This window comes from Sinohyriopsis cumingii, chromosome 9 (assembly GCF_028554795.1).
Source record: "Sinohyriopsis cumingii isolate HCF-2022 chromosome 9, ASM2855479v2, whole genome shotgun sequence".
NCBI lineage: Eukaryota > Metazoa > Mollusca > Bivalvia > Unionida > Unionidae > Sinohyriopsis > Sinohyriopsis cumingii.
Window position 1 is genome coordinate 2,954,931 of NC_142969.1, and position 72,089 is coordinate 3,027,019.

Genomic DNA, 72,089 nt, shown 5'->3' on the forward strand with positions numbered 1-72,089 from the left:
TTAAGGTAAATGATCTTTAGTTAGGTTATAAGGATGACTACACAAGCAAGTATGAATTTGTTTCTATTATAAACTCATCAAGTTTGTTGATACATATTTATATAATACAAATAATACTATCATACAGGTTAGAGAATTTTTAATTTGTACTCTAAGGAGATTTGAACCCAAGTCCACGGGTAAATGGCACCCATTGCCATGCCTGCACACTCCAGTCCATATTCCATCATGATTATAATTCTTTATAACTAATCCTGTATACCTTGATTTCTTTCATAGGAATCTGGAATGACTGTAGAAAGATTAGAATTAATTACTAGGTCGTCATAGGATTGTGTCTGCTACACACAAGTGCATATAACACTGGTTCATTTGTATCACTTTTTGGTGATGTGTGCTTAGTCATGATGGAATATGGACTGGTGTGTGCAGGCAAGGCAATGGGTGCCATTTACCTATGGACTTGGGTTTGAATCTCCATAGGGTACGAATTAAAAATTCTCTATATGAAAGTATTATTCGTATTAAAATATTAATTCTGCCTACTATTATCAAGCATTCTTCTATAGAATCCAGAGATAGCACTTTCTGTTCTGTCTGGTGTGTGTCTCTATATATATATATATATATATATATATATATATATATATATATATATATATATATATATATATATATATATACCTTAAATAAAACCACTTAAGTAACTTTTTATTTTTCAACAAGCAAAAAAAAATATTACTTTTAGATTTAACCAACATGCAATTTTCTCTTGTCATTGTTCAAGATGTGTTGTGTCAGTAATGCAAAAAAAGCTGGTTCAGTACCTCCCCTGGCTATTGATGATTGGCTGCCCTAATGTGCCCAGGCTATCACTGATTGGCTGCCTTAGTATGCCCAAGCCATCACTGATTGACTGCCTTAATTTGCCCAGGCTAACACTGAGTGGCTGCCTTAGTATACCCAGGCTATCATTGATTGACAGCTTTAATGTTCCCAGGCTAATACTGATTGGTTGCCTTAATGTGCCAGAGGGAAAGGCAATTAGCTCACACTTACCTCAGGATGGTATATGTGTTACAAGTGCCACTATAATCAACAGCAAAACAAATTACAAAGACCATGACAATATTTTTGTTCTGCATTTGCAATTATCGAATATATTAAGTTAAACATTAGAAAATAATTATCAATTAATTAATAATTATCAATATTTACCAAATTATGTAAGTTGTTTCTCCATGAGTATTGGTGATAGTTTTAAACATCACCAGTTAGAAAGAAGCAATGGTCTTGTCTTGGATTCTAGAAAATAGTTCTTTTTGGTCAGTAGTGCATCAGTCCCATCAAGTAATTCATTTAAATCTTTAAACAAGTCGCTAAATGAATGCCTGTTAATCTTTCAAACAAGTTGCTAAATGAATGCATGTTAATCTTTCAAGTCGCTAAATGAATGCCTGTTAATCTTTCAAACAACTCGCTAAATGAATGCATGTTAAAGTTGCAAAAATGTGTGTGTGCATCAATAGATACCTGTAGAGTATGTTGTAAATATTTACATTTACTGGTTTTATAAAATCTCTCTGATGGACTTTGTGGCATAGATGATGGACTTTTTGCTACAGTATAAATGGTGGACTTTGTGGTATAGATGGATGGACTTTGTGGTATAGATAATGGTCTTTGTGGTATAGATGATATACTTTGTTGTACAGTATAGATGGTGGACTTTGGCATATATTGTGGACTTTGTGGTATAGATGGTGGACTTTGTGGTATAGATGATGGAATTTTTGGTATAGAAGGTGGATTTAGTGGTATAGATTATGGACTTAGTGGTATAGATTATGGAATTAGTGGTATACATGATGGACAGAAGAAAAGTAAAGAGAATAGTAAATGAGAGACCTAGCATTAAGAATCAGTTTTCTGACCTTGAATATATTCTCAGAGCTTGCATTGTCACATGAAAGTCTGGTTGATTGAGACTGAATAGGCGCATAAACATCTTGAGGTCAAGATTTATATCATATTTGGTTCCAATTGAATGGGGATGTGTTGAAACAATGGTATACATAGAGACCATTTCTTTGTTTCTGCCAGTTGAGGAAAATAAAACACATTTATTTATTGCTATCTTTCACATTATTAAAGGAATAATTTTGTATTTGAAAGCAGTGTCTTGTTTTATGATACACTACTAAATGTAATGAAAGTAGTGTCTTGTTTTATGATACACTACTAATAGTAATGGAAGCAATATCATGTTACACGATACACTACTAACAGTAATGGAAGCAATATCATTTTTTATGATACACTACTAATGGTAATGGAAGCAATATCTTGTTACAGGATACAGTAATGATGGTAATGGAAGCAATATCATGTTACATGATACACTACTATTGGTAATGGAAGCAATATCATGTTACATGATACACTACTAATGATAATGGAAGCAATGTGTTGTTACAGTATACACTACTGATGGTAATGGAAGCAATATCTTGGTACAGTATACACTACTGATGGTAATGGAAGCAATATCTTGGTACAGGATAAACTACTGATGGCAATGGAAGCAATACCAGGTTACATGATACACTACTGATGGCAATGGAAGCAATATCTTGTTACATGATACACTACTAATGGTAATGGAAGCAATATCATGGACTGCTCCAGTGGCCTAGTGGTTAGAACATTTGCCTCAGATAAGGTAGGTCGTGGGTTCGATCCCCAGTCGAGTCATACCAAAGACATACAAAAATGGTACTAACAGCTGCCTCGCTTGGTGCTCAGCATTAAGAGGTTAGTGTTAGGACTGGTCGGCCTGGTGTCAGGATAATGTGACTGGGTGGAACATCATCGATACATGTCTGCAGCATGATGCCCCAGTGCTAGACATCACTATAAAGTGTCACACTGCAGACATTGTAGTGATATGACTGAAAAATTGTTAAAGCTATGTTACAAAAATCCAGATCACACACACACAGCAATATCATGTTACATGAGACACTGCTAATGGTAATGGAAGCAATGTCTTGTTAGAGGATACACTACTAATGGTAATGGAAGCAATGTCTTGTTACATGATACACTACTGATGGTAATGGAAGCAATACCATGTTACATGATACACTACTGATGGTAATGGAAGCAATACCAGGTTACATGATACACTGCTAATTGTAATAGAACAAAGTCAGTATGTTAGTCATTTTAATTCCAAACTCACAGTCATCAATCATACTGAACCAAATTAGTTTATTTCCTTGAACTGGAAACTGCCAGTAACTGGATACATTTTCCAAATTGATGTTTGGTTCCTTCACAGTGTATTAATGCATGATTACTATGTTGCTGTGTGGTAAAACCCGATAGCTGATTTGCATGTAAAGTTAAATATATCAAGCAGAAGTCCTTCATAATGGTTTAAAACACTTCATGGAAAGATACATGCATACTGTGGAAGTCCCTCATAATGGTTTAAAGCATATTTGGTATGTTATTATGTGGTAAAACCTGATTGCTGATTTTCATGGAAAGATAAATATTTACAACAGAAGTGAGAGAGAGTTTGTTTATAAATGAAGTTTCACAGTGTATTTGGAAACTCTTTAAGCCATGTGCACACATTACATAGAAATAAAGGAAAAATTACATGGACAAAATAATATCCCGGCAAGAGTTGCAAGTTAACTGTGACCTACAAAGTGAAGGAGGACTTGTATTATTGAGCAGAGAAGTAAGTCACATTCCTCCAGATGGACACACACACACACATACACACATGCATACATTCATACTCACTAGCCTCAAACTCTTAATGTGACGTGGACTCAACCTTGGAAGGAAATCACATACATACATACAGACAGACATACTTACAGACAGACAGACAGACAGACAGACATAAATGCATACATCCATACAGACAGAGAGACAGATGTACATACATACATACATACATACATACACATACATACATGAATCTGGATTTGTAGAAACAAACATACAGCTGACATGTCATATATACAAAAGCATATTTAAATAACGGCCTCAGGATCAGCAGACATACCACTGCCATAGTATCAAGACATTCATATGATTCAAAATAATATCAAACTAGTATTGCATCACATCAGTATTATGGTCTGTATTATTATGAGTTGCTAGTGTTATTTAGAACATATGATAATCATCTGGAGTAGTACTGTTCCATTGTATATAGTTGTGTGTCTTGCAGACAGTAGTAGTGATAAAATTTATAACTTACTAGAAAAATAAAATAAACATGCTCTTTGTCCTATGTACAAACATTTATAGCTATGCATTTATTGATTACTGAGGGTGAGTACCTGACCTAAAGGTAACTAATAATCATGATTTCCACATCCAGTAGATGGGTGGAAAGTTTTAAAACTGTTGTCATTACCATTTCCTTATTTTTTCCAAATAAATTTCAAATTTAAGCATTTTGGGATTGAGATTTAATTCTGATACTTTCTTTGAAATCAGTAATTTTATATTTTTGACAAAATGCCATATTTGATTTGTTCATAGGGTTTAAAGTGTGGGATATAGTTGCATACAATTTAGATGTTGAAGGTATTTGCTGATTTTCCTTATAGATAAATGTAAAGGTTATTGACTTGATACAAATATTTGAAGTCCAAAGGATTTTTGTACAGACCTATATGATGTAATTAAATTTTATTCTGGTTATGTAAACATATATCCTGTCCTCTTCCTGCTCACACATACATTCATTGAGGTTTTGGTGTAACTTGCCAATCTCTCCTCCTCACACTGGTAGAGGTTGGACCTGTAAGCCAACTGCAACCCTTGGTGTCCTTGGAAAATGCACTGAACCCTAGTTTCCTCTGCGTGATGAGGTAAATAAAAGTAGCGAAGGTGCCATTAAAATGCAACCAATGTTTCCTTGCTATGCACCTGATTCCAATAGTTTGCATCTGTTAATACTAGGTGTTAAATAAGAGGGACTAGGAAAAAGACTCGAATATATTTATTTGTTTCTACTATGAATTCAGATTTTGTGGTGCAGTTGTCCTTTAAAAACAGTAGACATTTTAAAATGGCCACACCTTGATCTAGCGACCTGTAAAAAGATTGAATAATACAGATTGTTTAGTAAATGAATGGTACTCTAATCTGTGACAAAATGTGTCTCTAATTAAAAACAGTAAGGGAAATTGTTTCTTTATGGGAGAAATTTAATAGAAAATAAATAGCACCTGTTCTTCCTCTTCTTTTGTATTAAAAATATTTCACAATGGTATAGACAAAAATTAAATCTTCATGATTAAATACAAGTACACATTTTCAATGAACAGACTTCAAACATTTTCAATTCCAATTATATTACACAACATGTTTTAAAAAGTTTTTGCTATCATTTGGGTCACCATACATATTAATGGAATTCATTAGTAAGGTAATTAATCACATTAATTAAGTGTTAGTTACAGAAACATTGTACATATGTTACACTGTATTTTAGTTATTATTTTTTACAGATTTTATTAAACCTATTCACTTTAAATTTTAAGATAATCAATTTCAACCTCTTTCTCCACTGATTGTAAATTATTATAAGTGCATATATAACAGTATAGTCAGTTTTATATGAACACTCTTACTTTGGCACATTATTGCATAATTATAATAAATTGCACAGTCCTTATATTGTTAACTAAATTCAAAGACATTGAATACAAAAGACAATTTTGAAAAAAAATCCAACTTATGGAGGGCCAGAAATGAAACGCAAAACTTAGTCTAAGCATGCACACAATGCAGTATGGTTAAATAAAGAACAAACTAATTGCCTGTTCCACACTTTCAGATAATGCTATTTAAAATTTGATAAATTTCTTTGAATGACTGAATGTTTTCTAGCTCTGTTTGAAAGGGATAGGCTTATAAAAAGCAACACCTGCACTTGAAGTAAAGGGACTCCTGTTGTAGCCCTATTTTCAAGTGAAGGGACTGCTGTTGTAGCCCTATTTTGAAGGGAGGGGCTCAAGGACATTGGTACTAGTTCCAGAAATATTTTATCATGTGGGTGAAATTATTCTGAACATATGGTTATGGTATTGCTGTACTTAATGCAATATGTATATTCTATTGTATTAAACTGATAGTGTTAAATGTAATGCTTTATGTTATGTCTTATTCGCGTTAAATGTAATGCTTTATGTTGTCTTATTCGCGTTAAATGTAATGCTTTATGTTATGTCTTATTAGCGTTAAATGTAATGCTTTATGTTATGTCTTATTCGCGTTAAATGTAATGCTTTATGTTATGTCTTATTAGCGTTAAATGTAATGCTTTATGTTATGTCATATTAGCGTTAAATGTAATGCTATATGTTATGTCTTATTAGCGTTTAATCTAATGCCATATGTTATGCCTTGTTAGCATTAACTGTAATGCCATATGTTATGTCTTATTAGCGTTAAATGTAATACCATATGTTATGTCTTATTAGCTTTAAATGTAATGCCATATGCTATGTCTTATTAGCGTTAAATGTAATGCCATATGTTATGTCTTATTAGCTTTAAATGTAATGCCACACATTGTGTCTTATTAGCGTTATATGTAATGCCATATGTTATGTCTTATTAGCGTTATATGTAATGCTATGAGTTATGTCTTAGCGTTAACCGTAATGCCATGTATTATGTCTTAGCATTAACTGTAATGCTATGTGTTATGTCTTATCGTTAACCGTAATGCTATGTGTTATGTCTTATCGTTAACCGTAATGCTATGTTATGTCTTATCGTTAACCGTAATGCTATGTGTTATGTCTTAGCGTTAACTGTAATGCTATGTGTTATGTCTTAACGTTAACCGTAATGCTATGTGTTACGTCTTATTAGCTACTCATCATATCTGTTTTGGTTACTTTTCTTTTTAATTTGACTGTTCTGAAACGTAACATTTAGTTTCTTTTCTTAATGTTACTTTTCTCACGTGGATACCATACAATTCAGAAAATAATAATAATAATAATAATAATAATAATAATAATAATAATAATAGTAATAATAATAATAATAATAGTAATAAAAATGTTATATGGACTGTTAAACAATTTAGAGTGCATTTCAATACAGTCAAATGCAGTAGATAGTTCTATTAGTACATGTACTCCAATGACATGATTTCACCTGTCCAAAGCCTTCTGCTTTTTAGCTCTGACAACATCATAAATTGCTTAGCAGTTGTAATCACTTCTAGAACAGCTATAACCACAGCTAATTGATACAAATATAAATTCCTTATCAGTTATAACCATTGCTAACTAATAGCAACATATATTCATTCGTATTGATAACCACTGCTAATTGAAAGGGACACAAATTCATTATTGATAACCACTACTGATAGCGTCATAACTACATTAGTATTGATAATCAATGGTAACTGATAGCAGCTTAAATACGTTAGCAGTTCTAACCACTTTGAAAAGCAGATAGGTAGGAAATAGATTTGCATGTTTGAATATAGCGCTTTGAAAAATTACAAAGAATACTGGATGATCACTACTGTTGTCTTTAAATCAATAGTACTGTCCATGAATCCAAAGAGAATATTTTCTAATACAGTAGTGTGACTCTAGTGATTTTATTTTCCAATTGATTATGTGCAGCATTTATTGTTGAACAAACAGTGGTAGTTTACGTGAATGTATATGTAATGATATATATATATATATATATATATATATATATATATATATATATATATAATCTTTCCAGTGCCCGTTGCCTTTTCAAATAATAATGAACTTGAATAACGATGCCATTTTGAGTAAAGGAACATTACTGCATGTGAACTTATCCACATTCACTGATTATAGTCCTTATCGTCTGACTTGGGTGAACAAAGGAATGAAGCATAACATATTTACACAGACGTATGTGTTCTCCAGTATTTTTGGTTCAGACTAAATTCTGTTATAAAAAAACTTTAAGTGCTTACTTTTTAAATTTATTTATGTTTTTATTAATTTATTTATTTATTTATTTATTTTATTTATTTATGTATTGTAGGTTTACACTAACATCGATTTCACCCTATAACATTTTTGGGGTGTTGCACGTAATTATTTATGGTGATACAAAATGACATGTATTAAACAAGCAAGATCACTGGTCCTTTTTGCAATGTTGTCAGCAATAGTAACACATATTTATAGCTAAATGATGTTTTTTTCATTCCGGTTCGTTACTATTTTAAAAAAATAATCTTTTTCTTAAAACCGTGCCGTGTAATGGGAGCACTACATAACAATATGAGCTGCCGCTGACGAAAATGTGGAAAATTTGTAGCCTTTGAGGTCAATTTAACGCCATTATTTGTATGTGTAAACAACTCAAAACGGCGTTCGAATGATTAGATCACCTGAACCATTATTCTAATAAGTTAATATACAAGTACTCAAGTTTCTTCTGGAAATTGTTTTGTAATTTTGTTATACCTATGACCTTAAAATAATTTTGCCTTTAATTGTTGTTTAGGTTTGTTGTGTTTTTGGTTGTGATTTAAATGTACAGAATACTTGACGGAATTCAGCTCAATCTGGCCAGCGATATAAGTCATACGTTATTTCTGGTCATACGAACGTGCCCCTGCCCCGACCAACCCATTCATCCTCCCCACCATGGGTGAAAGGTACTAATGTCTTACCAATTTCACAGCGAACTCCCTGGAAATTGCTGCTACATTCACAGACGTATGTGTTCTCCAATCCAAAACATGATCCGCCGTTTGCACAAGGGTTGCTGGCACACGGGTCTGTTAAGAGATGAACAATTAGAGTTGACACTCATTTCATCATGATAACCAATGTCATTCGAATAAAACCACTCCCATCCGATGCTAAAATATATCATTCGAATAAAACCACTCCCATCTGATGCTAAAGTACATCATTCGAATAAAACCACTAGCATCTGATGCTAAAGTATATCATTCGAATAAAACCACTCCCATCTGATGCTAAAGTATGTCATTCGAATAAAACCACTTCCATCTGATGCTAAAATATATCATTCGAATAAACCACTCCCATCTGGTGCTAAAGTATATCATTCGAATAAAACCACTCCCATCTGATGCTAAAATATATCATTCGAATAAAACCACTCCCATTTGATGCTAAATTATATCATTCGAATAAAACCACTCCCATTTTGATGCTAAAGTACACCATTCGAATAAAACCACTCCCATTTGATGCTAAAGTATATCATTCGAATAAAACTTCTAGCACAGTATCATCTAATGCTAATATATATGCGAATCGGGCTGATAAACTATTAGGTCAGCAAAGAAGGGAAATGTATAGCATTATTGTTAGGTTTTCATTGGTCCTGTCAATTGGTATTGTAAAAATAGATTTTAGTGGTCCGGGACTAAATCAACTTTTATAGTCAAAGACTTTGGCCCATAATTAGGATTTATTAATCCATTGTTGACTGATAGAAAGTTTCTTTGTCCCATAACCCATTAAAGGCAGTCTTCCAGAGCCACATCTTCGCTTAAGAAGCTGCACTATTTTTGTTTACCTCACCATCCACCTCACCACTATTATTTATGATAGCTTGCTTCTAACTCAGGGATTGAAGTAGTTTGTCACCATGAGTATAAATGAATGCCTTTATATGGATGATAAAATAATTGCAGGTGATATTTTTGATTTCTTCGGAAAGGTGTTTCATTACAATTCATTCTTAAAATTTCCTTTCCGTTATTTCTATATAAAGGTTTACATTTCGTATTTGTTAATACTAATTTTCCGAAATAAATTAGAGGAATGGGCTTTGTTTTTAATGTCTGCCTTCTAAGATCATTGTTTCGTCCTACTCCGAGGACAAAAATAATTTACATGTCACATCCAGCTGTCACCGTGCTTGAGCAGTAGACTAAGACGCAGCACACCAACATTGGATAGTACATGGTATATTTCACAGTACGTGATATAGTTCACAGTACATGGTATATTTCACAGTATGTGATATATTTCACAGTACATGGTATATTTCACAGTATGTGATATATTTTACAGCACGTGGTATAGTTCACAGTACGTGATATAGTTCACAGTACATGGTATAGTTCACAGTATGTGATATACTTCACAGTACATGGTATATTTCACAGTATGTGATATATTTCACAGTACATGGTATATTTCACAGTATGTGATATATTTTACAGCACGTGGTATAGTTCACAGTACGTGATATAGTTCACAGTACATGGTATAGTTCACAGTATGTGATATAGTTCACAGTACATGGTATAGTTCACAGTACGTGATGTAGTTCACAGTACATGGTATATTTCACAGTATGTGATATATTTTACAGCACGTGGTATAGTTCACAGTACGTGATATAGTTCACAGTACATGGTATATTTCACAGTATGTGATATATTTCACAGTACGTGGTATATTTCACAGCTTATATGCTGAATTTGTCATCGTCTCAGATAACATTGTGGTAGACGAGTGTCTGGAGCTTGTGTTGGGTCACTGAAGAGCAACTATGCTTTTACTCCTTTCTGAACACGATGCATTCAAATATATTGAAAGAAAGGTATACTAATTTGGCAATTCGATGGGTGCCATATTTTCAACTTTCAAAGATTCTCATGTCGCTACATTCTGATCTATAAAAATTCTGCTTGTTACTTGTTACGCATTTTAGTTATTTTTAGGTACACATTTGAACATGTTACCCATTGGGTTATTCCTAGGTATACATTTGAACATGCTGTTTCGCAATAGGTTATTCCTAGGCATACATTTGAACATGTTACTCACTGAGTTATTTCTAGATACCCATTTGAACATGTTACGCATTGAGTTACTCATAGGTACACATTTGAACATGTTACTGATTGAGTTATTCCTAGATACACATTTGAACATGTTACGCACTGAGTTATTCCTAAGTACATATTTGAACATGTTACTCACTTAGTTATTCCTAGATATACATTTGAACATGCTGTTACGCATTGGGTTATTCCTAGGTACACATTTGAACATGTTACTCACTGAGTTATTCCTAGATACACATTTGAACATGTTACGCATTGGGTTATTACTAGATACACATTTGAACATGTTACGCATTGGGTTATTACTAGGTACGCATTTGAACATGTTACTCATTGAGCTATTCCTAGATACACATTTGAACATGTTACGCATTGGGTTATTACTAGGTACGCATTTGAATATGTTACTCATTGAGCTATTCCTAGATACACATTTGAACATGTTACGCATTGGGTTATTACTAAGTACGCATTTGAACATGTTACTCACTGAGCTATTCCTAGATACACATTTGAACATGTTACTCATTGAGTTATTCCTAGATACACAATTGAACATGTTACTCATTGAGTTATTCCTAGATACACAATTGAACATGTTACTCATTGAGTTATTCCTAGATACACATTTGAACATGTTACTCATTGAGTTATTCCTAGATACACAATTGAACATGTTACTCATTGAGTTATTCCTAGATACACAATTGAACATGTTACGCATTGAACATGTTACTCATTGAGTTATTCCTAGATGCACATTTGAACATGTTACTCATTGAGTTATTCCTAGATACACATTTGAACATGTTACTCATTGAGTTATTCCTAGATACACAATTGAACATGTTACTCATTGAGTTATTCCTAGATACACAATTGAACATGTTACTCATTGAGTTATTCCTAGATACACAATTGAACATGTTACGCATTGAACATGTTACTCATTGAGCTATTCCTAGATACACATTTGAACATGTTACTCATTGAGTTATTCCTAGATACACATTTGAACATGTTACTCATTGAGTTATTCCTAGATACACAATTGAACATGTTACTCATTGAGTTATTCCTAGATACACATTTGAACATGTTACTCATTGAGTTATTCCTAGATACACAATTGAACATGTTACGCATTGAACATGTTACTCATTGAGCTATTCCTAGATACACATTTGAACATGTTACTCATTGAGTTATTCCTAGATACACAATTGAACATGTTACTCATTGAGTTATTCCTAGATACACAATTGAACATGTTACTCATTGAGTTATTCCTAGATACACAATTGAACATGTTACTCATTGAGTTATTCCTAGATACACAATTGAACATGTTACTCATTGAGTTATTCCTAGATACACATTTGAACATGTTAAGCATTGAACATGTTACTCATTGAGTTATTCCTAGATACACAATTGAACATGTTACTCATTGAGCTATTCCTAGATACACATTTGAACATGTTACTCATTGAGTTATTCCTAGATACACAATTGAACATGTTACTCATTGAGTTATTCCTAGATACACAATTGAACATGTTAAGCATTGAACATGTTACTCATTGAGCTATTCCTAGATACACAATTGAACATGTTACTCATTGAGCTATTCCTAGATACACATTTGAACATGTTACTCATTGAGTTATTCCTAGATACACAATTGAACATGTTACTCATTGAGTTATTCCTAGATACACAATTGAACATGTTACTCATTGAGTTATTCCTAGATACACAATTGAACATGTTACTCATTGAGTTATTCCTAGATACACAATTGAACATGTTACTCATTGAGTTATTCCTAGATACACAATTGAACATGTTACTCATTGAGTTATTCCTAGATACACATTTGAACATGTTAAGCATTGAACATGTTACTCATTGAGTTATTCCTAGATACACAATTGAACATGTTACTCATTGAGTTATTCCTAGATACACAATTGAACATGTTACTCATTGAGTTATTCCTAGATACACATTTGAACATGTTAAGCATTGAACATGTTACTCATTGAGTTATTCCTAGATACACATTTGAACATGTTACTCATTGAGTTATTCCTAGATACACAATTGAACATGTTACTCATTGAGTTATTCCTAGATACACATTTGAACATGTTAAGCATTGAACATGTTACTCATTGAGCTATTCCTAGATACACAATTGAACATGTTACTCATTGAGCTATTCCTAGATACACATTTGAACATGTTACTCATTGAGTTATTCCTAGATACACAATTGAACATGTTACTCATTGAGTTATTCCTAGATACACAATTGAACATGTTACTCATTGAGTTATTCCTAGATACACAATTGAACATGTTACTCATTGAGTTATTCCTAGATACACAATTGAACATGTTACTCATTGAGTTATTCCTAGATACACAATTGAACATGTTACTCATTGAGTTATTCCTAGATACACATTTGAACATGTTAAGCATTGAACATGTTACTCATTGAGTTATTCCTAGATACACAATTGAACATGTTACTCATTGAGCTATTCCTAGATACACATTTGAACATGTTACTCATTGAGTTATTCCTAGATACACAATTGAACATGTTACTCATTGAGTTATTCCTAGATACACATTTGAACATGTTAAGCATTGAACATGTTACTCATTGAGCTATTCCTAGATACACAATTGAACATGTTACTCATTGAGCTATTCCTAGATACACATTTGAACATGTTACTCATTGAGTTATTCCTAGATACACAATTGAACATGTTACTCATTGAGTTATTCCTAGATACACAATTGAACATGTTACTCATTGAGTTATTCCTAGATACACAATTGAACATGTTACTCATTGAGTTATTCCTAGATACACAATTGAACATGTTACGCATTGAACATGTTACTCATTGAGTTATTCCTAGATGCACATTTGAACATGTTACTCATTGAGTTATTCCTAGATACACATTTGAACATGTTACGCATTGAACATGTTACTCACTGAGTTATTCCTAGATACGCATTTGAATATGTTAAGCATCGAGTTATTACTAGGTATGCATTTGAACATGTTGTTACGCATTAGGTTATTCCTAGATATGCATTTGAACATGTTACGCATTGAGTTATTCCTAGATACACATTTGAACATGTTACTCATTGAGTTATTCCTAGATACACAATTGAACATGTTACTCATTGAGTTATTCCTAGATACACAATTGAACATGTTACTCATTGAGTTATTCCTAGATACACAATTGAACATGTTACGCATTGAACATGTTACTCATTGAGTTATTCCTAGATGCACATTTGAACATGTTACTCATTGAGTTATTCCTAGATACACATTTGAACATGTTACGCATTGAACATGTTACTCACTGAGTTATTCCTAGATACGCATTTGAATATGTTAAGCATCGAGTTATTACTAGGTATGCATTTGAACATGTTGTTACGCATTAGGTTATTCCTAGATATGCATTTGAACATGTTACGCATTGAGTTATTCCTAGATACACATTTGAACATGTTACTCATTGAGTTATTCATAGATACACATTTGAACATGTTAAGCATTGAGTTATTACTAGGTATACATTTGAACATGTTGTTACGCATTGAGTTATTCCTAGATACACATTTGAACATGTTACTCATTGAGTTATTCCTAGATACACAATTGAACATGTTACTCATTGAGTTATTCCTAGATACACAATTGAACATGTTACTCATTGAGTTATTCCTAGATACACAATTGAACATGTTACGCATTGAACATGTTACTCATTGAGTTATTCCTAGATGCACATTTGAACATGTTACTCATTGAGTTATTCCTAGATACACATTTGAACATGTTACGCATTGAACATGTTACTCACTGAGTTATTCCTAGATACGCATTTGAATATGTTAAGCATCGAGTTATTACTAGGTATGCATTTGAACATGTTGTTACGCATTAGGTTATTCCTAGATATGCATTTGAACATGTTACGCATTGAGTTATTCCTAGATACACATTTGAACATGTTACTCATTGAGTTATTCATAGATACACATTTGAACATGTTAAGCATTGAGTTATTACTAGGTATACATTTGAACATGTTGTTACGCATTAGGTTATTCCTTGGTACGCATTTGAACATGTTACTTCCTTAGTTATTCCAAGATACACATTTGAACATGTTACGGATTGAACATGTTACTCATTGAGTTATTCCTAGAAACGCATTTGAACACGTTACGCATTGAGTTATTCCTAGATACACAATTGAACATGTTACGCATTGAACATATTACTCATTGAGTTATTCTAGATACGAATTTGAACATGTTACGCACTGGGTTATTCCTAGTTACACATTTGAACACATATTAATGAGATTTATCTTTTCATATTGTTTCCATTCTCATCTTTATTTTACATCACTATTTCGGACAGGCAGAGTTAACTTTTTGCCAGTGACATCCATCATGTTTTTGTACGTGGAGATTGCTATAGAAGCCAAGCAGTTTTGTTTACAATATATGTTCCCTCATTCTTAAGAAAGATAAGCTTCATTTTAGCTATTATCTTGGTTGTGCATATTAGGTAGTTTTTTTAAGCATGGATACTCTTGAGGATTTGTTAGTTGTTTCGTAACGTCGGTGTTGCACTGTTTAATAAATAGGCTGAGAGATGGGAGAGGGGCTGACAAAGTATTTTTCAACTCATATCAGAAAATGCCGCAAATATCATGCATGTGCGACGTGATTCAATTATAATGTTAGGAATGAACTTTAAGTGCTATTGTCAGCTGATGAAATTGAAATGTCTTTCTGTGGTTGGGGGATTACAACGTTGATATAATCAGCTCTTGTATGAAACTTTTTTAACATTAAAAGCAGAGCATTTTAAGCTTGTTCGCAAAGTTGTAATCATACAAAATTCTTTTGTCAAGTGCTACATACAATACTGGTTTGAGGAGTGGAAATAACATGACACTGTAAAGCTTGATCTACATAAAACTGAATTATATATAAATTATTAGAAAATTCGAGTTACATCTATTGTCATCCAACGTCTAAAAACTTTTATTTGCAAGATGCAAACATTCACAATAGATTTAACTAGATCTTTAGTCCAGTTGTAACATGTGTATACATATTTAAGTTATACATTTGCATAGTGACATTTGTACTTGATTGTGGAGATATACCATTTTTTTAAAAATAAAATAATCTTTCTTAGAATAATCAGACTGTAAAATCAGAAATGACCTATATGTGGTTTATGCTGGATCATTATCCGACTAGTATTACAGTTTGAACCCAATACCATTCTAACCTAAATTTCCACAAACTGGAGGAAGTCCAGTGTACTGTCCAGTTTCAACACATCTACGCTCCAGATTTCCAGACAGGAGAGTCCCGGAATTGCACGTGTAACGGATGACGCTACCAAATGCGGTTCCACCCAGAGTCTGTGTGGTATTGGGAACGGGAGCCAGAGCCTTACATGTAACGTCTGTAAAGACGGAAGGAATGCAGGCACAAATAAAAATAATGACAAATTTATTTAAGACTATTCAATTTAAAAATCAACACCACTTTGGAAACCTCAGAGAAAAAGAATCCCCTAACCCCAAAGAAACACGTGTTTAGATCTGTATATTATCCTCTGCGATGAATAATTCAAGACACATGTTTTGTGCACACAGAAAATGCGCACACGTAGAGTAAAACACACAACTATACAAATTCTAATAATTTCCTCTTTCTTTTGAGAGTTTAGTCACTAAATGTTTATCAGACTCAGAGATTTATGCTCTGTTTGGATAAAGAACAATGGAAAGAGATACATAAGTAAAAATGGTGTCTATGGCAATTTAATAGTGCTCACGTCACAACACACAATATGAATTTAACCTTAGTGATTGGGTGAATATGGATTTGATGGGAATTTTACATTAGTGTTTGGTCCACTATGGGTCCCATTGTGTTGTGTGTGAAGTTAATATTAGCCTTTGGGTAAGTATGAAGTCTATGTGAAGTGAACATGTGAGTTTGTGCCACCACGAGGTCTATAGCAATTTAAAAGTAGCACTGGGAACACTACAGCGTATGGGAATTTATTTATTATGTCTGGGGAGTTTGAGAACTTAGTATTATGGTTAGGTCATTATAATGGTTATGGAAATTTAACATCGGCGATTGGGTCACTGAGGAGGATAGTCATTCAAATTGTGATGGTATGCTACCTTAAGGAATGTCTTCAATACATCTGTGATACACGTGTCCCATACGGAATATTTATGTGTGATTACGATGTGTGCAGTGTGGCAGTACATAGTGATGTCTAGCACTGGGGCACCATGCAACAGACATGTAGCATGATGTCTCTCCTAGTCACATTATCCTCACACAAGGCCGACCAGTCCTTACATAACATGTATCATTACCTTGGGTCACTAAGAAATCTATAGGAATTATATATGGGACTGGAACACTATGAAGAACTTACCAGCACACCTAATTGCAAACAACACCCACACACTCTGTAACAAGTCAATGTTGTGTGCTGCCTAACACTCATGCTAACAAACCAACACTCACATTACACACCAATGTGTAAAAGGTAAAGTTGGTATAATGACTAATAAGCACGTATAATTACAATCAGACCAACAGACGAGAGAGGGATATAGTATTGTACAGTTGTCTTCATTTACCCTTTGTGGCCCAAGCTGTATGTATGGACCACATGCAGTCTGTTAGTGCATCGAAAATGGGTTTCGATGCAGCCGTACTATAGTCCTTTTAGCGTCGAAATCCTAGCAGTGGAATGGGTTTGGTTGTTTAAAGGATGTTTCCATTTTTTCTGTTTTTTTCTTCGACAATGCAGCATGGACCATCTATGGATCACGTTTGGCCACAATTTAGTATCTTTGTGAGCATCCAGGATATGTCCTCTATCTCTCTTCTTTGTAATTGGGACTGTGCAAGTCTTTCTGACGTCTCATGTCACCACAGTTACAACGTTCTTGCATCTGCAATCTCCAACAACCGGTAGTTTCTGTCTTTTGTAGACCGCAAGAAAATACATCGATCGGTTGCAGTTTCCTCAAGAAGCCAGACTGCTTGTTCTAAATTAATATCAGGGCTCTTTGGAACACACGAAGTCCAATATACATATGTGGAATCTAGACGGAACATCGATGGGTTTGGAGAGTTGTGTATTTGTACTGGATCTTGTAAGCGGCCACTGTTTTCGCTTCCTGGTCTTTTGTGTAGCATCGCAGTGGTTCCAACTAAATAATATTTTCGTCCCCTGGAAGTATGTCTGCTCTGTAGATAAGACATCAACGACATTCAAATTCAGAAATTTCCCATACCACCACCCGTTCCCATTTTCTATCGTTTTCGACATTCGCTTTTGAAGGTCATATGCGTATTTCCGACACACAGTTGCTTTCTCTATGCACGTACCAGACTATGGAGATTGTGCCGCTGGGACGATCGGCTAGCTCCACGCAACAATACAACGTGTTGGCGGGATTTGTCCACTGTTGCGATGGAGGCTGTACAGCAGATAGTTTTTGTCCGTGAGGAGATACCAATTGCAATACTTCGCCGAAAATGATATCTGCAGTTTCAGAATCGAGCTCGATATCTTGTCGACATGCACACAGCGCTACTTATGTACGTGTGCATCCTTGTGCTTGTACATCCGGGTGCAAAACGTTTCTCGCAAGTGTACCTTTGGACAGTCGGTGTAGTCTGTTAGATGGCCACCGAACGATTAGCGAATATCCCTGACCTCGAAATTGGAAAAGATATTTTTGTACAGTTTGCATCGTAGTTTGTATCCTTCAGTGGCTTGCGATAGATTCGAAAAAGTGTGTTCTCCAACGCTGTTTGTATTGTCCAGAATTGTGCCTGCGGCATCGTATAAGAATTCTGCATTCAAAACCCTTGGCCGAATAGCATTGTATAAAACACGGTATGTCGAGAACCCTAGAAAAATCGCGTGTGTAATTGATGGAGTCGAGTCCATATCCATTGACGATTAGTCGTTCATCGAAGTCTATAAAATACACCTGCAACTATTCCATGGGGATCTCGGACACATTCACTTATACCACAAATACAATAACAACATGTGTATTCGAATCTGGATTGTTTTGCGACTCCCACAAATCGAGCTCGTTTATTTGTATCGGATTCTCTCTGCTCCATTGTTGATCATAGTATACCTCTGTAGCTACCAAGACCAGCTGTGTGCAAAATACAGACATTTTGGTCGACATTGCGGTTTGCCGCAAAGGTTTTCTGCAGCGCACCATGTATATCGGCAACAATTGCGCTGCATTTCGTTCATACAATATCGTTGTTGCAAAGGTATCCAACAATGTATCTGTGTCTGGTATCAGATTGCTTTCGTGTGCGTTTTCTTGGAGTATATGTAGTGCTACCGATGTTCGCACACGAAGGTCCCTACTTTAGAACATTGCATATATTGTTGGGACGTAAGCATCTATTGTGCTATTTTTAGTACATTTGTGGTTCTTATGCTTGCCTCACATTTTGGAACAACATTGTTTTCCATTTTCTTTATACAGGCTAACGTATTTATACCATATGGGGGTTTTCATTGTTTGCTTTTATGGTTTTAGGCTGTGTTTGCTTCATTGTCTTTGGACTTATTTTGGGTGTTTTTGTTTGTTTTGTGATTATTTTTGTGTGTTCGGGTTTGCTTTTTGCGTGTCTTTGCCTGCTGTTGCTAGTGTATTGTCTGGTGTCCTTGCCTGCCGTTGCTAGTGTATTGTCTGGTGTCCTTGTCTGCCTTTGCTAGTGTATTGTCTGGTGTCCTTGTCTGCCGTTGCTAGTGTATTGTCTGGTGTCCTTGTCTGCCGTTGCTAGTGTATTGTCTGGTGTCCTTGTCTGCCGTTGCTAGTGTGTTGTCTGGTGTCCTTGTCTGCCGTTGTTAGTGTGTTGTCTGGTGTCCTTGTCTGCCATTGCTAGTGTATTGTCTGGCGTCCTTGTCTGCGGTTGCTAGTGTATTGTCTGGTGTCCTTGTCTGCCGTTGCTAGTGTATTGTCTGGTGTCCTTGTCTGCCATTGTTATTGTATTGAATTGTCTTTGTCTGCCATTGTTATTGTACTGAATTGTCTTTGTCTGCCATTGTTGTTGTATTAAATTGTCTTTGTCTGACATTGCTAGTGTATTGAATTGTCTTTGTCTGACATTGCTAGTGTATTGCTTTATGTACTGCATTGGGTATTTGCCTGTCGTTGTTAATATCATGTTTTGTGGACATTGTGCTTGGTTTTGGGATTTTATATTTATTTATTTTTTATTTCTTTTCGCTGTTTGCTTGGTTTTTCGATTTTGATTTTTTTTTTAAATTTTGGATTTGGGGCTGTGTTTTGTTTTGGTTTCTGTGCTTGGGTTTGGGTTTTGTTTTCAGTATTTGTGAATTTGGTGTCTAGATTTGGTTTTTAGTGTTTGGATTTTGGATTTGGTTTGTGCACCCTTGCGGACAAAATTAAAAGTGATCAGCAGTTATGTATCGTGTGTGGATTTGTGTTCCTGGACCATTGTCAATCTGGACGCATTAAACAAAAAATGCACAACTTATACTTTCATACTACTCCAACGTACTGAGTTAAAGTTCCATATGTTACTATACCGCCCTAATTGCAAATAAATTTACTTCGGGTGCCATACAGTCCTTGATATGATGCTAAATTCTAGAAGAGAAAAAACATAGTTACCCAAACGTTGTTTTAAATTCCCATGGGCAATCATAGCGGTCATAATGCCAAAGACTTACAAAAATGGTACTAACAGCTGCCTCGCTTGGTGCTCAGCATTAAGAGGTTAGTGCTAGGACTGGTGGGCCTGGGGTCAGGATAATGTGACTGGATGGGACATCATGATACATGTCTGCGGCATGATGCCCCAGTGCTAGACATCACTATAAACTGTCACACTGCAGACATTGTAAAGATATGACTGAAAATTGTTAAAGCTACGTTAAAAACCCAAGCCACACACACACACACACACACATATACACACACACACACACACACACACACATAATGCGAATGTTCAGTTCTCATATACCTCAGGATGACCAAAACGATAATTTTACCTTCCCATAGACTGCATAGTGACTCGACGCTAGTATTAAAATCCCTTTGACTCCACCGTGACACAAACGCTAATGATAAATTCCACAGAGTCCATAGTTACCCAAGCGCAATGTTATATTTTCATAAGTGCCACGGCAGAGTTTCTAACTTTTATGGGACACAAACACTAGGAAAAAGGCACAGTAATGTAAAAAAGTGACAGCAAAGAGCAACACGATAAGAGAAAGAGAGAGAGGAATACAGAGAGACAGAGAGATTACCAAAACGCATTCCCAGAGCGGCTGCTCTAGTATTTACAAATTCTTCTGGAACACCGTACCCACCGCATCCTCCCATGTGCATTTCAAAGTACGAGTAGAAATACTCCGGGATGTTGTATGTCGCCGGCGTTGATGTATCTACGATCTGATGCATCAGTGGAGTATTACAACAGGTTTTGTGGTAATCGTTGTGTGGTCTGTTGTTCGGATTGAATACGAAAGCAAGGTAGCTGTTCGGCATTCCGTCACAATTAGAGAATGTGTAATCTACACCATTGGCCCTTTAATGAATCACAAAACTAAATAAATATACATCATATCCTCTATGTTTAGGCAAGATTTGAAATTTTATAGGTTTCTTTCTAATTCGTCTTGTAACGGTTTCAATGCCAAGTCACTAGTCTAAATACTTTTCAGACAGTATGGGCTAGAGCTTGTGATGCACTTATTGTTTCTTTTTCCGGCGTAGCACAGAGCAAGAATTAGATTTTACCCCATAACCTCCCCTACCTAGCAGGTTAGCAATGAGCTAAACAGGACCCTATTCTTGATTCACCGGTAAAGGCAATGATCAGGGTGAGGTCCTATTGCTAAAATTTGAGCAACACACCACCTCTTCAAATTAGTTCATTATACACATCCACCACCTGTTTACCTTTTTCTCCAGCTTTCTGACCACAACTTTTAAGACCCAGTCGCAACCGCAGGCTGAATTCGGCTTAAACTTTAATGTGTTGATGAACATGTTTTGTTTGACCTCTTTGCTTAATCACACATTGAAATAGTAATTAAAGGTACCTCTATCTTTCTTGAACATGCTTGATAGTCTCTTTATAGTATGTCTAATATACTACATGACGTATTGACATGAATAACAACACTATCCAAGTGGCATACATTAAGTACCTGAAGCGTTTCCATAGTCCGTCATTATTACTTTGAGAAAATAAATTCACACAAATTATGACATTCTTTTTTTTTTTTTTTGTATGCTGTTAGTGAAGAGATTATTACAGTCAAGCGAATTAGGCTTGATACACGCCTCTGCAGCATACGTGTATAGTCTTCAAATGTACCCCTTCGCAGTTTTCATGGAATTGGAATTTGAACTAATCTAAATAAATGGCGTTCTGGTATATTCCTTCCGTGCACCGAATGATCCGAAATTAGAGCAGTAAACCAGGCTTAAATTTAAATGATCTTGTTCATCCTAAATTTCTAAAGACTTTACTTTCATGAAGAAATTCTAACACGATTTCGTACATTTTCTATCAACTGAAGAATACGGGAGATTCACATTACCAGTATTAGTAAGAGCTAAGTAAAATGAAGGCAAACGTGTCACTGCGTCTTCAATCAGACCATGAATGAACTATGTTAAGAAATTTAATGATACCTGTAGCCTTGAGTTCCACCTGTGTGTAATGCTTCTGACGTCGGAAGAAATCCAAGGTACAGATACGGTCCGAGGTTTGCATTTAATGGTGTGGCATACCCATCATTTTTGGAGTACTGAAGTGATAGTTGGTATCGACTCTTGAATGCAGAGATTTGTTCTACTTTCGTCTGAGTTTGAGCGTGGTTGTTACGGAGAAATCGCACCAACACGTGGTCAGAACTAGTGTGGAGGTCATCCATATTGACCGGTACAGATGTGTTGGCCGCAACAAAGGTATAACCATATGCTTTGTGGAATTCACAGTAAACCTGGTAAGGTTGGTTAATACGGTTGTAGATTGTGTACACTCCATTTTGGCTCTGTATGTTATTTTTGTAGATGTCCTCGCATGAGTCTGAAGAGAAGAGATTAATCAGTTCGTACGTTAGGAAAGTGAAACATGCAACATAAAAGACACTTCCAGCTGTACATATTTAGGTATAGATATTGCATTCGAATTCGCAATATGTCCTCGTGTTATGGCACGTTTTCCAGAAGGCTTGGTCTTTTCCGAGGCTTTTCAAGTGTGCCAAGTAAAAGATTGCACACCGTAAAACGTGGATGAGCAGTAATATCATGCATTACAAGTGATCAAGACCACAGTTCAAAAGAATATAAACAGACATAATTGTTTTGCTTTATTTCTTTCATTCTACTACAACGATAATGTTTTTTTTTATCAATCTGGATTTATTTCCTAAATGAACAAAAAGACAAATACCTAAATTTTATACATACTTGAAAACGTGGCAAATTTGGAATCGTATGTTTTCCAATTATTGTAAAACGTTTATACACTTAATATACTGCCAATTCCTATTGCCTGATAGACTTAGATGGAAGATGTTTGTTTGCACGAAATCATAAAGGTCATTTACTTAGCTTTTGACAGTAAACAATGTATGTCACGCCTAAAAGATGTCAAATCATGATTCCGATTGCCACACAGTTTTTATATTGCTTGTAACATTATTGGTATGGCAACACATACATTTTCAACAAAGCCGATTGTAATTGTTATTTGCTATTGTTTCCACTGCACGAGATTTATAGGAAAGTTGGCGCAGTTATAAGTAAATTACTGTTTTGCATTGCTTACGTTGGATATGTTGTCCATGGTTCACAGGGAAAACTGCAAGCACCCATACAAATAGTACAATTCTAATAGCGGCCATCTGAAATTAGTCCACTTTTAGTTTGATCCACATGTATGAATTGTTACTTCTAGTTATTGAAAAACGGCGATTAGTTCCTGAGCCACACATTAAGACACACACACACACACATACACACACACACACACACACACACACACACACACATATATATCGTTTTGAGAGGAAAAAAGATCAGACATTAATAACGTATATCTACCGTCAAGAAAAGTAATGGTTGTACACACAATACATTTTCAGACTAGTTGTGCAAACGATTTTCAGCCATTGTGATAAGAATTTAGAAGAATTGACATATTTCTTAGTATGGAACTGGAGCCTTGGAAACCCACACAATAGAGACCTTGACCATACACCGTTGATACATCTATTATTTACATGACTCTTGAAGACTCCATCGTAATTGTCAATGCCATTTTACTACTACTACTACTACTACTACTACTACTACTACTTTAGTTTTCACATCAACGATCAAGCTTCCACTAGGGCCTTCATGATAGCGTGATAAATAATAATCATAATAATAATGAGGACTTTGTATAGCGCCTATTCTTTAGAAGCTCTAATCGCTTTACAACATAAGACAATATTTATCAGATAAAAAACATATAATAATATTATTACATAAAACAAACACCATGAAATTAGAAAAACATTAAAAAATAAAAAACATGCTGAAAATATTTCAGGTAGGAAACATTATTAGGTCTTTAAGTTTGTTCTTGCAGTCGAAATAAGTGAGTTTTAAGAGCCCTCTTGAATGTGATCACTGTATCTTTGTGTTCAGTGGGCAGTTTATTCCACGTTGCTGGGCCCTGGTATGCAAAATAACGTTGTCCATGTGACTTTTTTCATAGTGGGAATAATGAGTATACGATTGTTAGAAGAGGAGCGTAAGTATCTTGCTTGTGTGTACACATGGGTAAGGTCGGATAGGTATGTTGGACTAGAGTCCGACAGTGAAACGTAGCAAAGAGAACAAATTTTGTGTTTGATTCTGGATTGAATGGATAGCCAGCGTAGGGTACAGAGCAGCGTGGAGGTGTGCTCTGATCGTGGTATTCTAAGTATGATCTGAGCAGCTGTTTTTTGAACTTTTTGAAGTTTCTGGAGTAGATATTGAGATGAACCAGACAGAATTGAGTTACAATAGTCCAGTCTTGAAAGTACTAATGCACACACAAGTGTTTTAGTGGCGTCAACTGAAAGATATTTGCGAATTGATCTGATGCGTCTCAGCTCAAGATATGCAGCCTTGCATATGTTCATGACATGTTGGTGCAATGTGAGAGTACTGTCCAGAGTAACACCTAGGTTTCGTACTGATTGTATGAATTTAATGTTGGCGTTGCTGATATTTATTGTTTGAGGTAAAGGATGTGAATGAGAAAGTCTTTGTGTTGTGATCAGAATGACTTCAGTTTTATCATCATTCCTCTGCAGCTTGTTACATGTCATCCATGATTTCACACCATAAATGCAGCTCTCTACACCTTGAATGGTAGCATCAACTTCAGTTGGGTGGCTAGATTTGTACATGTGGGTGTCATCAGCGTCCAATTCGTGAGACACTGGATGATATATGACTCTTGAGAGCGACTGAGTGTACAGAATAAAGAGAACAGGTCCAAGAACAGACCTCTGTAGAACACCACAACAAAGATCAACTGGGCTGGAGTGTAATTCCATTTGCAGATACAATTTGTGTCCTGTTGACCAGGTAGGACTTGAACCACAGTAAGGCTGTATCATCAATGCCAAAATACATGCTGGAGACGGTGAAGTAATATATCATGGTATATTGTGTCAAATGCTGTAGACAAATCCAGGAGGGTGAGGACTGTAATCTTTCCGCTATCCAACGCAGAGAGAATGTCATTAACTACTTTTAGAACAGTAGTTTCGGTACTGTGGCAAGGGCGATATGCAGATTGTACATTGCTAAAAAGACTGTTTGAATTTAGATGAGATACAAGCTATGATAGAACAAACTTTTCTAAGATTTTTTATATGAATGGGAGATTAGAAACTGGGCGGTGGTTCTTTAAATCGTTATGGTCTAGTGTTGGTTTCTTCAGCAGAGGCTTTACAATGGCAGTTTTGAAAAATGATGGGAATTCCACGGATGAGAGAGAGGTATTAATAACATCAGTTAGTGAAGGCAATACTGGATCTAAGCACTCAAGCAGCAGTGATGTTGGAATTGGATCAAGTTCACGTGACTTTGGTGCACTCTTCATCACGATTGTACGTACGAAATCCATAGAGACAGGTTCAAATGCTGCTAATGGTTGCCACTCAAATTCTGTATCCCAACTGTATGGTGACGACGAGTCAATTGAAATTGTGGTGTCAAGCTTATCTCTAATGGTTTGTATTTTGTCAGGGAAGAAATTTGCAAACATGTCCGGAAGGTCGACTGGAATGAAAGTAGTTGGAAGTGGTGTTGCAAAATATTCAAGAGTTGTAATGGAAATCTAAAGTTACATGTGTGTATGGTCCCATTCGAAGAGCGGAGATGGAATTTAAATATTTCAGTTGTAAAGAAAAACCTTAAATTGACATAAAAGTGTACTTGTAAGCATTGGATGGGTTGTGCTTTAATATTCATACATGATTTGTAAGTGAAATCCAAACATGTTATAAAGATCTATATAGTCCCATTGGAAGGGTTTTACTTTAACATTCATGCATGATTTGTAAATGAAAACCAAACATGTTTTAAAGGACTATAGGGTCCCATCATAAGAGCTGAACTGCAGCTTACATCCATATGTCAAGTAATTATTGTCACTGAAAGAAGAATTATTTCCATCCACTAGTTTATTATCAAAGTGTATTTGTTTTGAAGAAGTCAAATACATATCTGCTGCCTTTAAATATTATGAGTTCTCGTGCCATTGAGCTATATAGTCTATGTCTTTTGAAATACCTATGTTAGGTAACTATATAATCCATGTATTTTTAAGATTCCATGTTAGGTAACTATATATTCCATGTCTTTTCAAGTATCCATGTTATCTAACTATATGGTCCATGTCTTTTTAAGTATCCGTGTTAGGTAACTATATGGTCCATGTCTTTTTAAGTATCCATGTTAGGTAACTATATATTCCATGTCTTTTTAAGTATCCATGTTATCTAACTATATGGTCCATGTCTTTTTAAGTATCCGTGTTAGGTAACTATATGGTCCATGTCTTTTTAAGAATCCGTGTTATCTAACTATATTGTCCATGTCTTTTAAGTATCCATGTTAAGTAACTATATAGTCCATGTCTTTTTAAGTATCCAGGTTAGGTAATTATGTTGTCCATGTCTTTTTAAGTATCCATGTTAGGTAACTATATAGTCCATGTCTTTTTAAGTATCCAGGTTAGGTAATTATATTGTCCATGTCTTTTCAAGTATCCATGTTAGGTAACTATATAGTCCATGTCTTTTTAAGAATCCATGTTAGGTAACTATATAGCCCATGTCTTTTTAAGTATCCATGTTAGGTGACTATATAATCCATGTCTTTTTTCAGTATCCGTGTTAGGTAACTACATTGTCCATGTCTTTTTAAGTATCTATGTCAGGTAACTATATAGTCCATGTCTTTTTAAGTATCCATGTTACCAAACTATATTGTCCATGTCTTTTTAAGCACCCATGTTAGGTAACTATATAGTCCATGTCTTTTTAAGTATCCAGGTTAGGTAACTATATTGTCCATGTCTTTTAAAGTATCCATGTTAGGTAACTATATAGTCCATGTCTTTTTAAGTATCCATGTTATCTAACTATATGGTCCATGTCTTTTTAAGTATCCATGTTAGGTAACTATATAGCCCATGTCTTTTTAAGTATCTATGTTAGGTAACTATATAGTCCATATATTTTTAAGAATCCATGTTACCTAACTATATTGTTCATGTCTTTCTAAGTATCCATGTTAGGTAACTATATAGTCCATGTCTTTTTAAGTATCCAGGTTAAGTAACTATATTGTCGATGTCTTTTTAAGTATCCATGTTAGGTAACTATATAGTCCATGTCTTTTTAAGTATCCAGGTTAGGTAACTATATTGTCCATATCTTATTATGTATCCGTGTTAGGTAGCTAAATAGTCCATGTCTTTTTAAGTCTCCATGTTAGGTAATTATATAGTCCATGTCTTTTTAAGTCTCCATGTTAGGTAACTATATAGTCCATGTCTTTTTAAGTATCCAGGTTAGGTAACTATTTAGTCCATGTCTTTTAAGTATTGTTGTTAGGTAACTATATAGTCCCTGTGTTTTTTTCAGTATCAATGTTAGGTAACTATATAGTTCATGTCTTTTTTCAGTATCCGTGTTAGGTAACATTATACTCCCTGTCTTGTTAGTTATCCCTGTTAGGTAGCATTATATTCCATGTCCTTTTAAGTATCCGTATTAGGTTGTTGTTGTTGTTCTAGGGTTTAACGCCATTTTTCAGCACAAGATAGGCTATACATGGCGGCCAGTATAACTGGTGAGTAGTAAATGGGGATACCCTAGCGACAATGGGAATTAGCATTACAAACACCCCTGGGACAATCTGGCGACAAGGGAAAATTAACATGGAGAAAAATCGTGGGACAATCTGGCGACAAGGGAAATTAACTTGGGAATAAATCGTGGGTCACTCTAGCGACAAGGGGAATTTAACATGGAACTATAGTGTGGGTCTGTCTAGCGACAAAGGGAAATTAACATAGGAATAGAGTTTGGGTTTGTCTAGGGACAAGGGGAATTGAATATGGGATTTTTTTTTAAAATTTAAATTTAAATTTAAATTTAAAAAAGGGTAGGCAATGGAAAGGCTATCTCTTTTCGAGAAATATGGCTGGCCCTGAAAAGGGCCTTTGGGTTTTCTTCTTCTTCTGCTTCTAATTTCTTCTTTTTCTCCACCAACTTCTTATTTTATCTCCAACACTCTTTCTCTTCTTCTCTTTCTTTTTCTCCTGCTCTTCTTTCTTCTTCTTCTCTTCCTCCTCTTCTTTCTTCCTCTTCTTATTTTCTTCTTCTTTTTCAATCTTTTCGTTCCATTTGCTTATTCTTATTCTTTCCTCTTCATCCTCCTTCTCCTCCTTTATCTCTTTCATGACACCACTAATCTTGTCCTTTACCTTTTTTAAGTTATTAATTTCCATCTTTACACGATGGGGACTATAGGAATAATGGTCTTCAACCAGTCTTATTAACATCTGCTCCATCATTCCTAAGTTGTCTAAAACGTCTTGTAATGTTTGTATTTTGTCCATTTGGTTAGAAGCCATCTTCTTTTTTTATTCTTTGCAGAATGGTTTGAACGACGAATACTGTGGGTTCTTATACCTAAAGCGCGTACGTGAAGGAAAACATCCCCCTAAAACGTAAAATTGATCTTACCTAGATCATGACCAAACAACGCCCGAACGTGAAGGAAAACATCCCCCTACTTTTTCATTTCATATAATAAAACCCAAACTATACTTTCTCATTTCATATAATAAAAACCCAAAGTATACTCTCCACATACGCTAAGAAACAACAAACAAATCCATAATCTACTATCCTCACAATCGTACGTGAGCGCTTACAAAACCCAAACTATACTCTTCACATACGCTAAGAACAATAAACAAATCCATAATCTACTATTCACACAATCGTACGTGAGCGGGTACAAACACAAACACAAACACACAAACACAAACACACAAACACATACGCTAAGAAACAACAAACAAATCCATAATCTACTATCCTCACAATCGTACGTGAGCGGTTACAAAACCCAAACTATACTCTCCACATAAGCTAAGAACAATAAACTAATCCATAATCTACTATCCACACAATCGTACGTGAGCGCTTACAGAACCCTAACTATACTCTTCACCTACGCTAAGAAACAATAAAGAAACCCATAATCTACTATTCCCACAAACATACCTTAGCTCTTACAAGCACCAACACACAAACACATACCCTCACACTATCTTAAAAAAGAGTTAGTGTTTATAATCACACTACTCTACCTACACACATTGGCAAATCGATAGTTATTTCTTTTCTAGAGTATTGGGTAGCCCTGAAAAGGGCTGTTTTTTTTGGAACTTCATGGACACCTGGTTAATGGTGGCACCTTCCAGGCCTGGCGCCACATACACATCTTGTCCCCCAGTTACTTTTTACCTTTTTGGGGGAGAGAGCAGAGGCAGGATATGTCGCTTCAGAATCCCAATTTTCGCTCTCTGGGATTCTGAAATTTCTTCTTCTTCTCTCCTTTTCCTCCTCCTCCTCTTCTTTGTATCTTCTCTCCTCTTTGTATCTTCTTTCCTCTTCTTCTTTATATCTTCTCTCCTCCTCTTCTTTGATTCTTCTTTCCTCCTCCTCTCTTATCCTTCCCTCCTCCACAATGGCTTCCGCGGCCAGTTCATTTAATATGCGCCTGGCGTATTCCAGATGCACATGAAGTTCCAACAGTTTCTCCAGTCTCGTGTTCATTTTTGGTGTTGATCAATCAACAAGGGTAGCTGGACTGCCGAACGAGTTTCAATTTATAGTGAAAGCGCGGACGTGAAGGAAAACATCCCCTAAAAACATAAAATTGATCTTACCTACATCATGACCAAAAAACAACAACGCGCGGACCTAAAAGAAACACTCACTCACTTTTATGCTACCCATCACTATTTTAAAATTTTTTATAAATCACTTCAATAGACTATCCACATACGCAAAGCAATCCAATCTAACCCCAAATTTACACCTCAAACACCAAAAAAAAGACATCATTTTAATCTACTGTCCATACCAACTTACTTAACCACTTACAAACACAAACACACAAACACATACACTCTCACTATCAATAAAGAGTTAGTGTTTATTTTCACACTACTCTACCTACACACATTGGCAAATCGATTGTTATTTCTTTTCTAGAGTATTGGGTAGCCCTGAAAAGGGCTGTTTTTTTTTGTTTGCTATGGCATTCTTTTTAGTTTCTAAGAATGCGATGTCCTCTGAGGATAGACTTTCTGGCGATAGGTCTGCTTCTTCGGAAAGAGAAGAAGAACTCTTTGGTGTCGATACGACAATCGACAAAGCCTCTGTCAGCTTCAGGTTGCTGCTGCTGCTCTTGTTGTTGTTGTTGCTGCTGTCTCTGAAGTCTGTACTTCTATGTCCATTCTTCTTTTTCCCTGTTCATTTCTTCTCTGAAGAGCTCTTCTATCAGGTCTTCAGTGATTTTTAACATTCTCACATTCTCTATTTCTTCTGGCTTCGGTATTAGACTGTGTCTGACCCTATGCAAATTCACGTAGGCTTCGTTGAGTTTAGCTAGTTTGGAGCACATCTTCTTAGGAGGATGAGTCGACAATGGATGGTTAGACTGGAAACAACCCGGTTCTTACAGTCAAAGCGCGGACGTGAAGGAAAACATCCCCCACACGGTTTTTGAGTCGCAACGTTTAGTGAGTGTCATGAGAGGGATAGTAAGAAATGAAAGAGCATCAATCCAACATTCTTATAGCTAAACAAAAGACAAAGGCATTTTTTTCAAAACACAACATTTTTTATTCAAAAATCACTTAACACTAAACAACAACTCTAACATTTTTAACAATAATCCAACAATATAACATCAAACAATTTTTTCAAAACACAACATTTTTTATTCAAAAATCACTTAACACTAAACAACAACAACTCTAACATTTTTTAACAACAATGCAACACTAAAAGTTTCTCCACTAGGTAAAGAGGGATAACAGTCTTCCATGGTTTCTAGTAATCTAGGATGACTTCTCTCAAACTGTTGATTTCTATGGTATTATCGAATTCTGCATACAAGATGACGTTCACCGTTTCATCAGGGTCTCGGTCTTTAAACTGAATTTTCACACGAATCTGGCCGGATTTTATAGGGTGGAAATGTCCCTCGTCGCTGCCTTGGTCTGGAGTGAAATCGAAAGCCCACAAAGCGTAGCCTCCTGCATAATCCTCGTACGTAATACCGTGACTGGTATTGGTTCCTAACTGTCCGGTGGCTTCGTACAAGGACAAGTACGATCTCAAGTAATTCTTCTTTTTAAAGTCAGGTTCGAAAGGTCGGGAACACAAGGTCTTGCCATCGCGACTGACTTCGATTTTGGACACGCCAAAGTGTTGAAAGTAGAAAGGATTTTTTTCGGCAGCTCCGTTGAAGGCTGTATTCTCGACGATACCAACGATCAAACATTTGGGTAACTGTCCTTGGAACAGATGATCTTCGATCATGGATCGCTGTCCCATGGGAATGGTGAAGGTTTTCACTTCCACGCGTCGTATGGGATAATTGGCGGTCGTTCTGCTCAACGTCTGACTGATGTCGTTTCCCACTTTAGGTAACACTTCCACACGGCGTACGTAGAGTCTGGCTTCTAGGATTTTGGTTTTGTAACCGTCACTATCAGCCATCAAATGGAAAGCGGCACTGCTACGATTCAGTCTCAGGCGGACATCCACCCCGTTCAGCAAATACTTTTCTTGCAACCACATGTCCAAATGCAAACGATCCATCAGTTCTAAACTTGTGTCGGCTCCCGTGATTCTCTTTCTTCGTTCTACAAATCCATCATTGTTGTCTTTCTTTTCATCAGTTTCCAATATTTCAAACTTGCTAGGTTCGTCAGCTTCCCATACCACACAGGCATTGAGATGAGTGTTCTTGGCATCTATTCCGTACGTCAAGAGATTTTCCAGGTAGGCACGATAAGGGTAAGTATCCATGCTGCTACTGACCAGTTTGTTATTCAAATACAAGTCCACTCCACTGAACAAGGAATGCATGAAATTGTTGACGGGAGCTACTGCTTCATCGTCTATAGCACCTCCAGTCTTATCTAGAATTTTGACTTTCAGGTACAAGTAACTGCTATTCAGATCGATGTAATCTTCGGGCTGTCCTTTGATTTCAAACTCGATGGGACCGGAATCGGTCAGTGAGGAGACGGGGTGAAATTCCACCCACTGGGATTCTTGCATCGTCATCATCGTGGGAGGCATGGCAAACAGATCCAGTTCCGTCTTGGAACAAGCGCAAGATTCTCGGTGCATCATTTTTTTTGTCTCTTTTCTCAATAATCGAAAACGTCTAAGTCTCGAACGGTTCTTCTTTTCTTGGCCTTTCTCGCTTGAAGTCTGGTGAAAGGGTGTTTTCTTCGTCGTCTCTTTCTGCCTTGTCCTTGCTGAATGCCTGACTCGGTAGCGTGCAGGGCATTTATAGGTGTTTCTCGTTGGCCTAAAATGTCTTTGCCCGTTTGCAGCAAGACATTTTTGCCTGCCCTCATGAAGGCTTCTTTAGGGTTTTGTTTGTCGATGATGACATTTTGGAGAAATTCTTTGCCTTGCGTCAGTGCCGCATCTTTCAAGGCGGTTTCAACACCGGGGCCACCGAACGAAAGGCCTCGCTGTCGAGCAACCCCTCGGTACACTGGATACATGACTTAAGAGTCGTGAGAGAACCGTTTTCGAAAATAGAGTTTCACCGTGACTTTTCCATTGGTGAATGGAATATTTTGTCCCAGATCTCCTTTTATAGCAATGTTGACCGTGTCCAAATACGACTTACTGACAGGCAAATAGTGAGGATGGACAAATTCGCGGTGGACGTGGTAAGTGTTTCCACCTTCCTCGTCAGTGTTCGTGGCAGAATCCACTTTGAAAGGAATGACACGCAGTAACGGTACGGAGGTGTGTCCCACCACGTTGTACTCCACCACATCGGAATACACGAACATCAAATTCAGTCCTTGGTTCAGTTCTACCGGGACACGAGCTAACTTGCTAAAAGACTCGTTGTCGTAAACGATGGGTAATTCGTTTTTCTTGATCATGGTCTTTCTCATGTCCATGTCTCCGCCCAACATGTCAAACAATTCAGGACAAAATAAAATGGACAGGATTTTACTCCGTTCAAATTTCATCAAGAAGTGACGAGCTACTTTGTCGTACTCCATGGTGACATTTTTGTTGACATGCTCCAAAGCTTTCAGAAACACGACATTAAACCTGGAGGTTATGGTTCTGACCAAATGTTGACCACTAAAATAATAGCCTGGGGGAATGAACAAGTGATAGGTGGTGTACTTTTGTGTACGGGTTTTCTTGTCATATTTGACATTGCTATCCATCCACTGTTGCATTTGCTCGTCATGAACTTCCACATCAAAAAAATTTTGATTGGGAAGGACATTGAGGACTTGGGTCTTTGAATCATTTCTACTAAAGCCACTTCCGAATGGGCTTCGTGATCTAACTGGATGGCTTGAGGTAATTTGGCCGTGTAACAGCACAACGTGTTCTTGGGAAACACCTCCATGGAACTGTCACTGGGTAAGGTTAAGTAAAATTGGTTTTGGTGACTCATAATTCCAGAGTTCTGTGGCTGTCCGAGGGGTTACTGGACGTCAGAGGCGTGTCTCCGTCTAAAATGGGGTTCTGGTTGTGATTGAAGTGGTGACTGGCACTGGCACTGGACACAAGGTTCCCGGGGTTCCCGTTCGAGGTGAATTTCAGGGAGGGATTAGGAAGCAGGTAACCGATGCAACTGCTCAATAAAATGGTCCACAATTGTTTGTCTGCTTGTTGCAAACTCAAATTGGCGATGGCCGCCCCGATGACACAATACAACACGAAGATTTGGCAGAAAAAGACGATTTGCGTTTTAGGCACACGTTCTCCACACCACACCCACAAGGGTTGTTTTTGTAAATCTTGCACAGAAGAACTAGGTGAAGGAGGAGTGGTCGACGTAGCTGCGTCTGTGTGAAAAGGCATGATGGTCACTTCTTTTTATAGTCGATGACTTGCGAAGCGTCGATCCAAGAATCGAAACTGGGTGGATATCCTTTCCAACGTACTTTGTCTTCTTTGACACGTCCTTTGCCCACTTTACGGGTTCTGCGTTCGAGAATGCTTTCGATGTCGAACACGTCGTCTTCTTTTTTGGTGACACGTTGTAACTCGGGCAAATAAAACGTTCCTTTGAGCACTTCTCCGTTCATGTCTTCCAATTTGTAGACGGCAGGATGACGGCCATGCACTCGTCCAGTGACGCGAAACAATTCGGTCGTCCAGTTAGGTAAGTAACCTTTGTCGAAAGTGCGTTTGGTTTTGCCAATGTGCACCCAATCTCCTACGGCCAACTCTCCACTTTTCTTGGTCACAGCCCTCGTCGGGGACGTACCAAACAGGCGCTCAAACACCAACACTTCGTTCTCGGGAGTCACGTTTTGCGGGGCACGTCCGATGCTTCGATGGTAAGATTGGTTGTACGCTTGCACCAGGTGCGGTAAGATGTCGATGTACTTCAGAGTGTGGTGATGCGTAAAATATTTCCACATGCGTTCTTTCAAAGTGCGTTGAAAACGTTCCACGATGCTGGCTTTGGTTTCGGGATTCTCGGTGGTAAAAAAATGAATGTCACGTTTCTTTAATTCTTTTTGGAAAGCTTGGTTCAGAAATTCGGTGCCTTTGTCCGTTTGCCATCGAAGAGGGTGATGACCGCTTTGTTTCAGCACCCGTTGCAGGGCTCGCACTAACTCGCTGCTCGATTTGGAAGTCAAGGGTACGACCCAAGCAAATTTGGAAGAGACGTCGATGACACAAAACAAATATTTGTAGCCACGATTGTAGCTGGCCAAATGAGAGACATCGGCTAAATCGGCTTGCCATTGATGATCGATGCCTTCCACTCGGAGGATGCTACTCTTTTTCTCTTGGGGTACTTTCTTGGATTGCAATGCTTTGCGTGTGCGGCCGGCAATAGGTGTCGAAGAGGAGGAGGATGTCTGAGCGGGGGATATCGGTTCTTGTTTCACTTCTGTCTTCACTTCTGTCTTCGCTTTCTTTTTCTCTTGTGATGAAGAAGGGGTGGCCATCATCTTTTTAATCCATCCAATTCTGGAGGTAGGTGGTGTTGTTAACTTGCGTACTTTTTATGGTGGAGTTTGAAACCCTTCCTCTTCTTCTTCTCCTTTTTCTGTCTTGGTCACTGGTACTGGTGGTACTGGTACTGGTACTGGTACTGGTGATGGTGCTGGACTTTTCATCAAGGTCTTAAAATCTTTCAGAGTGGGTAGAGCTGTTTCGTCTAAAGCTTTCTGGTGAAAGAGTTGCAGTCGTTGCAAGAGTTGACCGTACTTTTGCGATTTTTCTGTTTCGGACAAATCTTGGCGATCCATCAAGGACTGCAATTCGTGTTGTAACTGGGACATCTCGCTCAAATGGGGATTGGGAGGTAAATGCGGGGTGCGTTGTTCTTGCCACCGATGGTATTCCATCCATCGTTTGTAAGGCACTAAAGCTAGTTTTCGTCCTTCCATGGGGTTGTCAAGGGTCGATTCTGAGATCTTGGGACTTCCGAGGGCCTTTTCATCTTGCTCCCACCAGTCCTCCCAACATGGTTCCCAAGACTCCTTTCAGTATGGGGCCTAACAAGAGAGGTAAAATACCTCCACGTTGCACTAACATCTTCTTTTTTTGACGAATGGGAATTTTATTTTGAACCATTTGGCGAAAAACGTGACGATGTTTGCCTAAGCATTGTTTCTGTTGTTTGGACAAAGGGATCGTGCCTTTCAAAACGTTCAAACAACATTCGCACACGGTATCGATGACCTCTTTGGAGGCTGCTTGAATGAGTTTTTTTCGTAGGGGTGGAGAAGCTTTGGACAGGACAGATAACATGTCCCCATGTTTGGCTAAACGTGGTGGCAGTCCTTTCCTTTTCTTTCCTTGGGGTTTTCTGGAGTGTGACATCTTTGAGTCTTCAGGAGCACCAAAAAACACTGATACCCGACTTGGTCACAGGCCTTTTTTATACTGGAACGCGTCGCCACTGATTGTCTTTACGTCGAATTAGTTTGAGGACAGGCATGACACGTCGTGCAGGGGTACGTAACGGACTAAATCGAGCCAGTTCTTGCTTTTACAAATCCAGCAAACTTTGTAACATGCCCGATCTTTCTTGAACTTTGAGTTTGGGAGAAGGTACTTTGTGAGCAGCAGCCACTGCCACTAAATTGGAAGGTCCTGCCACTGGGGAAGTTCTTTTGGGGGTCATCAACGGAGAAGTTCTTGGTGTGATCAACGTCTCCAAGTACTCTTCAGTTCTGGGTGTCATTAACGGAGAAGTGGACAAACGTGAAGCTGCCGGAGACACAGTCACCGCCGTGGCAGGTCGTGGTTTGCGAGTGTAAGGTTGCGTCCTGGCCGAAGTGCCTCTCTTGCGACTAGTTTTCTGTGGACTTTTCTTTTTCTGGGGGCTTCTTTTCTTTTTCCGGGGTGGTGGTGGTGTCTGGTCAGAGGAGGGTCCTGCCACTGGAGAAGTTCTCCTTGGGGACCTGGTCTTTTTCTTCTTGGGTCTTCGTTGGACTTTTGTCTTGGGGATAACTTTGGGGGCATTAGGATCCCATCTTAAGAGTGAGCGAATGATGACCCCTCCTAGAGTACCACTCCCTCCAGGTTTCAAAATGATTTGTTTTTTGGTTTGAGTGTCGATGCGGGGATCGGCCAGTTGGACCAAAGCGACTTTGTTTCGATCGAGAAAGCGTTTGGTTTGATGAGGAATCTGAATGATTCCTTGGAGTAATTGACGTGCCGTCACCGTGAACCATCGTAAGACTTCTTTGAGACTAGCTTCTAAGACACGAGCTCGTGTTTGTGGATCTTTTTCTCGACTGATGCCATACAAGGCACGAATCAATTTGACGGGAAGATGCGACTGAAGGGACGTCATGTTCACACTGTGTGAGACAGACGAGAAAGGGTCTGAGGTTTTTATAGATTTTTTTATGGGGAGTGAAATGAAGTCGAGGACAGAGACGTGTACAGGACAGGCCCTCCGTCTTGGCACCAGTGGTGAAACAAGTGGGTACGAAATCGCAAATCCTCGGGAGTCGTAGGTTTCAAATCGACGAGTAAATAGGCGTGTGGCGTTTGAGTGGCATCGTCGTACGCCTGAGTCAGCCAAGGCGTTCCTAACTGTTTGGCTAAGACTTGCACTTGCGATTTATCTCGAGGGCTTTTAAACAAGACCACGTAATGCGCATTGAGACTGATGGTGCGATGGGCTTTACTTTGTTGAAACAAATTTTGGGTGATGTAAACGACACTGGCATTACGGTGATGCCCTTTGCGCGTGAACCACAGTTTAATTTCTTCTTCGTCTTCTCCTAACATGTCGTCGAAAATGACCAAATGGGTTAGACGGGAGTCAGAGACGATGCCGTCGTCTTCTTTAGGAATGCCTTCCACAAACACGATGGAATCGCCTTGACTTTCTCGCAAGAGGCTGTACGCCGATTGCCACTCTTTGTAACACCACACGATTCGTTGAGGGGGTCGATCGATCAAATGATGTTTATGTTCGATCAAACGTTTGACGAATTCGGTTTTGCCTGAACCGCTAGGTCCAGCAATGAGCATGTTAAAGGGATGGCGAAGATACAAAGCCTCCCAACTGGCACGATCTAAGTGTTCGTCGATGACTTTGACAGTAGAGGAAGAGGGAGCAGAGACAGCAGAGGTAGCCATGGTGTGAGAAATGTCACTTGTGACACGAAAAACAAACAAGACAAGAGTTTATATACTTTTTCAGAACACGTTTATTGAATGTTTTTTTCAAACATGAATACGAAAGACAAAAATACATAAAAGCCAAAGGCTTAAGTACAAGAATAAAAGGCACATGATAACCACGAACGTGGAATAAACACAAGTGTCTGTACAACATGTTTTGGGTAAAGTTCTAACCAGTTCTATAGTAGGGGTAAGGTCACACAAGTGTCCTCCCGAAAGGGTCTTTCAGGCCTGTCCACGACAGTCCTGTCCTGGGTGACGGGTTCTTCTGGCACCGTCACTAACACAGGTTGAAAAGTAACTTTTTTCCTTGAATAACTCTCGTGCATACTGGGCCACCTCTTGTGTCCAAGCCTCAAAACCCTGGTCTCGATGATGTCCAACATTTGACTCCTAACCAATCTGGTTTCTTCTTCGTCAACGACATGGAAAGTTACTTCAATGAACAATGAACTATCGATCTTGTCTAGGGTTCCTTTTAATATACAGACCAATACCAACGTGACCGTACGGTAAGGTGAAGTGATTGGGAAGTCGCACTCGCTTCTGGTATACAATTTGATAGACTTTTTCCAAGGGTCGACTGACGATGTGGTGAGTGGGTAAACGTACAATCTTGTTCGGTTGATAGGTGGTCACTTTAAAGTTTCCATCCTCTCCCGATTGCAAGGCTTCTTTCAATACCCCAAAGTTGACCACTCGACTGGTACGATGATTCAGAGTCAGTCCTTTCACTTTGCACGTCGTGTGCACTTCTCCTTGTTTGTCCCGGTATTCGTAGCCGTAATTTTTGGGACCACCACTGACGAAACTTAGAATCTTGTCGTCGGGATGCTCGTCTGTCCAGGCTCCTAAACGATCTCCTTCGATGTCAGGGTGCTGTTGAATCGGGTGATGGATGTAAATGCAACTGTCCGTGTCAAAGTACAGGACGCGTTCTTCTAACAGTTCTAAAGCTTCGTACAATTTTAAGCAAGCATGAGCTGTCACGTAAGCCGCAATGATGACATTTCCAAAAGGGTCGTCTTGTACAAAATCCAGATCTTCTTCGTAATTGACCAAGATCAAATCCTCTCGAACGACGTCCACGTGTTTCATGTATTTGGTTTTTTCGTGAATCATCTGGAAGTAGCGGGAAGGTTCTGTCAAATATTCCGTCCTGGGTAAACACGGTCGTTGTGCCATTTTACCCCACAAGCAATTTAACATCACTTTGGCAAACGATCGCCTGCCTTCGTTTTTTTTCGATGTGGTCTAAAGAGATGCCTTCTTGTTTGTAGTATTTCTCTTTGAATTGTATTTGGTCTTCGGGAGTGTGACACCAGGAAGGATAGCCGCTGGCTTCTTGTTTCAGTTTCAAAAAGGCATCCACGTAGTCGGCGAAAATGCCTTTCTGAGTAGGGTCACCCTTGTGGTGCTGTTGTGTCTTGGGAAAGTGGCAAATTTCGTACACTTCTAACAGTTGGTATCCCATGTCCAGAGCTTTGAACAATTCCACGCTGACCCAGGTTCCCGTCAAGGCACGTTCTTCCTGGCTGTGATGGCAAGGTTGGTCCTGGTTGCACGTTTCGGCACAAGTACGGCACAAGGGAAACATCAGTTTGCCTTGACAATGGTGAGGTAAGACGGGATGGTATAGGTTCGTGGGAGGCAAAACTTTACACTTGATCAAGCCTTCGTATTGTCGAATGTTTTTCAGGTCGATGTGTTCCGTGAACAATTGCGGATGCCCTACAGGAAAGCGACAATATTTGCACACGTAGGGATACAGCGAACACACGTCCAAGTATTTGATTTCTTCTCCTTTCTCTTCGTCGGCTTGGTACAGCAAACAGGTGGCATTGGTCCTTCCTCCGTACAAACTATCCCTCGGGTTCAGCGGGTCCATGAACTGGTAACTTTCCACGAGGCGTTTAAACTCGGGATCGGTTTTCAAACGGTGATCGTACTCGTGTTCCCACATTTCCACCACTTGGTATCCTTGCTGTTCTAACTTTAGGCGTCGCTGACAAGTGTCCTGGTACAAGTCTTCCATGGTTCGTTGCAAAAACTGATTTTTAGTGTCACGGTCAGGGTAACAGATGGGACATCCGTGAAATAAGCAACCGTTAAACTCGTACACGATCTTGGGGTTTTCTAAGTCCCAGCCATCTACCGAATACGTTCCGATGGTCTTTTCGCCTCCTCCGTTGCGGGCATGCTGAATCCATTTGTCTTCCTTGTCGCACAAGTAATGTAACCAACGTAGGGCTTTGACCGAGTATTGACGCTTGACATAGTGGGTCGTTTGAGGACTGATGACAGCCACGGTATTTTCAGGCATAAATCGTTGGCGGTACACTAAGGAACACGCTTTGGCAATGGTGCAAGCTTCTTTCAAAGGATAGACCCCTCCGTGTTCCATGAACAGTTCTCGAAATTTTCCACAGCAACGTCGTAAAATGTCCACGTCGGAACGACAATACTTTAGCATTTCTTCCTGAAAGTCGAAGGGGTTAGAGGCATGAGCCTGGTACCAAGCGTAGAAAGCTTCTCGTTGTTCGGTACGCATGTTGTCGGGGTCGTAATAGTGAGCCTCAGGTAAATGGGGTAGAACGGCATGTTGATTAGCTTCCGTATTGAGAAAGTGTGGAAAGTACCCTTTAGTCATTTCTGTCATTCCAAACGTTTTAGGCATTCGACTCAAAGGCATGGCTAAGTAACTCATCGAATCTTTAAACTGTACTTGTCCCACTTGCATGAAAATGATTTTGGCTCCATTCAGAGTGACTTTAGGACGTTCGGTGCCTTGTTCCGTATAGTATCTGAGAAGAAACTGTCCATCGTATCCGGAGAAATTGTGAGCCATCACCGTGGCATGACAATGACAATCTGCGTAACGTTCGATGTCCTCTTGGCTCCACGTCTTGTCGATGGGGTCTAAGACCCATTGGGCAAAATCGGCTAACGTGTTTGGTCCTCGAAAGATTTTTTCACGTCCTCCAGGAATCTTGCTGCAGTGAGGGCAATGACTGAAGATAGGTTCTTGAATGCACTTCTCGCACGCTCGATGAGCCACGCAGAAATTAAGAATGTGAATGCCGGTCTCTTGCATGCATTCGAAATCGAAAAAGATGAAATTGCCTTTCTTCTTGTGACCGTCCTCTTCCTCTGGTGGGGGTTGGTATTTTTGCACGTAACATTCGTGTTCCAAGTCCACGATGTGGTGACAAATGTGACATTTTTTCTTTCCTCGACATACGTGTGCCTTGGTACTATTGGTGCGCATGCCTTGTCCACAAGTAGGGCACAATCTGAGGAGTTGACAAGCACATTTCTTCTGTGAACCTTGTGTTTTCAAATGTTGCTGGTAACAGATAGGTCTGACAAACGTGCGCAGACAAGTTGAACAAGGCACTGGTTCTTCGCTCAGACAGGGTGGAGAGGCCAAACATCCTGGGCATTTCCATGCACAAGACTTGTGTTGCTCTCGATTGTTATAACCATAATCACATTTCTCACAATAATAACCGTATCTAAGGAATGCAGTGATACTGGTAATGGTATCGAAATGTTCATCGTGATAATAGACATGAATGTATTTTCCGTCCTTAAAATCTTGGCCTCGAAACAACAGAGTTCCACGCATTTCTTGAGGGTGCACTTTCAAGGTGTAGCGTGGAGCTAGGGCATCTTGCAATTTTTGCATCTCAGGAATGCCACAGGGTGTGTCTTTGGACAGTCCGGCTTGTTGTAACAGGAGTTCTGCTTCATTTCGTTGTTTGGCTCGATCGGATCGTTGAATAGTTTTCCAGGTTCTTTTCCATTCTACCTTGTCGTTCTTGTTGGCATAGGTTCGTCCCACCACGATGGCACGGGCTAAACACATCTGCTCTTGAGGGGTGTGAATTCGGACGAGACTTGTTTTGGTGTTGCGAAGGTTGTCCACCAATAACATCTTTTTGCGTCCTGTCCCTTGAGGAAGAGAGACGTGGGCCATTTTCAGTGTGGCTTTACCATCGGTGATGTCAAACTGGTCATTAGATTGTTGTACGTGTTGAATCTTGTCCATGATTTTGGAAGGGGTTAGTTCTGCGGGTCTGCTAAACTCGATCCAAACAGGGGATTTCAAACCGTCGTGATCTATGGATAGTGTCAAGCGATCGTCTTCTTTGGGTTGACATTGTCGCTTGAGTGCGGTGAGCAAAGAATCCCACATCTCGGTGATAAACCCTTCTGCTTTCTCCAAGGGTACGTCGGCCTTGAAATCTTTAAACTTCACCGTGTAGGTGTAAGCCGTGGTTCTAAATTTTCTAGAGGAGCGCTTTTCCGTCTCTCGAATGGAATAGTACTTTTCAGGGTTGATTAAGGGTGGTGAACTTGGTTTAGAGGGTTCGGATTCTGGTTCACTCATGTCCTCTTCAAAATCACTGGCATGAATTTGTGCCAAGATTTCAACCCTGGTACGAGGCGATAGATCACGTTTCTGCCTCTTACTTTCTTCTTCTTCTTTCTTCTCGAATGAATAGGATCGTTTCATCTTGAGTGCAAAACGTCAAATGACTCAAGTTCAAACACCATAGACTAATTTATAGTCATGGCAAACCAGCGTATATAAAAAGGGTGTGTCTTGTCCTTTCACTATTCATTTCACTCTCAAACCGAGGAGAACGATGGAAGAGACTAGCCAAATCAAACCTTTCGTCAGAGCTTTGCGAGGGGTCATTAGAAAATTCTCTTCAGACCAGCCGACAGACTACTCTCCTTCCTTTCGAGATAAGAGTCAGGATACTTGCTATATCTGTCAGAAGAAAGGGCATTGGTCTTCAGAGTGTCCAGACCGTCAAAAAAGAAAAAAAAAACAGGGGCTAAAAAAGACAAAAGTCAAGATACCTGTTATTATTGTAAAGAAAAAGGACATTGGTCTCCAGATTGCCCAAAAAAGAAACAAGAGGAGTCAGAAGAAAAGAAGGATTCTTCAGAAGAAGAGAGGGATTCTTCGGAAGAAGAGAGGGATTCTTCGAAAGAAGAGAGGGATTCTTCAGAGGAAGAAAGAAGACAATTCTATTTAAAAGAAGCAAAGAAACAGGAGAAGAAAAGAAGAAGGGAAGAAAATGAGGAAAAAACGGTGAAGAAATTCAAAAAACAGAGAGACTAAACAAGGAGAAAGAAGAAGTCAATGAACTTTTAATTAAAGTGTTGTGTTGTGAATTGGATTGTAAAAAATGGATAAAAGAATACATGAATGATATAAGGTAAGTGTCTTTGAGTTTTGATTTTAAAATAAGAAGCTACACTCACGCACTCATACACAGACACGTACTATAAGGGTAAAATGGGTGGGGTTTATTTTTGAGTTATTGGCAAATTGAAATTGTATTTCTTTTCGAGAAATGTGGGTGGCCCTGAAAAGGGCCTTTTTATTTTGGTGTAGGGGTGAGTTTAACCAATCAACTTTAACTGCCTTATGCCTTTGCCACGGCCAAAGCCTACTTCTGATGATTGGGTTGAAATCACTAAGGGTGGTACGACAGGCTTAGTCACAGGGTTGGCGTGTTTAGCTCGGGAAGGTCGTATTCTCTTCGGTCGTGATAAAGAAGTCTGATACATTTGTTTCAGACTTCTTAACTCCGCTAAAATGTCCAACAGTACCGTAGCCGTTTGATTTTCACCCTCTTGTTTCTTTGCTGCTACTTCTTCTTGCTGTTGTTGCTGTTGTTTTTTTCTTACCTCTTCTTGTTGCTGTTGCTGTTGCTGTAGGAGAAAAGCTTGTTCCGCTTCCTTTTGTCGTTGCATAAATTTCTCCAATTCTTCTTTCTGTCTCTGTCTAAAATTCTCCACTTGCGGTAATGAAGAAGGTAACGAAGGTTCCGGAACAAATTCTTGCGAGGTAAGAAAATCCACAAAATCCCAATGTACCTCTTCTGAAAGTAAGTCCGGGTTCCCTTGGGCAGTCTCCCCTGCTGGTGCACCCCAATGGATCGTTTTCTGAGTTTCCGTCATGTTGAATCACTGTCGCATAGATTGACTGCACACAAGCGCTAGCGAATCTATATAGACCACGTGACGTCACAGACTACTGTCTTCGGATTGGATGCGAGCTGACTGAATTTTGTAACGCGTGTTCGGATTGGTGAATGAATTCAATCCGTTTCAATCCTTCCTGTACCTATAAATAAGCGCAGTTCACTGCATTGATTCACCTATTCTCGTCGCTTCAAGATGTGGACCACAGTTGAGTCATCCACCCTTGTGTCTTCCATGATGTTTAGGACGGACATGTTCATGCATGTCAGGTCCAAGTGGACTGTTGTTGATAGGACAGATACTAGTCAATGGAGGAGGAGAGTTTACATAGAAAGACAAGGATGTCTCAAGAGGGTACTTGTGTATGAACCGGCAGGTAGAAGGAGTTTAAGAAGAAGAGGAAGATGTGACAGATGCCATCTATGTTAATATTAATATTAACATAAACCCAAAGGCCCTTTTCAGGGCCAGCCATATTTCTCGAAAAGAGATAGCCTTTCCATTGCCTACCCCTTTTTTAAATTTAAATTTAAATTTAAATTTAAAAAAAAATCCCATATTCAATTCCCCTTGTCCCTAGACAAACCCAAACTCTATTCCCATGTTAATTTCCCCTTGTCGCTAGACAGACCCACACTACAGTTCCATGTTAAATTCCCCTTGTCGCTAGAGTGACCCACGATTTATTCCCATGTTAATTTCCCTTGTCGCCAGATTGTCCCACGATCTTTCTCCATGTTAATTTTCCCTTGTCGCCAGATTGTCCCAGGGGTGTTTGTAATGCTAATTCCCATTGTTGCTATGGTATCCCCATTTACTACTCTGGTGGAGGAAGAACCCTGGAAAACCCAGGGAAGAACCACCGACCCACGAGAAGCTACTGGCAGGCTTACCAACGCTAGCCGAGCCTTGGACTAGAACCCTTGCAGACAGAGGTGAGATGGCATTGATCCGGAACGGTCAGAGCTTTGGACCACTCGGCCACTGGGGGCCTCGCTCCGTGTTAGGTAACATTATATTTCATGTCTTGTTAAGTATCCATGTTAGGTTACATTATATTCCATGACCTGTTAAATATCTGTGTTAGGTAACATTATATTCCATGTCCTTTTAAGTATCCGTGTTAGGTAACTATACAGTCCATGTCTTTTTAAGTATCCGTGTTAGGTATCTATATGGTCCATGTCTTTTTAAGTATCCGTGTTAGGTAACATTATATTCCATGTCTTGTTAAGTATCCATGTTAGATTACATTATATTCCATGACCTGTTGCGTATCCATTTTAGTTCATGCATGAAATGTCTCATTAGACAAGATAACTTATATGTCCACATTTTATACAACAATTTCAGCAATAATCGTGTTAATTTCATATGAAGTAATTGTAAGTTATTGTGTATTCTATGTATTAAGTGTTGCAATTTTTATCGTTTTTCTACATTGCCCTCGGTATACTCACCTTAGACTCTTCAGTTATTGTCCTGTACAGGTTCTGGATAATTCTCACTCGCACTTAATATTCTGCTCCAAATCCTTAAGCTAGACTGTGGCAAACACGAACCTATGGTTTGTATTCGGTACTGTTAGTTTTCTAGGTGACTTCTTATCTGCTAATGTGATTCAAGCCATTTGGGGACCTGAATAAATGAAATGTACTTGTAAGCTGATAAGCCCTTTGGGGACCTGAGTAAATAAAATGTACATGTAAATTGATAAGCCGTCTTCCATTGTCTATGCTAATATTTTAGACCAGTATCACATAAATGTAAATTTTTTCAGTAGTTTGGGAAGGGAGATAACGACTCAAATTCAGTGTCAATTTCTAAAGATAAACCTGCAAGGCAAGGGAGGTATATGCTATTTCGCCAATACCATATCAATATTGTCATTCAAGTTCATTGCCCTTTGCAAAAACTCTGAAGCAGTGTGCATGTGATTTGGATTTTTAACGTAGCTTTAACAATCTTTCAGTCATGTCGCTACGATGTATGCGGTGTGGCAGTATATAGTGATATCTAGCACTGGGACATCATGCCGCATACATGTAGTATAATGTCCTACCCAGTCACATTATCCTGACACCAGGCCGACCAGTCCTAACACTAATCTCTTAATGCTGAGTACCATTTTTATAAGTCTTTGGTATGACTCGACCCAGGTTTAAACCCGCGACCTACCACATCCGAGGCGGACACTATAACCACTAGGCCATTGGAGCGGTTAACTCAAAAGCAGGATAGAAACCGAATCAATATGGATCAAGTGAGAACACCGTACATAATGCGTGCAAATAAACCAACTTTATGATAATGAAGTACGAGTCACATACTTCATCTTAAATATTAATGCAACAATAAAATAATAATTAAAAGCGGCGACCAAAAAAAAAAACAAACAAAAAACAACACGTATACTCTGAAAATACATTGTCTTAAATACTATGACATCAAGTACATGACATGCACAATGAATGAGTTTGTAATTGCAGCATACTGTGAACATGCTATTATGAAGATGGTGGTTCATGTACCCATCAGCCCTGACAACAAACAAGATTCGCAATTCAAGACCTAATTAAGCTACTTTACTGCACTGTTGTCAGTTGCTTTTATTTGCTGTTGAACATCTTGGCATGTTGCTAACTATATTGCTCAGCTAACAACAGTGTCGCTCTAATGCCAACTTTGTTGTTCTGTCTGTTTTTTAACACAGTTGGCATGTTGTCAGCAATGTTGCTTCGCTTCCATCGGTGTTTCCCTGTTGCCAACTAAGAGATTATATCGCAATTCATTATGTCCTTTCTGCTAGATACGTTGCCATACCGCCAGCTATACTGCTACAATATCAGCCCTGTGACTGTAATACACTGTCGGTGAAGTTGACACTACCTGAGATCACCGCATCACTGTGACAGCACATAGCATATGATCATATGAGTACTATATAACACGTGCAAGGCTCAAGGGTAAATTACCCGTGTACATACTGAAATATGGCTTTCTCGCTGCAAACGACCTGCAAAGATATGTACCATTTATGCTGTTACAGTTAGTCATTGCAAAAAAAGTTACTCCAGGTAACGCTGGACCCGTCATCGAAAACTAAATAAATAAAGAAATAAATATATATTCGCTCTATTTCGTCGCCAACGTATTTTGTTTCCGTATTCCGTGACATAGATGTTTGGTTTGATCTCACATAGTTTTCGTGTCTTCGTCTGAGAGTCAGTGACGATATTATGAGAAGAATGAAGAGCAGATATTAAGCACTATCTGTACGCTTCCTTAACACTTTGGAAAATTATTTTGTGGACTGGATCCAAACGTGTCTCACAATTTCTGAATTACACACACACACACACACACACACACACGCACACTCAAGCGATTTCAAATGAAATTACAATGTTATATACTTATTAACGTTTGATTATTTTTTACAAAATATTTTGCATAAAGACCAAGTCGGACATCTAATATATCAATTATCACCTACAGTAAAAATTGCATTTTATTGTAATAAATATTGTAAAAATATGTAGCCATATTGTCAACCTTTGATGTGTGATTTTGCATATATTTACATTTTAAAACTGTGTATCACTTTATTTTCTTTACAATCTTTGTAGTCAAGATCGTAACATAACAAAATGAATGCACAATCACCATATGTCCCCACCAGCAGCAGCAGGGGGGGGCGAATCCTACAAGCTACTTTTCCGAGACACCCCATCCACTGAAACTATTCCCGATAGAAGCGTTATTTCCATGAAATAACACTTTTATTCAGAAAACGAGACAAAAAAAAAATGTCCTTGAAAATGCTTTGTATTTCCGCTGATATAACGCGAGTTACTTCAATAAATCCGACTCGTATCCGACATAATTTCCACGGTGAGGTATCATCGAAAAATCAGGTGTAGTTTGCGCCCCCCCTGCTGCTCTGGGAAGACGAAGATTTCCAAGGAAACATTTTCATGTTAACCATACAGTGTATCAAGTCCGATACGGTATCTTGTTCTGGGATCGTGTAAATTTATTGTCACAAATCCGTGCGGGGTTCTTTGAGCGCGACTAAAGAAATTCTTAAACTTATTAATATCCATATCGCCGCTACACCAGGTTTGATGAATATTTCTCAGCGTATGAACATCAACTCCATTAAACACAGCAAGAAGATTACAGTTATCCCTGATTACTTTTGGTATTTGTGTGTAACGTTGAGTAACATAAATGACATCGGTGTTTTTATGACGACCCCGGGAAAATATTCTTGCAGGATTTTTTTGCTTGTCCAGCATCACATCATCATACACTACTAGGTTATTTATTTCCCCGTCGAGGTCTTCCACGGACGGAGCTTCTTCAATATCAGTTATAAATTCAACAACATCCTCGCCGTCTTCACTCAGCGCTTTTGCACTCTCATTAAAATCTTTTATAACATCATAACAACGTTGATCATCCACAGACGGAGCTATCAAGTATAGTTTGTCCCATTTCATCCACTTCATTATCATGTTCAGTAGCAGTTGCGTTTTACCTGATCCTGACGGTCCTATGATGATCATTCTGATAGAATTTGGTAGCACGGAATTATGCTTGACTGGTTCTTTCCTTCGCGTCGCAGAAAAATCAGTGATCTCCATTTGTATATAAAGAATAATAATTATGGATTTATATTGTGTAAAGTGTAAGGCACGAACCCCTACAAACGACATAACAACCATTACAACAAAAAATAAAAGACAAGCACTCTCTGGTAAGTGTGTGCGATGTGGCACAAAAAAATTTAGATTTCAAAAAAAAAGCCTGACAAAGTCAGCGGAGGTGACATCGCAGCAACCCTCGGACGACTTCCAGGTACCCCTTGGGCTAAATATCCCGGAGAAAAACATCTTCCGGGATACAATTAATGCGGTCCAGGGACCCGACTAGATATCAGACTTGATGAACAATCTAAACCAAAACCGGGAGAGTATCCGATAAACGCTATCGACGCAGCGTGTCACATACATGATGTTGCTTATCGAAGTAAAGATCTACAAGACAGGCATATCGCGGATGTGAAATTAATTCATGCACTAAGCGCCATAAAAAATAAATCATTTAAGGAGTCACTCGCTAATTGGTTAGTAAGATCAGCGATGAAATCTAAATTAGTATTAGGCGCTGGATAATTAATAACAATGGAAGCGATTTATTATTCCCCAATCGGATACTGGAGAGGTAACTCAGCAATTAATAAACTCGCCAACGCGGCATCAGTAACACGCGAGGTTGCCAAAAAATGGCTGTCAAAACAAGCAATATGGCAAATCTACCTACCACCACCTCGACAAATCAATTTTGCACATTTTGATGTTAGTACCCCCAATGAAGTTCATCAGGCTGACATACTATTTCTTCCTCATGATACTGTCCGTAGAAAAATATACAAATACGCGCTAACAGTAGTTGATGTTGCTAGTAGATACAAAGAAGCAGAACCGTTAGCGACTAAAACAGCCGCTGAAGTTGCCTCTGCGTTTAAACGAATTTATCAACGAGGACCTCTAAACTGGCCACGATTATTACAAGTTGATCCTGGTAAAGAATTTCAGGGCGCGGTATCATCACTGACAAAGCAGCATAACGTTGTTATACGACGAGGGCATACTGAAATTCATCGGGATCAGGCAATTGTTGAGCGATTTAACCGAACACTCGCTGAGAGATTATTCGGATACCAGTACGCGAGGGAATTCATTTACGATACGAGATCTCGTGAATGGGTTGCAAGACTGCCAAACGTGATAGCCGCGCTGAATAATGAAATTACCAGAACAACAAACATGAGACCTGTAAATGCAATCACAAAAAAATATATACCCCCCGTCAGTACACGCAGATATGTTTCAACGCAGCCACGGACGCTAGCGTCCCCGTTGCTGGGTAATGTCACCGTTAGGTATTTATACGAACCAGGCGAACTAGAAGGAGGAAAAAAAAGAGCAACCGATCCCACATGGAGTGTTACTACACATAAGATATCCAGCATAACCAGATCAACTGGGAGAAACGCAATCTACAGATTAGATTCAACTGCTCCTCAGCGTGGATTCACACGCGAGCAACTTCAGGTGATTCCCACGGATACACAATTACCACCTCGATCACTTAAATAACTGCAGCAACACCTCTGCGTCGATTACACTCAAGACAGGTCAGCATTACATTTTCACGCGTATGACCGCGATTACTATCTATTCTATCTACGGTAAATTGCCTTGGATTATTTTTCGAATACTGCCACAGCAATAAACAATTACAACTCGCGCAGTGATTATTCTGCTGTTGTTGTAATTGTATAATAAATGTTTCGTCGAGATCAAACTCTCTGCCATTTTTTTTGTCGCTCTGTTTGTAACCGGCTAATTTCTTTCTTATTGTATCATCAGCGATTGATCTGTTGATGCTGTCGTTGATAACATCATCTAATACAATTCTTTGTAACTGAGCTATCCTTCTTACTCTTGACACGGCTAAATAAACTAAATTTGACCACTCGATGCGATCATCAACAATCCAAACTGTTGTATCTGAAATAGTTAGTCCCTGCGAACTGTGGATGGTCATAGCGTATCCTAGCGTCCACGGGGATTTGCTCATTTTCAGTGCCTGTTCAACAGCATCAACATCAACGATAACAATATCATTTAATACTAAATTTTGTTTTTCCGATTTTCCTGGAATATCAACATCAATATTCTGCAATCGCGTATCAGCTGGTCTATAACACAACGGCACTGGCAACATGGGAAATTTCTTCTGATGTAACTGAAATAACTGCTGCTGAAGCGTGTCCCTGACTATCTTTCTACTTGCAACAATTAAATCATCTGGTTTCCACGTTTCCCAAAAGTCGCTCAGCTCCGTCTCTGGAATTATTTCACGCATTATCTCACACTGGACTTTATTGGTTTGTAGCCTGATCAGTGTCTTAAACTCTTTCAGCGTTTCATCGAGTGATCTGTGATCGTTAGTTATTTCCTCATAATAATCTACAAAAGTTTTCAGCCACTCGTGTGGAGATTCACCTGTAAATGGCGGTGGTTGACCATGATCGCCGCACATCACCACTGCGGTATTTTTCTTTAGCAACCAATCCAGAAACTGTTTTAATATATCTAACGGCACAGTGTCTATCTCATCCCAGATTATTTTCTCGGGAATATATTTCGTACCCATTCGTTCAGGTGTCCACGTGCCGCCGCTGTATTTGACAAAACTGTGATACGTGCACGCGTTAACATCCCGTTGCCTCATCTCCCTGGCAAGTCTGTGTGTGGGTGTTAGCACAATCATGTCAGAGTTTCTAAATAATTCAATCGCCCGAGTTGTCTTACCAGAACCACCAGGCCCGTTCAGATAAACTGTTTTGTGTCTTGTAACAGGATCGTGCACCGGCGGCAACAACGAAGTTGTCCCCGACGAAGACATTTCTGCGCTGCGATACTCATCCTTGATTTCAACGTCAGCTGATTCACAATATCCGTGTAACATTTCATTCTTTATTCTCCACGAGCCCCACGATGGATCATCCGATATAACATTATTCAACACCGCTAAGTGTTTTTTATCAATATAAAATGAATCCGTTGCAACTCTCACTGCGACAACAGGGAATCTATTAATCATCGACAACAAATTTATGGATACATAAGCTAGCATCGAAGATCTCAAATGTGTGTACTGAGATGATTCTCCGTCGATATAACTAAAAACAGTCCCTAGCTTTTCCCCGTTTGACAGAAACACATCTTCGCGGTTACAGAGTATGTTGTTCGTGGCTGCATCAGCGACAACAAGATCCAATTCAGCCTTGTCCATGATTAATCGACTGTGATGTTGTTTATGATCATACGCTCCACCTTGAGTGAATTTCCCTATTATTCTTCGTCCTAGATCTTTTGCTGTGCTTGCATCATTTTTGATAATATCGTCGATAGAAGTTTCTGGATATTCTCGTGACCAATCTTCGATGACTTCTTGTGACGTAACCGGAGTTGGCAACCAAACTTCGGTTTGACGACAATAACATATAATCGCTTCGCTGACGGTCAGCGACAACAGTATTCGACTGTCAAGCATGTATCGCAATAACACTATCGGTGCCCATCGCTTCTCAAGGAAATGTCTGCCAAACCAAACATAACACACAACATGTAAATCCTTAGCGAATTTAAACGACGACACACAAGCAAATCCGGTCAAGTCAAAATCAGGCAATGGTCCGTTTACAGCAACTCTTGTCATCGAGTTTGTAACGTGGCCAAACCGTTTAAAATATTCGCTGCATTCTCCACGCCCAAGGAAACTTCCTGGATAACACGCCGTCATGTCCACGGATATCATACCGCGGTGATCATATCGAGTATTCCACAAACCGCCGTGTCCGTATTCAACACAGCTCTGTTGGATATCCGCAAGAAAACTTTTCGGAGTTGGTCTCCATGAATTTCGTTCCCGGGCTACATGCGCGGCAACACCCGGGACAGTAAAACAGTGTCGCAGTAACGTATCAGTGTCCGTCGCATGATATTTTTCTGCGAGTTTTTTCATTTCGTGCTGTAACGCCGCCGTTCTGTATATTTCCCCGTTGGGTCTCACAAACTGATTATATTCTCCATCTTCGCTCGAGAATAACCACACCGACACTGGATCGGTTTTACTTATCCGATGAATACAATCAAACATATTTCCCGAGTAATACTTCACAACACGGTCTCGCGGAAATATTCTAACCTGGTCAGTCCAAGCGTGACTGTTATGATCGATAATATTTATTGAAGCTCCATTGCGATTATATTTTGACTCGTACAATACCGTACCGGTTAACGATGAAACCGTTATAGGAAATCTCAGCGAGCGTTCCAACGCGGCAACATCATTTATTGACGCTCCTGTATCCGCTACTCGTTTAGCCCATTCTGTTATTTTATTTTTTCTGATCTCGGTTAGACCATTTCCACGTGGTGCATTTTTAAAATGTTCCATTACTCGCTCAGCTACACAATTCATCCTTGACTCTGTCAACGGCGACACCCTCATCGGGGCGAGTTTATCGACACTTGGTTTCTTTATCGGATAAATTCCATAAACGACCGCGGTCACAGGATACGCTCTGGCATAATACGGTTTATCAATCCCAACAAGTACTCCCGGGTTTGAGTCTTTGCTCAACAAAATGGTTTTTCCGCGCGGATCAAGAACAGGGTCTAGTTTGTCTCTGATAATCCACTTTCGGGTTCCCTCGTCGTCGACTCCAACAATAAATTTTATCTGCACGAAATATCTTCTCGCGTCGAGATACTCAATTATATTACGCGTGATTGTATCGTTGATGGTACCATCAATGATGAAACTCAAGGAGTTTTCACGGGAAACTCTTCGAGGAGAAATGCTTTGCATTTCCGGGATAATTTTATACGAAGACCACGTGTGTGCGGCACCATCACGACGAAACTCTTCTTTGGCATCCTTGATAACACCAATTACCGTTGCTAACTCTCTTCGTCGACGATCAGTGGTTAACCGGTCAAGATCGAATCGAGAACCTGCGGGTTTTATTCTGGATAGTCTTTCAAAACTCATTATTATAATTAAGACAAGTATTTAAATAGACAAATATATTATATATAATGAACGGAAACTCAAAGAGTTTCTCATGCAAGTGGATCAAACTAAATTCATCAGCGCCGTGTAACAGACGTTGCAGAGGCGAATACTGTGGACAACATGCTCAACAGGTCCGCGGCGGGAGTCTAGGACCTATACCGTGTATCAGATGCGGCATTGGAGTACGAGGAAAAACGCAATTATGTTCAGCGTGTGGGGGAAAACGCTATCGAGAACTAAAACGGTATTATGATAAAAAATATCCAGCCTCGAACACTCTCTGTGAGCGTGATTACATAAATAAGTTTTCAGACAAATTATGAATTAGACAAATGATTTGCTTATAGTATAATGAATCAAGAATTCGTCCCCGAACAAGAATTTGTTCCACATCCAACTATTCCAAATTATGAAGCGTCACACGATGGTACAATCAGACACTGCCGGCGACGGAAACCAATCGGTGTTGTATCCAATACCGGTTATCTAAAATTCCATGCTGGAGGAAAAGATTATCTCTGTCATCGTTTCGTCTATGAATGTTTCCATGGATTGATCCCTAAGGGTCTTGTCGTTGACCACGTTGACGGGAATCCGACCAATAATGCCATAAACAATCTTCGGATGGTCACGCAACGCAAGAACTGCTTACTGGGTAACACAGGTCATTGTAAAACAGTTGGAAAACGGGCTGTTAAGTCTCGAAATACAGAGACGGGCCAAGAAATGATATTTCAATCAATGGCCGCAGCTGGCAAATATTTCGGTATTTGTCAACCTTCGGTACAACGAGTCGCAAATGGGATCTACAAAACAGCATTTTCAAAAAAGCTCAAACAATATATTTCATTTTCCTACATACAGCTTATCCTCGACGATAACTCGTAAACACTCTCATGCAATTTAAAAATATAAAAAATATAATAATATGAATCACGAAAACATAAATGTCATAATTGTTGAACTTGAAAAATTGCAACAGCGTGGTTTTAATATTTTACTAAACGCTGAAACAATTATGTCAGATTTTGAATCGTTGAATGAGCGCGCCGGCAAGAACAATCTCGCCGCGTGTTATAGGTTCATTAAAAATATACAGAATTACGTTTACGGGTCACTTGCGTCGATAACTGACGATCAGGTATCTGAATTCGTTCCACTGTGCGGCGCAGTTGAGAAGATCAGGCTTGGATTGTCACAACAATATGAGACTCGAAAATTAATCAACACCAGGGTACGACGGCTACAAGGTCACATAAAGAATCTTGGAAACGCTAACACTTCCGAAAACTCTTCGAGTTCTGACACGGAAGCGCCTACGGGTACTAGTGTTTGTGACTCCGTCGACGAAGTATAAGTGCGTGGAAACGCTATGCGTGGAAAACTCTTTGAGTTTCACACACTGAAAGTGTCTCACGCTTTGTACATTTTCACGGTAAAAAAAAAATAATACATTTTTTTTTTGAGCGAGAAATGCTTTGCATGAGCGATGCTAGCATCGCCAATTTCAGATTTTGGAAATGTTTTACATTTTCAGGATTTGCTCGAGCGCGGGCGCATCAATACAACAATGAGAATAGTTCATAATCTGTTCTCGTTGACACCAAGCTGTGATCATATGATTTTGCTGTAACTGCGTCAATTGTGACCGCGTCAACAAGAAGTCTTCGTTGCCATACACGTCAACGATTATTTTAACGGGGAAATACTGTCCCGAGAAACTCTTTGAGTTTCCAAATGCGGTTTTTATTGCCTCGTAAAGAATTTGCTTATCATGAATATGAACTCGTGCGTGAATGTATTCACACATTATATACAACCGTTTTTTTTTAAATGCGTGAGAAGTCCCTTGGACTTCCAGAGAAACGCTAGCGTTTCTAGGATTTCACCAGTAAGTGTACCGAGATTGTCTCGCCACGCAGGTCCAACAAATTTCCCCGTTGGTCGGTGAGTTTGAAATTTATCTTTGACAACCACGGATTATTACACCGTAGATAGACGGGATTGATTGGTTCTTGCACAATCAGAAAACCAGGGGGGTCTTTTGGTGTGAACGTATACAGGATAAACCCCTGTTGGGCCGTCGTAGTGTCAGCGCTAGCACTGCCAGCGCTGTAGCTACCGTCGATGACGTCACATACAAGATTGACGGAATAACATCTGTGATATTTACGATCCCCGGTGAGATGTGTCTGCCATCGGCGGTTGTACTGTTGTCGTGCTTGAGAATAACCGGCTGCGGTTTTGTTCGCGTGTACGTGGCAGAAATATCTTCGAAAGATTCATCGATGAGATCCTGGACTGATTTTCGTAGCGTGCGCGCGTTATATCCAGGAAATTTAAAATCTGGAATACCCGCCTCGGAAATACCAAATCGGGATGCAAAATTCGATCTTTTTTTGTCTCCATAATCGCCTTTGTAATCCAGTAGATTCTGAACTAATTTTTGATTTATAATTTCCATCGCGGATGCGAGTTTGTTTAGTTTTTCTATGGTTGTGATAATGTCCCCGCGTGGTCTTGTTATATCAGAAATATAATCTTGAAAATATACTCGCAACAGTTCTAGCTGTTGTTTATGTGCTTGTTTGATCGGATTAAAAAAATGAGCTTCTATATCTTCTGGAGAGTAAAGACGGTATTCCCCGCCGCTGAAAGCTACCTCTATTATTTCCAGGGGTATTATATCCAAGGGGGGTCTTGTTATAAACCAGGCTTGGCCTGATTGTAATTGATCTGGAAATAAATAATTGCTGTACACGAGGTCGTGTAGTCCTTCCTTCGTGGTCTCGAAATCCGATTTTTCAGGTTTTAGTAGATCCGGTTCGACCTCGGGTCGTTCTCGTGGCCATCCTAATACGGACCTGATTGAGCTTTTATAAATATCCACGGCGTATCCCGGTGTTGAGATTTCAATGACCGCAGACAGCGTTGGTTCGTGCGCGGTCACAGATATTTTGGCTTCCTTGCCGGTGATTCGTTTTATTTGGCGTTGTATCTCATTGTTGATTTCTTCGATCTGATAACTCCCAGTGGGTAGCGTAATTGTATCCCATTCAAGTTCACGTTGTTGTGGGTCCGCGCTGGGTCTCCCGAACACAAACGAATTATTCGGCTGCAAACCACCAAATGATTCCGACCTGATATTGGGCCAGCTGTGATACACACTAAGCTTTGCCAACGCGATTTCACTCACTGGAATTGGAGTTCGAAAATTAATACCGAATTCTGGTGTCGTCGAGGACACTGAGATCATTGTGGTCCTTACCGGTGTTGTGTTTGTGACTATTTGTTGAAGCAGTTCTATTGACATTATTTATTTGTTTAGTTTTCAAATAGTCATTGTACGCATCTGACATTAGTTTGAATTCAGAATCTGATATCAACGCAGCATCGCGACTTTGCACGTCTAACGATGATGATATCAGCGATGATAATTTCTGATATGCGGTCGTGGCTGTATTTAATTTTGTCGTGTAATCGTGTAATTTTGTGTTAGCACACGAGGATATTTTTTTTGCTATGATGCCGAAAACTCCTGCCGTGGTTGTGGTCGCACAAACAGAGATCGTGGCAGCGACTACTGCTGTTACCGGAGTGACCGCTGATAGTATTACTCCCGCGGATGCAACAACGGCGGATACTGAATAAACCATAACGTCTAACACTGTTATGCGTCTGCGGTATTTTTTTACTTTTTGGGACGTCGCGTCGATGACAGTTTTTAACTCAGATTGCCACTCACGGACTTGATTGTATCTATACGCGGATGCTTCCATTATTACTTTACCCGGTGACCAATTAAGGTGTTTCGGCGACAAATTCCAGACAATACCAGTAATTGACTGTGGCTAATCCTTCCGGATTTTCGGCTTCCAGCGTAAAAGTTTCTTCGGTTCTTTTGTTTATCACCACAGACGCAACTCGGGAAAACCTGCTAGTTAAATCATGTCTGGTAGATATCTTAAATTCTACAGCAGAGAGTACTGTCAGTCTGTATATTCCAGTAACATCTGCAGTATGTGTAATAGTCTTGTTTTGTTGTGACCATGTTTCCCTTCCTGATTTTATCGTACACACAAGGTTTTTTGGGGTTACTCCGGCAGGAATTTTAATTAAATTAAATTTTTCCATTATCTGCGGAATTCCATTTACTACGTTATCTAATGTTTCCTTAATTTCGGTGAGTTTCATACTGACGGCATTAGGTTTCCCGAAGAACTCATCTACGGTGTTAAGAACGTTTCTGCGAAGTCTTCCAAACTGGGTCACATGAACATCATACTCAGCTCGTAACGTGGATAATTTGGTATCTATGACGCTGTCGGCTGTGTCCACATACTGTTTGTTTGCTGCATCGTCGTTCGAGGCTGGATCTCTGAGTACGGTTATTTTGTTTCCATTCATGCTGAGTTCTCCTGTCATCGTGTCACCGGCTTTTTTCACGCACTTGTCAACACCTTTATCAATACTGTCTTTGATGCTTGCGATTGATATATTCGAGTCCTTGATCCGGCCGCCATCACTAAATGCAACGAAGTTATCCTTGGTAGCTCCAAGAACTCTGCGAATTATATCATTCCACTTAATGTTGCTCGTTCTTAGTTTTCCTTGCCTGTCTTGAAAAATAGCAACTTCATCTGGGTCAACTCCAGCTATATTCAAAAGATTATCGACTTCATCTCGGGTCGCATATTTTGAGAGATCAACATCCGTGCCAGGTTTGACTTTTCTTGTGAAAGGTCTTCCGTAAATATCTACCATTATTTGTTATTGCTGTTTTTCAAATGCGAGCATGAAAATGCTAAGCATTTCTCGATGCGGTATATTCATGCACTACTCGATGCGGAGACGTTGCCGGATTTCTTGAGATTGCATCAAGAACATTTAAAACCTCGTTCCCACAAATGGGCGGATCAACTAATGTTTGTGTTGGTAGCGTCGACTGCCACACTGGAATATTAAAAAATCTGCTGACATACCTGAGAAACTCAACTGGCGGTGCTAAACCGTACGAATCAAAATAGATAATTCCACGTGGATCGATCGCGTAAGCAACCCAGTGAGTTCCAGGACCGTCTTTGTTGTCGAGATTGATAATGCCAGTTTCTGGATTATTTGGTCGTTGCGGTAATTGATCTCGCATGAATACACCTCTGAAATGTTTTATACGCAATTTTTTAACAGCATCTAATAAATCAAAATTGCTCATTGGAGACTGCGTCTCACGAAGCGTTTTTAAACCCGTTTTGGGTACCATGATGCCGGAGTTCCTGGTAGTCTTAGCCCTGATCCGCGAGCGGATCTCCCCTTTTTTTGTACCCGGATCCAAGAAATTTCCGGGTTGCCAGCACGCCAAGAGCTGGTGCAACAAGACCTGACATGAGTGCTCGCTTTGCGGGGGAAGCTGATGACGATGAAGCTAAAAGTGCCGGAAGGACCTCAAATGGTAACATACCACCCGTTGTCGCGCCCCGTTTGCTATATCGTCCCCCGGTTGCCTTTTTAAGTGCCATTCCAGCTGCGGTTCCAACTGCACCTAACGCTGCAGCTTTTGCTACGGCTGGTGCTGCCGCGGCAATCAACGCCGGTATTGCTGCGAGAAGAGGAAATATTCCACCGGTTTTAGTCATGTCCTTGATATCTGCAGCAGAGAAATCAAGTCGGACACCGGTTTTTGCTGTTAGTGCCTTATTAAAATGGTTAAGCTGAGTATTAGTCAACGACAGCTTGTTTGGACCACCAACAAGTTGATCTCGTTTTAGTGTTATTGATGTCCCGCACGTGCTTGCGTTCTTTGATTGCAATTTCTTCGTTTGACCGGAAGTCAAGGTGACATTAACATGACTGTATGACATTATATCCTAAGTTTGATTTTAATTGCGTTACATATTCTCGATTGGAGCGTCGATGACCCTCATTCGTCCGCCAACACCTTCAAGCAGCATTGCTTTATCGGAGAGTATAACCGCGACAGCTCTAAAACCAGCAGGCGGGCCGACGGGAAACTCACCTACATGAGCTTTGAAGTGTATATCAACGACAGATTGTTTGGTTAGATCCAAATGTTCCAGCGAAAAGTAATAAATCGGATACAACGTTGTGAAATCCAACTGTGATATCTGCAAGCCGGTATCAATATTTTGATCACGTCCCATAAATGTCATCAAACGATGATACGCACGCGCAACTTGATTATTTTCAAAATCTATCGCTATATCCTCGGATGGTTCTTGATGTCCGTTTATTCGCAGCGAAACCTCAGAGACAGCAAGTTTGTCAAATATCATATGACTCTGTAGTTGGGAAGTCAACCTCGCATTTTGCTGGAGTGCAACAAAAATATGTCGCGGCGCTGATATTCCCTGTTGTGATGATATATGCCACGTAAACTGCCCGAGACCGGCACCTTGAATGGAATCTGTTGATGTTGTTAACCACGATATCAGTGATTTACCGCCTGTGTCCATGAAAGAGAGTAACCGTTGCTCTTCAGTGATCGATGGGGACATCACTGGCATCCACAAAGCAAGCTTGAATAATATTACTTTACCGCCAGCAACACCGTCTTCTCGCCAGATGGCGTCAACGTCATCACTTTTTCGGTTAAGTACAACTGTATGATTGGCTCCAAAAATAACCCTTCTGACATGTCTGCAAAATCCAAAGATGTGAGACAGTGGAATTGCGCATGAAAATCTCCTACGGTTACCTGATAACATTAATTTACGCGTAGCAAAACCTAAATTGTAATCTGGACTAGGCCTTAATATTGAAAATGCAGCACCTGGTCTGGCCGCAAATCCAGCCGGTTGCGGGTCTGCAGCAGTGCCTTGTGCTGTTTGGACCGGAATAACAGATCTGTATTCAGGATGATCAGAATTATCCTTAGCGAACATCATAGTCGGACCAGCTGATCTAGTGTAATCATCTGAGTATCTCGCTAATCCCAGGATTGTTGTAGCAACGTCAACATTATCCTGAATTATTTCAATTTCTCTTCCGTCAATGCTGTATGAAGCACTTTTGAACAGCGCCATGATACCGTTGTTAACAAAACCAACTCGAACATTAGCTTCGTATGCTGTATTAGCGGCAACATCTGTTACAAGTTCACCCGTGACTTCAAGAAATGCTTCAGCGGGCAGGAAATATCTACTTGTATCCTGGACTCGTAATTCAATTCGTCCGCGTTGATTAGGTACTGTTGCCTCATAAGAATAATACTGATAATCGCGCACAGACTCATCTTTGAGTGTTGGTGCATCCATGTCGAACGCTGGATCAGATATAGGTTTAAACATTTTATATAAAATTATTGTCTTCTAAAACGAAATCCGCTTCCTGATATCAGGCTTGTATTTATTTGTTCGGGTGTTTGGGTTACAAGCTCTGCAAGTTTTTGATTGGCAGCCTGATTTATTATTTTACCGACATCCGCGGGCATAAGTTCAGTACTGGCCAGTTTCACCGGTGGTGGTTTTTTTGATCTGCGAATTAACCGTGACAGTCTGTCCTTGATTGACGCGAATGCCTTCCCGGCGAGATCACCAACAGATCCAAGGGCTTTATCCTTGACAACATCAATAGCTTTCATCGACAATTGTTTTGCAATCGGTAACACCTTAGGGGCTATTCTTGAAAACAAACCAGTAATTGTATCACCGAGACCATCTCCGTAGGTTGCTCTGTATACTGGTAATCGTGAGTTCACTACGCGGACTGGTAACACGCTAGCGTGTCTAGGTTGAGAATTGTGCACGATCATTTATTTAATTATTGTTTCTCTAACTAAATTTGCTAGTCGCTGTAGTAACCATCCGCGAGTTCATCAATGAGCCCCCGGTATGTACTTATATCCATAAGACCACGCTGAAATAGTCGCTGACAGATACCTGCGGCCTCGTTTATTATTTCCGGAGAGTTGTTTCCGGCGCGTTTTCCTCCGATGAGAACTTCTAGTCTGGACACATCGTTGACGACGCTATCAGGACAGATGTGGTCGTATCCGCTACCTGTTTTCTTTTCTTCTTGTTGTTCTAATTCAGCAATTTTTTCTTCTATTGCTTTAATTTCTTTTTTATTTCTATTATATGCAGTAATTGCGGCTTTGTGCTCAGCCTTATTTTTCGGATTGCTTTTGTCCAGTTTCTCTGTTTTTTGTTTATTTATTAAAAGATCGAACTTTTCCCTTATCAGTTTATCTTTTTTCATGATTAATTCTCCTATTGTTGCTTCGAGAGACGACGACTGAGTTTGCGGCGGCGACGAAACAGGAGTGGGAAAATCATCATCGTCATCGGGAGCGCTAGCGCCCATTTGTTCAGGCGATAAAAATTCAGACACTGGATCGGGCAGTGTCATTTGCGGGGTCTGTTTTAGAGCTTGTGTTTTCTTCGCCGGTATTTTTGCCTGCTTTTTCATTTCCCTTTCCTGCATTTTTGCCTGCTTTTCCTTTTCCTTTGCCTTCATTCGTTGGTCTCTTAGTTCCTTATTAACCCCAATTACGCCAGTTTTTATAAAATTATAGGTATCATCAATGCTAGATATCCGAGAAATGCCTCGGTTTACTTTATAAACATAATCCCGCCACTCACCCTGAGTCATACCCGAGGCAGCTCCTGGTTTTAGAAAATCTTGCCGGTTAGGATAATTTAAGACAATCCAGGTAGAAAATTCCCTAAGCTCATCTATGTTAGTAAGCGGAATATTTTTTATTTCAGTAATACCATCTTCGGTAAATTTATTAATAAATGTTTCCTTAGCAACTGTCACTACTCCGGCGGCACCTGGATCAGCTGCGGCACCTGCATCTGCCTGCTGCTGTTTAAGTTCTTCTATTGCTTGAAGTAGCCCTCGTTTTGATTTGGTAGGGTCAGCAGGATCAGGTTTTCCTACAATTGCAGTTTTGACTTCACCAGTAGCTGCTGTAATAGGCTTAAATAATTCCTCCGCAGATGTTGCAAACTCAACTCGCGCTTCTTGTCTTGCTTTTAATTTTTCTTTGACGGAATCACGAACCGGAAGAAATTTTTTAATCGCGGCTAGTCGTTGTCGTGCCAATCTAGTTGTGAGTGCTTCTCCGATATTTGCCATTATTTATTTATCAATGATTTAATTCCGTTAACATGAAAATGTTTCCTTGGAAATCTTCGTCTTCCCAGAGCAGCAGGGGGGGGGGGGCGCAAACTACACCTGATTTTTCGATGATACCTCACCGTGGAAATTATGTCGGATACGAGTCGGATTTATTGAAGTAACTCGCGTTATATCAGCGGAAATACAAAGCATTTTCAAGGACATTTTTTTTTTGTCTCGTTTTCTGAATAAAAGTGTTATTTCATGGAAATAACGCTTCTATCGGGAATAGTTTCAGTGGATGGGGTGTCTCGGAAAAGTAGCTTGTAGGATTCGCCCCCCCTGCTGCTCCAGCCAACCCCCACCCAAACCATAAAAAACAAGAAAAATGCAAGAAAAACAAAGGGCAACTTTGTAGCAACTTGGAGTTAGTGCCCATGTGCCATTGTGAACAACATATTTGAATATTTGTGTCTGTGTGTGGATGCCACTAAAATAAGCTTGCAATACAGTTCGAATTTAGCTTCCTGAGAAGGCATAATATAACACTCTTAGTATTATGACACCAGTTTTACCTTGTGGAGAGTCCTGATTAATTTTTCTCCTTTCATATAATGTGGACCATGTAACATTATGTAGTAGCTTCTGGGGCTGCCTGATAGCAGTGAATTGAAGTAATCCATCACTCACTTAGTTTCAGGACTCATGGCACAACCTCGGACTGATTAACAGCAGTGAATTGTAGTCATCCATCACTCACTTAGTTTCAGGACTCCTGGCACAACCTCGGACTGCCTGACAGCAGTGAATTGTAGTCATCCATCACTCACTTAATATCAGGACTCACGGCACAACCTCGGACTGCCTGATACCAGTGAATTGTAGTCATCCGTCACTCACTTAGTTTCTGGACTCCTGGCACAACCTCGGACTGTCTGACAGCAGTGAATTGTAAGTAGTGAAAGGGGCCACCATAGGGACAATGGGAATTAGCATTACAGACCCCCCCTGGGCCACTATAGGGACTATATAAATTTAACATGGGAAAAAATGCTGGGCCACTATAGGGACAATGGAATTTAACATGGGAATAGATTTTGGGCTTGTTTAGGGACAAGGGGAATTTAAGATGGGAGAAAAAAAACTACTTTAGGGACAAGGGGAATTTAACATGGGATTTTAAAAAAAAAATTAACAAAAAAGGGTAGGCAAAGGAAAGTCAATCTCTTTTCGAGACCTATGAGTGGCCCTGAAAAGGGCCTTTGGGTTTCTTCTTCTTCTTCTTCTTCTTCTTCTTCTTCTAACTCCTTAACTTCTTTATCCATCCTCTTATTTTTTTCATCATTCCTTTCTTCTTCTTTTCTGTTTCCGGTATCCAGTCCGGGTGACCCATGGCTCGGAACTTCTGTTGGATTTTCATCCAGTTAGCGTTTAGTTTCTCTAGTTCTTCTTTTTTCTTTCTATTTTCTTCTTCTTTTCTTTCCTTTGACCACTTTTCTTTGATCTTCTTGACCTCTTCGGTCAGCACATTCCTCATTACTTCTTCCGCTTTCTTAAGCTTGTCTAAGCCCCACTTCACAAAAGACCAATCTGTCCATTCTACAATGTCTTCTAAAAAACACCTTACACTCGTCACATAAACTATGGCTTCTTTCAACTTGCCCACTTTCACATATGGTGGGTTAATGAAACCTCTGATTTTCTTCTCCTCATCCTCTATCATTTCTTTCACAATATCGATGGCTAAGTGGAGGCTGGTTACTTGTCTTGAGACGGAGTCTTTTGTCACTTCATGCCTCCATTCCTGTTCAAGCCTTTCTGCTACATTCAATCCATCCACCATCCAATACCAACTTCCCATAAGGTTGTTATACAAAGCTGAAGCTGCTGGCATCTTCTTGTTTGCTTATTCCGTGGAATGGGCTCCAATAGCAAACACTGTGGGTTCTTATAGTGAAAGCGCGGACGTGATGGAAAACATCCCCCAAGACATAAAATTGATATTACCTAGATCATAACCTAACAACGCGCGGACGTGAAGGAAAACATCCCCTACTTTTCTCATTTCATATGATCTACTATCCACATACGAAAAACATCAATAAACAAACCCCTAATCTACTATTTACACACGCAAAGCATTTAAATGAAACCCAAATCTACTATCCACACAAACCTACGTCAGCGCTTACAAACAAAAGCACACACACACACACACACACACACACACAAGAAAAAAGAGTCAGTGTTTATATTCACACTACTCTACATACACACATTGGCAAATCGATTGTTATTTCTTTTCTAAAGGTTTGGGTAGCCCTGAAAAGGGCTGTTTGTTTTTGAACTCCAGTGACACCTGGTTAATGATGGCACCTTCCAGACCTGGCACCACACACACATCTTCTTTCCCAGTCTCCTTTTACCTTTTTTGTTGGGTGTGCAGAGGCGGGATAAGTGGCTTCAGAATCACAATTTTCTGTCTCTGGGATTCTGAAATTTCTTCTGTCCTTTTCCTCCTCTTCTTTTTTCCTTCTTTCCTCCTCCTCTTTCATCCTTCCCTCTTCGACAATGGCCTCCGCGGCCAGTTCATTTAGTATGCGCCTGGCATATTCCATGTGCATCTGGAGTTCTAGAAGCTTTACAATTCTGGTATTCATTGTCTTGTTAACGAATGAACAGGGTAGCTAGACTGCCCAGCGATTTTCAATTTATACTAAAAGCTCGGATTTGAAGGAAAACATCCCCCTAAAAACAAAATTGATCTTACCAAGATCATGACCAAACAACGCGCGGACCTAAAAGAAACACTCATTCACTTTTTTTATACTGACCATCACTATTCTAAAAAGTTTTATTAAACAAATAATATACTATTCACATACGCAAAGCAATCCAATCAAACCCCAAATCCACTCTCCACGAACGTCAAACAGCAAAAATAAGAACAAAAAAAAAACAAATGATCGTGATCTACTATCCACACTAACACATACACTCACATCACAAAAGTGTCAGTGTTTATATTCACACTACTCTACCTACACACATTGGCAAATCGATTGTTATTTCTGTTTCTAGAGTATTGGGTAGCCCTGAAAAGGGCTGGGTTCTATTTGTTTGCTATGGCAAACTTTTAGTTTCTAAGAATGCGACGTCCTCTGAGGATAGACTTTCTGACGATAGGTCTGCTTCTTCGGAAAGAGAAGAACTCTTTGGTGTCGATACGACAATCGACAAAGTCTCTGTCAGGTTCAGGTTGCTGCTGCTGCTGCTGTTGTTGTTGCTGTTGCTGCTGTCTCTGAAGTCTGTACTTCTCTGTCCATTCTTCTTTCTCCCTGTTCACTTCTTCTCTGAAGAGCTCTTCTATCAGGTCTTCAGTGACTTTTAACATTCTCACATTCTCTATCTCTTCTGGCTTCGGTATCAGACTGTGTCTGACCCTATGCAAATTCACGTAGGCTTCGTTTAGCTTAGCTAGTTTGGAGCACATCCTCGTAGGAGGATGAGTCAACAATGGATGGTTAGACTGGAAACTACCCCGGTTCTTAAAATCAAAGCGCGGACGTGAAGGAAAACATCCCCACACGGTTTTCGAGCCGCAACGTTCAATGAGTGTCATGAGAGGGATAGTAAGAAGTCAAAGAGCATGAATCAACATTCTTATAGCCAAACAAAAAACAAGGGCATTTTTTTTCAAAACACAACATTTTTTTATTCAAAATCACTTAACACTAACAAACATTTTTTACCAGTAATCCAACAATATAACATCAAACATTTTGTTCAAATCTCAAACATTTTTTTCAATTAACACTCTACTTTAAACAGGGTTGACAACGTTGTGAATGAAATTGTGATTTCCACTGATGGAATTCATTAGGCCATTGATGGACACTACGTTTCCTAGCTTGAGACAAAAGATAAGCATAATGGTCACAGAACCATCGATCTACTTTCACATCGTTTCTAGAAGAAGAACGAGGATCAAAATGAGTCACTAAATGTTCTAAGGAATAGCCCAGGCTGCGATGATGCAGAAAATACACACAGTACTGTCCACACACCAGGGAATCTGTGCCTTGTAATTTCACATTATTGAATCGGGTGGTCTGAGCATTTCTTCTCATAAAGTCAATGATATCGTCTTCCAAAGGGGGCAATCCGTACGAATCGAAATATTCCACACATGCTTCTTGAGGAAAGTAGACGGCTACCCAGTGGGTTCCTGGGAGATGACTGTCGTCCGTGTTGATCACATAAGCTAGATGGTCTTGAGGTTTGCGATGTGGGAGTTCATCTTTAGCACAGACGACAGGATTCCAAGAAGCCGTGTACGAACTGTGGTTCAAAAGGTAATAAAGTTCCCAGGTATCCATTGATCTGCGTGTTTTTCTTTTTCTTCACAGGTAATAATAAATCATCAATTCGATCCTGACATCTTGCTTGAAAATGTCTGACAAATAGCCGTTTCTTCGTTTCGTCTCCTCACTCTGATTCAGGAGAACTTCGATACGATGGATCTCTTGAGTGGTTAATGGTGGACAAGAATGTTCACGCAAGTCTTTATACCACTGATGCAACACGACTTCGTCCGAGATGAGACTCCAAGCTTCCTCCAGATACTCGTCCAATTTTTCTTCTTGACTCAGCATCAGGCATTTATCGTGTTGAATTTGACTGGGATGATCGTTTTGACATCCATAGCAATCTTTTTTGATCAATTCCGTCATTTTTTCGACCAAGTGTTTGGCAAGACAGGAGACTAAATGCGCTTCTTGTTCTGGCCATCTTGACTTCATCATGATAATTTCTTCTTCCACGGTCTCCTCACATTCCATCTGCAAAGTTTCTCCACTAGGTAAAGAGGAATAACAGTCTTCCATAGCTTCTAATAATCTAGAATGACTTCTCTCAAACTGTTGATTTCTAGGGTATTGTCAAATTCTGCATACAGGAGGACGTTCACTGTGTCAGGTAGAGGATTAGTAAACTGAAGTTCCACACGAATCTGGCCAGATTTTATAGGGTGGAAACGCCCCTCGTCGCTGCCTTGGTCTGGAGTGAAATCGAAAGCCCACAAAGCGTAGCCTCCTACATGATCCTCGTACGTAATACCGTGACTGGTGTTGGTTCCTAACTGTCCGGTATCTTCGTACAGGGACAAGTACGATCTCAAATAATTCCTGTCACCGAACTTAGGCTCAAAAGGTCGGGTACACAAGGTCTTGCCGTCGCGACTGACTTCGATCTTGGACACATTGTAATGATGAAACTCAAAAGGATTTTCCTGGTAGAGTCCGTTGAAAGCTGAATTCTTGACCATACCAACGATCAAACGTTTCGGTAACTGTCCTTGGAATAGATGATCTTCGATCATGGATCGCTGTCCAGCAGGAATGGTGAACGTTTTCACTTCGACTCTTCGTATCGGATACTTGGTAGTCGTTCTGCTCAACGTCTGACTGACGTCGTTTCCCACTTTAGGTAACACTTCCACACGACGCACGTAGAGTCTGGCTTCTTGGATGATGGTTTTGTAAGTGGAACCATCAGCAGCCATCAAATAGAAAGCGGCACTGCTGCGATTCAGTCTCAAGCGGATATCCACCCCGTATCAGCAAATACTTTTCTTGTAACCACATGTCTAGATGCAAGCGATTCATCATTTCTAAACTTAGATGAATTTTCGTTCGTCGTTCTACAAATCCCGTTGTATTTTGAGCATCCCCAGCAACTGTAATACTGTTGAACTTAGTCGCTTTGTCAGGTTTCCATACCACGCAGGCATCCAGATGAGTGTTCTTGGCTTCTTTTCTGTACGTCAAGAGATTTTCCAGGTACGCTCGGTAAGGGTAAGTAGCCATGCTGCTGCTGACCAGTTTTTTTATTCAAGTACAAGTCCACTTCGCTAAACAAGGAATGCATGAAATTATTGACGGGAGCTACTACATCATCATTGTCTATGTTAGCGTTGGGTGGTTCGATCACTTTCACTTTTAAGTATAGGTAACTGCTATTCAGATCGATGTAATCTTCGGGTTGTCCTTTGATTTCAAACTCGATGGGAGCGGAATCCGTCAAAGAGGAGACGGGATGAAATTCCACCCACTGGGATTCTTGCATCGTCATCATGGTGGGGGGCATGGCAAACAGATCCAGTTCCGACTTGGAACAGGCGCAAGACTCTCGGTGCATCATTTTCTTCTCTTTCTCAATAATCGAAAACATCTAAGTCTCGAACGGTTCTTCTTTTCTTTGCCTTTCTAGCTTTAGACGTGTGAAGTCTGGTGAAAGGGTGTTTTCTTCGTCGTCTCTTTCTGCCTTGTCCTTGCTGAATGCTTGATTCGGTAGCGTGCAGGGCATTTATAGGTGTGTCTCGTCGGCCCAAAAGTTCTTTGCCCGTTTGCAGCAAGACATTTTTCCTGCCCTCACGAAGGCTTCTTTAGGGTTTTGTTTGTCGATGATGACATTTTGGAGAAATTCTTTGCCTTGCGTCAGTGCCGCATCTTTCAAGGCGTGCAATCCGCGTGTCACCATCGGGTTCAACACCGGGGCCACCGAACGAAAGGCCGATTTTAACATATCTCCTAAACCGTGTCCTCGCTGTCGAGCAACCCCTCGGTACACTGGATACATGACTTACGAGTCGTGAGAGAACCGTTTTCGAAAATGGAGTTTCACCGTGACTTTTCCTTTGGTGAATGGAATATTTTGTCCCAGATCTCCTTTTATAGCAATGTTGACCGTGTCCAAATACGACTTGCTGACAGGCAAATAGTGAGGATGTACAAATTCGCGGTGAACATGGTAAGTGTTTCCACCTTCCTCGTCAGCGTTCGTGGCAGAATCCACTTTGAAAGGAATGACACACAGTAACGGCACACAGGTGTGTCCCACCACGTTAGACTCCACCACATCGGAGTAGACAAACATCAAATTCAGTCCATGGTTCAGTTCTACCGGGGCACGAAATAACTTGCTAAAAGACTCGTTGTCGTAAATGACTGGCAATTCCTTTTTCTTGAGCATGGCCATTCTCATGTCCATGTCTCCGCCCAACATGTCAAACAATTCAGGACAAAATAAAATGGACACGATTTTACCCCCGTCAAATTTCATCAAGAAGCGACGAGCTGCTTTGTGGTATTCCATGGTGACACTTTTTTAACACTTTCCAAAGCTTTCAGAAACACGACATTAAACCTGGAGGTTGTGGTGCTGACCAAATGTTGACCACTAAAATAATAGCCTGGGGGAACGAACAAGTGATAGGTGGTGTACTTTTGACTTTTTGTGCCAGGGGTTTTCTTGTCATATTTGCCATAGGTATCCAAGTACTGTTACAATTGTTCGTCATGAACTTCCACATCAAAAAAATTTTGATTGGGAAGGACATTGAGGACTTGTGTCGGGTGAATGATTTCTACTAAAGCCACTTCCCAATGGGCTTCGTGGTCTAATGGGATGGTCTGAGGTAACTTGGCCGTGTAACAGCACAACGTGTTCTTGGGAAACACCTCCGTGGAACTGTCACTGGGTAAGGTTAAGTAAAATTGGTTTTGGTGACTCATAATTCCAGAGTTCTGTGGCTGTCCGAGGGGTTACTGGACGACAGAGGCGTGTCTCCGCCCAAAATGGGGTTGTTGTTGTTTTTGTTATTGGAGTGGTGACTGACACTGCCACTGGACACAAGGTTCCCGTTCGAAGAGAATTTGAGGGAGGGATTGGGAAGCAGGTAACCGATGCAACTGCTCAATAAAATGGTGCATAATTGTTTGTCTCCTTGTTGCAAACTCAAATTGGCGATGGCTGCCCCGATGACACAATACACCACGAAGATTTGGCAGAAAAAGACGATTTGCGTTTTAGGCACACGTTCTCCACACCACACCCACAAAGGTTGTTTTTGTAAATCTTGCAGAGAAGAACTAAGTGAAGGAGTGGTCGACGTAGCTACCTCTGTGTGAAAGGGCATGATGGTCACTTCTTTTTATAGTCGATGACTTGCGAAGCGTCGATCCAAGAATCAAAACTGGGTGGATATCCATTCCAACGTAATTTGACTTCATTGACACTTCGTTTACCCACTTGTCGGGTTCTGCGTTCGAGAATGCTTTCGATGTCGTACACGTCGTCTTCTTTTTTGGTGACACGTTGTAACTCGGGCAAATAAAACGTTCCTTTGAGCACTTCTCCGTTCATGTCTTCCAATTTATAGACGGCAGGATGACGGCCATGCACTCGTCCAGTGACACGAAACAATTCGGTCGTCGAGTTAGGTAAGTAACCTTTGTCAAAAGTGCGTTTGGTTTTGCCAATGCGCACCCAATCTCCTACGGCCAACACTCCACTTTTCTTGGGGACAGCCCTAATCGGGGACGTACCAAACAGGCGCTCAAACACCAGCACTTCGTTGTCGGGAGTCACTTCTTGCGGGGCACGTACGATGCTTCGATGGTAAGATTGGTTGTACGCTTGCACCAGGTGCGGTAAGATGTCGATGTACTTCAGAGTGCGGTGATGCGTAAAATATTTCCACATGCGTTCTTTCAAAGTGCGTTGAAAACGTTCCACGATGCTAGCTTTGGTTTCGGGATTCTCGGTGGTAAAAAAATGAATGTCACGTTTCTTTAATTCTTTTTGGAAAGCTTGGTTCAGAAATTCGGTACCTTTGTCCGTTTGTCATCGAAGAGGGTGACGACCGCTTTGTTTCAACACCCGTTGCAGGGCTCGCACTAACTCGCTGCTCGATTTGGAAGTCAAGGGCACGACCCA

General features: G+C 39.6%; 1 protein-coding gene across 1 annotated transcript; it reads right to left on the reverse strand.

The window, feature by feature from the left end:
* Nucleotides 1-5,020: 5,020 nt before the first annotated feature.
* On the reverse strand, nt 5,021-46,193 carry LOC149791179 (uncharacterized). The gene is made up of 7 exons (XM_089969150.1): nt 46,034-46,193; nt 23,870-23,945; nt 22,729-23,125; nt 21,333-21,613; nt 16,260-16,439; nt 8,732-8,839; nt 5,021-5,128 (listed from the first exon to the last, which is right to left on the reverse strand). The coding sequence occupies exons 2-7, from the start codon at nt 23,943-23,945 to the stop codon at nt 5,121-5,123; spliced, it is 1,050 nt and encodes a 349-aa protein (XP_089825276.1). The 5' UTR covers nt 46,034-46,193; the 3' UTR covers nt 5,021-5,120.
* Between the last annotated feature and the right edge of the window lie 25,896 nt (nt 46,194-72,089).

What these genes read in the sequence shown, in the direction of transcription:
- LOC149791179 (XM_089969150.1), bottom strand. Translation starts at nt 23,945, where the DNA reads ATGGCCGCTATTAGAATTGTACTATTTGTATGGGTGCTTGCAGTTTTC. An exon ending in CCATGGACAACATATCCAAC is followed by an intron (nt 23,126 to 23,869) that starts GTAAGCAATGCA and finishes TCTTCTCTTCAG; the next exon opens with ACTCATGCGAGGACATCTAC. An exon ending in GGTGGAACTCAAGGCTACAG is followed by an intron (nt 21,614 to 22,728) that starts GTATCATTAAAT and finishes GATTCATTAAAG; the next exon opens with GGCCAATGGTGTAGATTACA.